Source organism: Haliotis cracherodii, unplaced genomic scaffold (assembly GCF_022045235.1).
Source record: "Haliotis cracherodii isolate W230 unplaced genomic scaffold, xgHalCrac1.p SCAF_15, whole genome shotgun sequence".
NCBI classification, from domain to species: Eukaryota; Metazoa; Mollusca; class Gastropoda; order Lepetellida; family Haliotidae; genus Haliotis; species Haliotis cracherodii.
In genome coordinates, this window is record NW_027266270.1 from 2,321,529 (window position 1) to 2,382,476 (window position 60,948).

Below are 60,948 nucleotides of genomic sequence, written 5' to 3' on the forward strand. Positions count from 1 at the left end.
AGGACATTCAGCGAAATTCATGCATATTCATTGTCCAAACTACCCCTTCAGGCCGAAGGCCGAGAAGGAATGAAACAGCAAACGTGTAGGCTCGCTCGTATGTTTTTTCATGTCTTCGGGTTTCCTTTCTAGCCTGTATGTTTCCAACTGTTCTCAGGGACCAAATGTTTGAATCTGGCGGTAACTGACCATGTCATCTGAAACAGACGCATTCTCCCAGACATACCGGTTCGTTACAGTCTGACTTTTGCAGTTCTTCTTGTCGCTTGCCTTGATTGACAAGTCCTAGGAACTTTGTTTTGATCCTACTTTTTGTTGATTGGCTACTGACTTTGTGGGCGTGTCAACCTTGTTTTGATTCTACTTTTTTGTTGATTGGCTACTGACTTTGAGGGCGTGTCAAGTAAATTAAACAATCACCTGATTCGTGTCACGCCACAATATGTATTCCCACATCTCGTCGTTTTTGTCTGCTTTGATATATACAACTGTTTGGTACATGTTTTCATTGTCGAATTTAAATATAAGGATTGACTGTTTATTTTTTTCGGTTCCTTGAGGTGTGATAAGAAAAACCGATGTGCAATCTTTTTTAAGAATCCGCTACGCGAGTCAAGGTTATAACACTCACGGCCTCAGTAAAGTTTTCAAAACATGTTGTAGAAGACATGTGGAGGACATATTCCAAATTTGACGCATCAGTGGCAATAATGCCGTCTGATTTTGATTATGTTTTGACTTCTACCATATGTTCCTGTCGGTGTTTTCAGGTGGATAATTGATTTGCCTTTACATGTGTTTGTTACATGTGCCAACGGTGAAGCAGGATCCGCTCACCTTTTTCGCGAACACCTGGTGTCATCACTATTTGATAGTGATTCAGAAACACATGCTTATGATATAGTCGGAATCGTCAAGTCGACTGTTTTTGGCAGAGATTTCTTTTGAATGTGGAAAGGGTTTTGTGGTTTTTATGCACATTTCCCCGCGCTACTCTTTATATGGGCAGTTTACAAGGAATTGTATTAGCATCCATCTGGGCCTAAAACATGAAATTGAGGGCGGTCGGGTAGCCTAGTGGTTAAAGCGTTAGCTCTTCACGCTGAAGACCCGGGTTCGATTCCCGACATGGGTACAATGTGTGAAGCCCATTTCTGGTGTCCCCCGCCGTGATATTGCTGGAATATTGTTAAAAGCGGCGTAAAACCATACTCACTCACTCACTAACTTATGTAACTGATTGTACATATGTGTATCTAGGCAAAGTCACCATGTGCATACTTTTTGAATGACGAAGTCTTTCCGAACACAGGTTAAACACTGTAAACAAAGCAAGTCAAGTGAAAGACATTTTCGAAGAAGCCGCGGTTATACTCCATATGTGGGCGCTATCTGTTGTTTTGATTACTACTGAAAATGAGCATCCTTGTTTGCGACGCTCCTTCCCAATGTACCCAGTGTACTGATGACTCCCCCCTCCGTCTCTCTGCACCTGATCAGGCACATTGACATCATGCCGCCCACAATGAACTGACCCCCCTGTCTCACCCGGGACGAGAATATAACAAAACACCGACACTTTCCGGACCCAGGTGTGTCGCGCCGGTAATCTATTTACATATATTGCTGAACTTTGCAACCCAAGCCTATATATAGCATCTAAGCTACAGAGCAGTGACAACAGTACATTGTATGCAGAGACCCATGGTCAACTTACGTTAGAAACTCTCCCCCCCCCCCCCCCCCCCCCACACACCCACCCACACACATACCACACAGCGACTCGGTGTGTGTATGTATGTATAGAACAGAGTTATTCATCAATTGTCCAACTACCCCAGTATGGAACCATGCATCACCCCCACACCCCGCACTGTGTCACCCAGTCGATCACTCACAGCCTTTACCTCACAAATATAATTGTAGAACATCCTTTCGCTGTTATTATCCGTTGTTTAGCAGAAATTGTGGCATTATGAAAACTGATGTTTTTTTCATATACACTGATATACTTGTTTGTTGATGAATACTTAGCCAATACTTCGATATACATTTTTGTCTGTGACTACTCTCTCAATACATTGATATACGTCTTTGTTGGTGAGAACTTAGCCAATACATTGATATACTTGTTTGGTGTTGAAAACTTAGCAAACACATTGATATACGTGCTTGTTTGTGACTACTTAGTCAATACATCAATATACTTGTTTGTTGAGACTACTTATGACTTAGTCAATACATTGATACACGTATCAATTCATCCATACACGTATTTCTCGGTGACTAATATATCGATATATCGATATAGATGTTGGTTGGTAACTACTTTCACCATACATTTAATACTTGTTTGTTGTGACTCCATTCTCCATTCATGGATATGCATGTTTGCCGGTGTCTTCTTAGTAAATTGATCGATACACTTGTTTGTTAGTGGCTACTTTCTCAAAAAATCGATATACTTAGGTAAGCGTGTGGGAATCATGCACCTCCGTTCGGGAAGGCATCTCCGAAGTAGGAGACTGTAGTTTAAATAACATGAAATCATTTCGTAATTCAAAAACGTCCCGGTCCATGGTTCTTGGCCGACCGACTACGACTTTCACAAAGAGATCGTAGCGCTAAGACGGTCGTAAGTCTATGTTAAGTATAGGAGTTACGGTAGTCGTAGCGCTACGATCGCTTTGTGAAACGGGCCCCTAGTATCTGATGATAACCCTACGCCAATGTGTTGAATGCATTTTTCTCTCTATAGCTGTATAGATGTTATTTAATGATATTTAAAATTTCTAATTTCAGTGAATGTTGACAAATCTTGTTATTCTGATGTACGTTTGTTGGCATGGTGCTCTGTTGTCTGACTGACGACATCTGTGCGTAGACACACACGGGGTGTAATGGCCAGGTGTGTCAGCTCCCCCACACGACATCAACAAGAATGTTTACCTTCCAACTCTCTGCTGCTGCGTTAGCAGTCGATACCCTCAGCTCATTGATATCGATGTTTCCTGATAGCAAGCGCCGCCGGAATAAATAATTCTCCATGATCAGACGCAAAACACCTGGGTGGAGGTCACGTGATCGGGAAGCAATTACAGAGCATGCGTCACAAGAAGTGTCTTATTTCAGAATACACACCCGCGTTTATGACGACTAATCCAAAACAACGGCTTGGCATTGGATATCATCGTAAACAAGTGATGTACTTCTTCGTGAGACAAACGATTAATCTGTGAAAACAATTATTTTCATTTTGAGGTTAATACATACATATGTTTCTTTTGCTTTGAATGAAAATTCTACCCCTCTGAACACATAACACTTAATCCCTAAACTCATGAAATCAGGTCCACACATGACGACAGTTACATTCTTCTTCATGTAGCATAAGTGAGTGAGTATGGTTTTACGCCGCTTTAAGCTATATTCCAGCAATATCACGGCGGGGGACACCAGAAATGGGCTCCACTCATTGTACCCATGTCGGGATTCGAACCCGGGTCTTCGGTGTGATGAGCGAATGCTTTAACCACTAGGCTACCCGACCGCCCGTCAACGTGAACGTGAGTTCTTATCGTCATTATCTATATGCAATAGGATGTTATCTTATATCCCCAATTCCATCTCAAGTGATCCATGGTTCTTAACAGGAAAAATACCCTTGCAACATTTGATACAGCCTCAGTTCTAACCGTAGTTGTTGATGCTACAGACATGGATGTATGAATACAGCAGTCCACGTGAGCGTGACCCCAGTGTGCCGAAGTAGGACCCTCCCACTCCACTTTCTAACGTATTGCTTTCTTCGTGATGCGTTATTAATGTCCATTGTGAAACAAAATCAATGGATGTGGCGTTACCAGGGGCTAGAGTGACACGATCAGGCATCACGGCCTTGAGGTTGGCACAAGATTAAAAGTAGATGAAGAATTTGACTTCTCAGTCTTAAACCATTGATTTGACAAAGCCACTGTAAATTGACTTTCTGACCTTCACGAAAGAAGTGCGTTTCTTGCGCTGATGTGTGTAGTTTAGGGGTCCTTGCTATATCATTTCACCGGATCTGTTGCCCGATGAAGATTTGTGTTACATGTACATGGGCACGCAAAGTGGGTAATGTGAATGAATGTTTCACGTCATCAGTGGGATGGGTGACTCCACGTTACAATGCACCGCCCTTGGCGCTCTCGCTCAAGGATCTGGGAGCGTGCATGTGGGAGCGCGTGCATGTAGGGGGGCGTGCATGTAGGGGCGCGTGCATGTTGATGGACTGGTTGTGGGGGCGAACGTCCTTATGTCCTCCTCCGGGAATCCTGGTTGCGATGGGGGGGGAGGGGAATATCCATGTCGATGGATAGCAGAGAAGATTGAGTGAGTGAGTGAGTATCTTAGCAATATTCCTGCAATATTACGGCGGGGTACACTAGAAATGGGCTTCAAACATTGCACCATTGCATGGGCTGAAGAAGATTGATGGGACATTCCATCACAAACATGCTTCAATGTCGAGATTCTTCTTCTCTTGACGATACAATGAATCGCTGGTTAGAGTGAGTGAGTGAGTGAGTGAGTTTGGCTTTACGCCGCTTTAAGCATTATTCCAGCAATATCACGGCGGGGAACACCAGAAATGGGCTTCACACATTGTACCCATGTCGGGAATCGAACCCAGGTCTTCAGCGTGACGAGCGAACGCTTTAACCACGAGGCTACCCGACCGCCCCGCTGGTTAGAGGTGAGGTGGGGTTCATCGTTGTGTTCATGACTGTTGCACCTATTTTGTGACGTGTGTGTGTGTGTGTGTGTGTGTGTGTGTGTGTGTGTGTGTGCTAGTCCGGACTAATGCCGTTATTTTAGTGCGCTCACTGAAATGCCATGACGCAGTTTAAAGGGCAAATGTTTATACTTTAGGGCATACTTAATCACACATGCTTGACAAAAATTAAATTTGAAATATTAAAAATCGTAAAAAGAGGATAGAAACGACACGCGAAATCGTTCCCCAAACGAAAATCCCGAAAATAACTAATGGGTGAACTATGTTCAAATACAATGCACCCCGTGAAAAGTTTTAAAATATATATCAATGTGCAAATTAACAGCACGATTTGGGCTGTAAAAGTAATTGCAGACAAGAATCGCTCTTCCACTGTGGAAAATGCCCAGGTTGATATACAGATTATTTCAATTCGAAGAGGGATCGGCACTTGGCTCTTGCCGGATACAAGGTAATGATTAAGACCGGACGTCAAACTTCCATTCATTGGAAATGTTCCCGTAGAGGATTCCCGACCACCATAAGCACCAAAGATGACTTTGTCACGAAGCACAATATCTCACTGAGCAGTAGGTCGACGACAACAAGCTATCCCGAGCGGCGGCATCCGAATCTGTACACATTCATTGAGATGCTGCTGGTATAACATGAGCATCCCATTTCAGGGGGCTATGAGAGACTAAAAATATGACGTCGAAGTTATATTTACATGAAAATCACCCAGGTACAAAAAGACATTTGACAACTAAAACATGTTCTCGTCTTGAGTGACTGAGTGAGTGAGTATGGTTTTACGCCGCTTTTAACAATATTCCAGCAATATCACGGCGGGGGACACCAGAAATGGGCTTCACTCATTGTACCCATGTCGGGATTCGAACCCGGGTCTTCGGCGTGACGAGCGAACGCTTTAACCACTAGGCTACCCGACCGCCCCTGTTCTCGTCTTGACAGGTGAACCACCTACGAGGTTCAGTGGTAGAGCGTCTGCCGATCCGCTTGTGTTTTGGCCCAGGTAAATATTACAAATAAAATTCTGTCCCACTTTACACGACAGAGGCGTTTGTAAAAGTTTATAATGCTTCTTAATTGTCGTACAGACGGCGGGGTCCAACAGATGTTTCCTCCAACAGCGGTGGGGCGGTCGGGTAGCCTAGTGGTTAAAGCATTCGCTCGTCACGCTGAAGACCCGGGTTCGATTCCCGACATGGGTACAATGTGTGAAGCCCATTTCTGGTGTCCCCCGCCGTGATATTGCTGGAATATTGCTAAAATCGGCGTAAAACCATACTCACTCACTCCAACAGCGGTACTCAGACCGTATGCAGACCAAGGTAGAAGCACATAGCTCGGTTGGGTAAATTGTCCCCAGATTGCCGCTCCATAATCGATGATAGACCAGACCATAGCCTAACATCTAGTCTCTGAAATGAACAGATTTTACAGGAAAATCAGTTGTTAACTTATAGTTATAAGATATAATAAAAAGGAGCCCAGGGACGTACTTTATTTGATACTGCATTAATCTAGGCTTGCTAAACATTATAAACTTGCTGTATTAGATATAATTGTTTCAGGGTCTGTATGACAGACAAACCAGGCCATAGTGTCTTGGAGTCTGGCGAAAGTCTGGTAGGGCATCCCTTCCAGTAGCTTGACCTAATTAAAGATCAGCTTTGTGAATTAGCCGCTGCTGGTTCTACTACACCAAATCAGAACCAGTTTGGACAGTGCGGTTTTCAGTGCAGATCGAGAGATATCTGCAGGCTGTGATTGGAGGATATTCTGTAAGATTTTTATGTCTTTCAAATGTACATCCATCCAGTTATTAAAACTGACCATGTTTTTGTATATTTAGTACTGTCTTTTTCAACATGATGACTTATGCTGAATGTGACCAAGTAGGTGACATTTGGTGCGAAGCTGGGGGTGGTGTGTTTAGCTTCCGGTACTCGGAAAAGGAGCTGGCTAAGCTAGTCATTTTTATTTTTTTATTGCTGCTCTAGGGCCAAACTGTGCACACACATACAGGTAATAGCTGTTGAATGCTTAGTTATTTAAAAAAAAAACATAACGTAACTATAGAAGTCTATGGGAAAACATTTGGTTGTGTGTAACCTGCTGTACCCATCCGCGTGTAGTTTAAAATTCTGTGATGTAAAGTCCTCGATATGTATAACTCGTCACCACTTCAAGTGTAATACGCCACACTTGAACGCACTGCTCGTCCTAACGTAGACTTGCACAAGTCTCTAAGGCAAAAAATATTAGTTTATATTAGTCCCTATAAGAGACTGGTATACTGCCCGCGTATCTAGACTTGACCATTATAAGGATATAATTACTTTAAACCCATGGACTTATCACTCAGTACAGCCTTGGAGCAAGGCTACATCTAGCAACAGATGGATTTCGGAAGTGGATAACTTGACTTGGCTGGGTTCACGGTCATCTTGCTGCATCTGCACCAGGAGGTAAGATAGTCCAACAAAAGGTTACATCATTTTCATTGTCAGCAAGGATGAATATATCACCTGTGTAGGCTACAACGTTAATACACTTGTCGTTAACTGGAATGACCATGAAAAGTTCATTGCTACTCTTGACTGAGTCGTTTATAATAAACAGATTAAAAAGTAGAGACAAGCTTGTCTCAGTCCACACTACACATCATACCGATGAGCAGAGACAGCATTTAATCTGACACAGCTGCTGACTGACTCGTACAGAGGAACAATGGCTCTTACATACAGCCGGCTATACCGACCCCAGTCAGTATACCTCTGTCTGTACAGTCATAAGCCATCCTAAAATCTATAAATGCCAAAAGGTTTGCTTCTTCATGCTCTTTCTCGGTTCAATTATTGAAGTGAGTGAGTGAGTATGGTTTTACGCCGCTTTTTGCAATATTGGTAATATCATGGCGGGGGACTCCATTTACCATGTGAGGAATCGAACCCGGGCCTTCAACGTGACTATTGAACGCTTTAAACATAAGGCTACCCCACCGCCCCTTTTGATGGAAGTGCATATGAGCTCAGTAGCTGATCTCTTGGTCCTGAAGCCATTCTGTTCGTCAGCCTTGGAGGTCACCATGGTTACTGTCTCAAGTTCAGTATGCGGCTGTACAGTTTGAACGCACAGCCCGTCAGAGAGGTCCCTGGGTATGACATTGGACGCGGGGATAATTATGATTGAGCTACATGATTGATAATTCCTTTATCGCACTCCAAGGGAATCTTGCCCAGAGGAATGAAAGCACATCTTGAAACGTTTATGTCGAAATGGCAAACATGCTGCATTTCTAAAACTGCCACTGTTACTTCGTCAGGGCAGGGCGCTTTGGTTTTCTTCAACAGATATATATATACTTGAGTTCAATGAAGACAACTTGCAACACGTTCAGGGAGAGGTGACCCGTGAAGATTCCAGGGTAGAACAGGTCTTCAGCAACCCATGCTTGCCGTAAAGGTGACTATGCTCGTCGTAAAAGGTGACTAACGGGATCGGGTGGTCAGGCTCGCTGACTTGGTTGATGCATGTCATCGATCCCAATTGCGTGGATCGATCCTCATGATATTAATCACTGGATTGTCTGGTCCAGACTCGATTATTTACAGGCCGTCGTCATATAGCTGGAATATTGCTGAGTGCGGCGTTAAACAGCAAGCCAAACCAAACCAAACCAGGGAGAGGAAGCCAAGGCAAAACGTTGAGGTTATATAACTGCAGAAAATGAAGGACGAGTCGTGTCCCATGGGGTCTTATATAATCCGTGGGTTCTGGTGCAGGGAGTGAAGCTCACGACTGGACACAATAGCTCGTGATTGTAACGTTTAAGACAATGAACTCTTCTTATCGACGACGATAATGTAAATGGCAATACGCTTAGGCTTACATGCAATTTAAGACGCAACACGTCGTTGATTCGCATGTTTAAATAAAACATACAGAGACCACCCTCGAAGTTTAGCCTTGTTCAGATACGGATCTATTCCTCTTGCCATACAAACTTTTAACAAACCACTTCTTCTAGAGTTTAATTAGAGAATTATTAAAGATGAATTACATTCCTAAATAACATGTTCGCTTTATGAAGATTTAAGACAAGATTTTTTAAAATATGGCATGTTAGTAAATCCTTCATGTACAAATATGACTGATTTAAACAAATTTATTTTATTTTAAAGTCAGAAAATGTACAAGTCCTATTAGCAAGCACACTTTATAAAATGTATAAACGTAAATAAGTATTTAATTCATGAACATCATGTGAACTATAGATATTACCATGTATAATAATGTTTTGTACATGATGCGAACAATATCCTTCTTATGTTTTATTCACACATGTATTGATTGTTTTATTGTGTCTCATAAGCCTTGGCGCTACGTATGAATTATATGTCCCATTGTTATATATACACAGCTTATGTAACGCGTGACATATATATAAACTATTTCTCCCCGTATTCTTCCAAATAGTCTGAGCTGGAACCCGCTCAAATCAGAAAGCATGACAATCTCTTCAGGCATTCAAATATTTTCTTGGTGTGAAGTCGTCAACTCCAAATCATGTTGTTCGTGGTGTGTGGGCGATACCCTGTATATATCTATGGTTATAAGCGTTGTATAAATATTGGTATAAATTATTATCCATGTCAGACTCACGACGACCAAAGAAACATTTGGGCTTCAACGTTAAGAAATGAATTATTAAAAATGGGATTTGGCTACGTTTGGAATATTCAGTGCATTGGTAGTATTCAATCATTTTAATCTGAATTTATGGTAAGAGCAAAATATATTTATCAGCAAGACTCGCATGTGTCTTTGATACATAGTGTAAAAACATTCAGTTATTCTAAGTATAAATCTATAGTGTCAAGAGTATTAAATTAAGTATATTTCTATCCATATATTTCGTGTAGCTGTAGTTTCGTGAAACTGGCAGATATATATATGTTCCGAGAAACGAAAGGTTTGTTTGTAAAAATGGTTTTGTTGACAATGAGAATCATCGGTGTCATTGCGTGAACACTATATTCCACGAAACTACTATGTTTTTCCCATATTACATATATTCAATGTCTTGATGTCAATTGATAAATGTAACGTCGTACGAAATTTGGCTATGTATATAAATAAGAAATTTGGCTATGTATATTGATAAGAAATTTGGCTATGTATATCAATAAGAAATTTGTCTATGTATATTTATAAGTCTATGCAATTAAGGACAAAACTGCTGATGTAAATTTCAATGACAACCATGGCTGCTGTACAACTTCTGTGACATGGGCCGATGGCCTACGAATCCTTGATGAATAACAACAATACCGACCATCTACAAGTTCTTGTTCTTCCATCGTTGCATAGGGCGCACGCAAATGAGTCTCAGTTTTGCGTGTTTGTCTGTTTGTTGTTTAACGCCGCACATGCTTTCCGTAACAGGCGACTGTTTCAGTGTTGGACGTGACTGACGCTCTTCCAACGAGTGCATGTTTCAGTGTTGGACGTAACTGGCGCTCCACCAACGAGTGCATGTTTCAGTGTTGGGTGTGACTGACGCTCCACCAACGAGAACATGTTTCAATGTTGGAAGTGACTGACGTTTCACTAACTAATGCATGTTTCAATGTTTGACGTATGACTGGCGCTCTTCTAACGAGTGCATGTTTCAATGTTGGGCGTGTGACTGACGCTCTTCCAACGAGAGCATGTTTCAATGTTGGAAGTGACTGACGTTTCACCAACTAATGCATGTTTCAATGTTGGGCGTGTGGCTGGGGCTCTTTTAACGAGTGCATGTTTCAATGTTGGGAGTGACTGACGTTTCACTAACTAATGCATGCGACTGACGCTCTTCCAACGTGTACATGTTTCAGTGTTGGGAGTGACTGACGCTCCACCAACCAGTGCATATTTCAATGCTGGGCGTGACAACCCAGTGATGAACTGGCTGGTACAGCGTCACTCACACGTCCATTGTTGAAACATGCACTGGCTGATACAGCCATACACACACGTCCATCATTGAAACATGCACTGGCTGGTACAGCGTCACTCACACGTCCATCATTGAATCATGCACTGGTTGGTACAGCGTCACTCACACGTCCATCATTGAAACATGCACTGGCTGGTACAGCGTCACTCACACGTCCATCATTGAATCATGCACTGGTTGGTACAGCGTCACTCACATGTCCATCATTGAAACATGCACTGGCTGGTACAGCGTCACACACACGTCCATCATTGAAACATGCACTGGCTGGTACAGCGTCACTCACACGTCCATCACTGAAACATGCACTGCCTGGTACAGCGTCACACACACGTCCATCAGTGAAACATGCACTGGCTGGTACAGCCATACACACACGTCCATCATTGAAACATGCACTGGCTGTTAGAGAGTCACTCACACGTCCATCATTGAAACATGCACTGGCTGGTACAGCGTCACACACACGTCCATCAGTGAAACATACACTGGCTGGTACAGCGTCACACACACGTCCATCATTGAAACATGCACTGGCTGGTATAGCGTAACACACACGTCCATCATTGAAACATGCACTGGCTTGTACAGCGTCACACACACGTCCATCATTGAAACATGCACTGGCTGGTACAGCATCACTCACACGTCCATCATTGAAACATGCACTGCCTGGTACAGCGTCACACACACGTCCATCACTGAACCATGCACTGGCTGGTACAGCGTCACACACACGTCCATCATTGAAACATGCACTGGCTGGTACAGCGTCACTCACACATCCATCACTGAAACATGCACTGCCTGGTACAGCGTCATACACAAGTCCATCATTGAAACATGCACTGGCTGGTACAGCATCACTCACACGTCCATCACTGAAACATGCACTGGCTGGTACAGCGTCACTCACACGTCCATCATTGAAACATGCACTGGCTTGTACAGCGTCACACACACGTTCATCACTGAAACATGCACTGGCTGGTACAGCGTCAAACAAGTCAATCATTGAAACATGCACTGGCTGTTTCAGCGTCACACACACGTCCATCATTGAACCATGCACTGGCTGGTACAGTATCACTCACACGTCCATCATTGAAACATGCACTGGCTGGTACAGCGTCACTCACACGCCCATCAGTGAAACATGCACTGGCTGGTACAGCCATACACACAAGTCCATCATTGAAACATGCACTGGCTGGTACAGCATCACTCACACGTCCATCATTGAAACATGCACTGCCTGGTACAGCGTCATACACAAGTCGTCCATCACTGAAACATGCACTGCCTGGTACAGCGTCACACATACGCCCTTCATTGAAACATACACTGGATGGTACAGCGTCACTCACACGTCCATCATTGAAACATGCACTGGCTGGTACAGCGTCACTCACATGTCCATCATTGAAACATGCACTAGCTGTTACAGCGTCACACACACGTCCGTCATTGAAACATGCACTAGCTGGTACAGCGTCACTCACATGTCTATCATTGAAACATGCACTGGCTGGTACAGCGTCACTCACACGTCCATCATTGAAACAGGCACTGCCTGGTACAGCGTCACACACACGTCCATCATTGAAACATGCACTGGCTGGAACAGCGTCACGGATACGTCCATCATTGAAACATGCACTGGCTGGTACAGCGTCACACACACGTCCATCACTGAAACATGCACTGGCTGGTACAGCATCACTCACACGTCCATCATTGAAACATGCACTGGCTGGTACAGCGTCACACACACGTCCATCATTGAAACATGCACTGGCTGGTACAGCGTCACACACACGTCAATCATTGAAACATGCACTGGCTAGAACAGCATCACACACACGTCCATCATTGAAACATGCACTGGTTGGTACAGCGTCACATACACGTCCATCATTGAAACATGCACTGGCTAGAACAGCATCACACACACGTCCATCATTGAAACATGTACTGGCTGGTACAGCCATACACACACGTCCATCTTTGAAACATGCACTGGCTGATACAGCGTCACTCACACATCCATCCTTGAAACATGCACTGGTAGGTACAGCGTCACTCACACATCCATCATTGAAACATGCACTGGCTGATAGAGCAACTTTCAACGTACACCACCTCCCTATCTTGAGGATATCAACATAAACACTTATACTGCATTCCGGCTGGATTTTACGAGTGCTTCGGTCAATATTGTTGATCCGTGCTCTGTTGGGTAACACTGACGGTCAAATCACGGTATACTCCCATATACGTATGATGGTGGCTAAAACATAAACAAACAAGATCCCAGTAGTTAAGATGGCCACGGATGATGACACGCCCTGTACGTGGTGGCCTGAAATTCCCGCCAAAGCCTTTACCCGCCGCCACCACGTGGATTGAATTCCTACATGTACCTATCGTATCCCGTAGCAACGATACACCAGAGAACGACCACCATTACATCTTAAAAACACCCACTTCCAGCCACGGATCTGTCAGCGTTGTCCTGTGCTTGACCAGTGCCATCATCGACGGTGGTCAAGGCCATTCCAGATAAGGGGCGGTGGGCGCAATTATCTGCCACATGGAGACAGTGCGTCGACTCCCGTTTGGACGCTGTGACGAACCTGTTCAAATTCAAAGTGCTCAAGTATCGGTGATCCTGGGACATCGACTTAGTCTGCCTGATCGTGCCTATTGCTAGAGTCAGAATCATTAACTGTGTGGTGTCCGTGCCAGGCGTTCTGTTGTGGTCAGTGAATGTTTACAGTGAATGTTTGTCATGTTTCCAACAATGGATCATACCTGTTATTTTTTAATGTCACATATAAAAAAGTGGTTCGCGCTTAATTGTATTCCAATTCTGTTTCCTCTTTTTCGGTTTACAAGAACGTGTTAAAAATATAATATATACAGTCAACGCATCTGTGTGCAATACAAGCTGTTGCCTACTTCAACAACATATTTAACATTCACTGGAATATTTTATGAATGCTCAATCAATATTGCTGAGGAATGTTATGTCTCCCTTTGAAACTATGTGATGTACCTTTGAAACTATGTTATGTACCTTTGCAGTTAAACTGAGGATAAAAGAAACAACACCTCTCAGTTGATTTTATCATGTGTTTTATTTTCAATTGAAAATATATTACGTTGGCGATATTATATCCAAAACAAGAACTGAGCTGACGCTTAGTCAGCATTCTCAATGAATAATTACTTCTACATGATTATATATTTTAAAATATAGTTTGTTTTCGAACTTTAAAAATTAAAAAAAAAAATCGCATAAAACACAGCTGCTTATGGGTATGCTAGACATCTTATCTTTGAAAACCTATAATGTTGCTTTATCTACGGAAGCTTTTTAGGGCTATTTGTTTTTTTAATTTTTCCGATGCTATCTTGAAATTTCAAGATACTAAGTTGAAATTTTCTAGATACTAAGTTGAAATTTCAAGATATTATCGAAAAAATTCCAAAAAACAAATGGCCCTAAAAGGCTTCCGTATTTATCGGCACACACTCACAATTTAAATAATATAGGGGTCATGTGGTTGCAAGATAATGTCTTACCCGAATCATCAATTACCCTGCCACAGATTGCTTTTTACACATTCTTGCAGGCATTAGTGACGGTTAAATAGACATTATACAATTTAACATACGTCCTTTCAATTTTCAATTACTTAAAAACAAACACTATCTCTAAGTTTATTTTTATGTAAGCCTCAGTGATACATGGCTCCCTATTCCACTGAAGTTAGTCCTGGACAAGTACATGTATTGTGGGCCATGAGGTCTTTATGCCGAAAAACTATGTCTATCTGCCATGTCTGTATCTGTCTACACCTGTATTAATGCTCTGATATATGCATATTCTCCTCTGTACAACGTGAAACAGATGTTTGCAGCATATAGGACACGATCTGATGACGTACGTGAGCTCCTCTGTACGGAGTGATGCAGGTATATGACCCATGTATGACACGATCTGATGACATAAGTGAGCTCCTCTGTACAGAGTGATGCAGGTATATGACTCAGTGTATGACACGATCTGATGACGTACGTGAGTTCCTCTGTACAGAGTGATGCAGGCTTGTGCCCCATGTATGACACGATCTGATGACGTACGCGTGCTCCTCTGTACAGAGTGATGCAGGTATGTGCCCCATGTATGACACGATCTGATGACGTACGTGAGTTCCTTTGTACAGAGTGATGCAGGCTTGTGTCCCATGTACGACACGACCTGATGACGTACGTGAGCTCCTCTGTACGGAGTGATGCAGGTATATGACCCATGTATGACACGATCTAATGACATAAGTGAGCTCCTCTGTACAGAGTGATGCAGGTATATGACCCATGTATGACACGATCTGATGACGTACGTGAGCTCCTCTGTACAGAGTGATGCAGGTATGTGCCCCATGTATGACACGATCTGATGACGTACGTGTGCTCCTCTGTACAGAGTGATGCAGGCTTGTGCCCCATGTATGACACGATCTGATGACGTACGTGTGCTCCTCTGTACAGAGTGATGCAGGTATGTCCCCCATGTATGACACGATCTGATGACGTACGTGAGCTCATGTGTACAGAGTGATGCAGGTATGTGCCCCATGTATGACACGATCTGATGACGTACGTGAGCTCCTCTGTACAGAGTGATGCAGGCTTGTGACCCATGTATGGCACGATCTGATGACGTACGCGTGCTCCTCTGTACAGAGTGATGCAGGCTTGTGTCTCATGTACGCCACGACCTGATGACGTACGTGAGCTCCTCTGTACATAGTGATGCGGGTATGTGCCCCATGTATGACACGATCTGATGACGTACGTGAGCTCATGTGTACAGAGTGATGCAGGTATGTGCCCCATGTATGACACCATCTGATGACATAAGTGAGCTCCTCTGTACAGAGTGATGCAGGCTTGTGTCTCATGTACGCCACGACCTGATGACGTACGTGAGCTCCTCTGTACATAGTGATGCGGGTATGTGCCCCATGTATGACACGATCTGATGACGTACGTGAGCTCATGTGTACAGAGTGATGCAGGTATGTGCCCCATGTATGACACCATCTGATGACGTACGTGAGCTCCTCTGTACAGCGTGGTGCAGGTATATGACCCATGTACGACACGATCTGATGACGTACGTGAGCTCCTCTGTACAGAGTGATGCAGGCTTGTGCCCAATGTATGACACGATCTGATGACGTACGTGTGCTCCTCTGTACAGAGTGATGCAGGTATATGACCCATGTATGACACGATCTGATGACATAAGTGAGCTCATGTGTACAGACTGATGCAGGTATGTGCCCCATGTATGACACGATCTGATGACGTACGTGAGCTCCTCTGTACAGAGTGATGCAGGCTTGTGTCCCATGTACGACACGATCTGATGACGTACGTGAGCTCCTCTGTACAGCGTGGTGCAGGTATATGACCCATGTATGACACGATCTGATGACCTACGTGAGCTCCGATGTGCAGAGTGATGCAGGTATGTGCCCCATGTATGACACAATCTGATGACGTTCGTGATTTCCTCTGTACAGTGTGATTCAGGTATGTGCCCCATGTATGACACGATCTGATGACCTACGTGAGCTCCGATGTGCAGAGTGATGCAGGTATGTGCCCCATGTATGACACGATCTGATGACGTACGTGAGCTCCTCTGTACAGAGTGAGTGAGTGAGTGAGTTAAGATTTAAAGTCACATCGGCAATATTTCAGCCATATAGTGACTAAATCAAGTTATACAGTAATAATACATTCACATAGATATTAAAATCTGTCAACAAAGGACAGTAAAAGTACTAGTCTATCACAGATACAGATTTAAAACTAGCATGTTATCATAAAAATGTGACTACTCTGAACAATACATTATAAAAATGGGCTAGAGATCACCAGCAACCAAACTTAGGACACCATAATAGGGACCATGGGGACCTGTACGGAGTGATGCAGGTATGTGCCCCATGTATGACACGATCTGATGACGTACGTGAGCTCCTCTGTACAGAGTGATGCAGGTATGTGCCCCATGTATGACACGATCTGATGACGTACGTGAGCTCCTCTGTACAGAGTGATGCAGGTATGTGCCCCATGTATGACACGATCTGATGATGTACTTGAGTTCCTCTGTACAGAGTGATGCAGGTATGTGCCCCATATAGTAAACGATCTGATGACGTACCTGAGTTCCTCTGTACAGAGTGATGCAGGCTTGTGCCCCATGTATTACACGATCTGATGACGTACGTGTGCACCTCTGTACAGAGTGATGCAGGTATGTGCCCCATGTATGACACGATCTGATGACGTACGTGAGTTCCTCTGTACAGAGTGATGCAGGTATGTGCCCCATGTATTACACGATCTGATGACGTATGTGTGCACCTCTGTACAGAGTGATGCAGGTATGTGCCCCATGTATGACACGATCTGATGACGTACGCGTGCACCTCTGTACAGAGTGATGCAGGTATGTGCCCCATGTATGACACGATCTGATGACGTACGTGTGCTCCTCTATACAGAGTGATGCAGGTATGTGCCCCATGTATGACACGATCTGATGATGTACGTGAGCTCCGATGTGCAGAGTGGTGCAGGTATGTGCCCCATGTATGACACAATCTGATGATGTACGTGAGCTCCGATGTGCAGAGTGATGCAGATATGTGCCCATGTATGACACGATCTGATGACGTACGTGAGCTCCGATGTGCAGAGTGATGCAGGTATGTACCTATTGTATGACACGATCTGATGATGTACGTGATCTCCTATGGACAGCGTGATGGCGGTTGGGTAGCCTAGTGGTTAAAGCGTTCGCTCCTCACGCCGAAGACCCGGGTTCAAACGCACACGTGTGTAACATGTGTGAAGCCCCTTTCTTATGTTCCATAATGCGACATTGAAGGAATATTGCTAAAAGCGGCGTAAAAACTCACTCATTCATTGTACAGCTTGATGTGGGTGTACCCCATGTACGACACGATCTGATGACGTATGTTTGCTTATCTATACCTGCTCATAGATATTTGCTATCACTTGTTTGTCTGAATTACTCATATATCAGGATACTAAGGTTCATAAGAAAAGGGGTCACGGGTTTCCCTGTCGTCTAAGGCGCCGCGATTCGCTGTGTAGAGTTACGTCCCTTGGGCACGCCAGAAAGCTATAATTGTGGGTTCGAATCCAGGTTCGCCCCGATTATGTTTCTAGGTTTGTCAGCACCATACCCGTGCTCGTAGATTTCACCGCAGTTGTAAACGCCTGAGACCTGCATCACTTTGGCCTTTCCTCCCACATTTAGCTGACACGCCATGATATAACTGGAAAAAAGCGGCGTTAAACCCAACTCACTCACTCATGCGAAAAGAGTCGTTCCATTCTTCAGGTGCTAGATTTTTCTATCCAATGCGAGCCGTAGTGACACAAGACTTTGATCCTGTCGTCCTTCTATTGCACTTAAGATTAATAAACCAATCAGTAACATAACACAACCATGTTTATTCAAATTACAATCTACTTCTAAAAATATTTGCTTTGCTTAAAACGCTTTTATTTGTTTTGAGATGGAGAAACAGTTTGCTCAGCACTATAGGTTCAGCTTTGCCTTCTGTCAGCGTTTCATGTGCAGACAGAGATCCAGTAAGCCCGTTTCTGAAAGGGATATCAATCATCAGATTACCTGTTGGCGAATACGATATCAAGCAGCAAACAAATCAACAAAGTATGTGAACTATTTACGTAAAAGGTTCGTCGTCTATCAATATCTTGACATCGTCATGATAATGGTTTTTAGTACATGATTTGTCTTTGAACACACCAAGGTGTCTGATTCAAACTACAAAGACGCATCTGGTATCAGTTACTTACTACTTGGCAGCCGTGATATCTTTAAATATAGCACTTGACAAACGTGCTGAAAACATATCTGAAGAATGTCAAAGTAGCTTGTGCGATTGAAATGAAACACCAGGACTCATCACTTGTTTTCATTTTAATAGCTGTTTTGTCCTTTACGCCAAATGGCGTCTGTCTCGGTGGATAATCAAGACTGTTTCATCTCCTGTATTGACATTATATTTAAATGAAGGAGCGTATAAACATACACAGTTGTGTGTAATGGAGGATTAACAGGACGGGTGTATTATAGCACAGAGGCGGGGTCAGGCACTCATTTCACTAAATAAAACTGTAGGTTAGCATGCCCTGTCTCAGCAGGCGGGGTCAGGCACTCATTTCACTAAATAAAACTGTAGGTTAGCATGCCCTGTCTCAGCAGGCGGGGTCAGGCACTCATTTCACTAAATATCACTGTAGGTTCACCTTTCAACGTGAGGAACGTAAGGAACTCCTCCATCAACTGGTCGCCGATGTTGGGGTCGCTACCCTGGGGGGTCTCCAGAGGTTCCTGTTCCGGCAAGGCATTGATGGCGTTGTTGAGGTCGGATCTCCTCCCTGCAGATAAGCAGAAGGCGTTGGATCACGAAGAGTTCACAAACACGACAGTTCGCAGTCACGGCACTACTGGCGCACACATGGGTAGTCAAATGGGGACACTTCAAGGCCACTCGACTGTTCACAAACATGAATGTTTACGTACTCGAATGTTCACATACTTGACTGTTCACATACTCGACTGTTTACATACTCGAATGTTCACTTACTTGACTGTTCACATACTCGACTATTTACATACTCGAATGTTCACATACTCGACTGTTCACATTCTCGACTGTTCACATACTTGACTGTTGACATACTTGACTGTTGACATACTCGACTGTTCACACACATGACTGTTTACATACTCGAATGTTCACATACTCGACTGTTCACACACATGACTGTTTACATACTCGAATGTTCACGTACTCGACTGTTTACACACATGACTGTTTACATACTCGCTTGTTCATATACTCGAATGTTCACATACTTGACTGTTGACATACTGGACTGTTTACATACACGACTGTTGACATACACGACTGTTCACATACTCGACTGTTGACATAAACGACTGTTGACACACACGACTGTTGACACACACGACTGTTGACACACACGACTGTTCACATACACGACTGTTCACATACACGACTGTTCAAATACTCAACTGTTCACATACTCGACTGTTGACATAAACGACTGTTGACATACACGACTGTTGACACACACGACTGTTCACATACACCTATGTACACATACTCGACTGTTCACATACACGACTGTTCACATACTCGACTGTTGACACACACGACTGTTCACACACACGACTGTTCACATACACGACTGTTCACATACACGACTGTTCACATACCCAACTGTTCACACACACGACTGTTCACATACTCGACTGTTCACATACACGAATGTTCACATACTCGACTGTTCAAATACTCAACTGTTCACACACTCGACTGTTCACACATTCGATTGTTCACACACACGACTGTTCACACACACGACTGTTGAAAAACTCGACTGTTCAAATACCCAACTGTTCACATACTCGACTGTTGACATACTCACTGTTCACATACTTGACTGTTGACATACACGACTGTTGACACACACGACTGTTCACACACACGACTGTTGAAAAACTCGACTGTTCCAATACCCAACTGTTCACATACTCGACTGTTCACACACTCGACTGTTCACATACTCGACTGTTCACATACTCGACTGTTCACACACTCGACTGTTCACACACACGACTGTTGAAAAACTCGACTGATCAAATACCTACCTGTTCACATACTCGACTGTTCACATACTCGACTGTTCACATACCCGCTCTTCACATACTCGACTGATGACATACTCGACTGTTGACATGCACAACGACTGTTGACATACTCGACTGTTCACATACTCGACTGTTAACAAACTCGACTGTTCACACACACGACTGATCACATACTCGACTGATCACATACTCGACTGATCACATACTCGACTGTTCACATACTCGACTGTTCACAGCCACGAATTTACATATATCATGGCTGTTCAGAAACACGGGTGTTCACATACACGACCAAAACACATGTACAACCCACCTTAACACATGTACAACCCACCTTAACACATGTAGAACCCACCCAACACATGTACAACCCACCCAACACATGTACAACCCACCCAACACATGTACAACCCACTCAACACATGTACAACCCATTCAACACATGTACAACCCACTCAACACATGTACAACCCACCCAACACATGTACAACCCACCCAACACATGTACAACCCACTCAACACATGTACAACCCACTCAACACATGTACAACCCACTCAACACATGTAGAACCAACCCAACACATGTACAACCCACGCAACACATGTACAACCCACCCAACACATGTACAACCCACTCAACACATGTACAACCAACTCAACACATGTACAACCAACTCAACACATGTACAACACATGTACAACCCTCCCAACACATGTACAACCCACTCAACACATGTACAACCAACACAACACATGTACAACCCACCCAACACATGTACAACCCACCCAAAACATGTACAACCCACACAACACTTGTACAACCCACCCGACACATGTACAACCCACCCAACACATGTACAACCCACTCAACACATGTACAACCAACACAACACATGTACAACCCACCCAACACATGTACAACCCACCCGACACATGTACAACCCACACAACACTTGTACAACCCACCCAACACATGTACAACCCACTCAACACATGTACAACCCTCCCAACACATGTACAACACATGTACAACCCACTCAACACATGTACAACCCACCCGACACATGTACAACCCACACAACACTTGTACAACCCACCCAACACATGTACAACCCACTCAACACATGTACAACCCTCCCAACACATGTACAACACATGTACAACCCACTCAACACATGTACAACCCACCCAACACATGTACAACCCACTCAACACATGTACAACCCTCCCAACACATGTACAACACATGTACAACCCACTCAACACATGTACAACCCACCCAACACATGTACAACCCACTCAACACATGTACAACCCACCCAACACATGTACAACACATGTACAACACATGTACAACACATGTACAACCCACTCAACACATGTACAACCCACTCAACACATGTACAACCCACTCAACACATGTACAACCCACCCAACACATGTACAACCCACTCAACACATGTACAACCCACCCAACACATGTACAACCCACACAACACTTGTACAACCCACCCAACACATGTACAACCCACTCAACACATGTACAACCCTCCCAACACATGTACAACACATGTACAACCCACCCAACACATGTACAACACATGTACAACCCACCCAACACATGTACAACACATGTACAACCCACTCAACACATGTACAACCCACTCAACACATGTACAACCCACTCAACACATGTACAACACATGTACAACCCACCCAACACATGTACAACACATGTACAACCCACTCAACACATGTACAACCCACTTAACACATGTACAACCCACTCAACACATGTACAACCCTCCCAACACATGTACAACACATGTACAACCCACCCAACACATGTACAACACTTGTACAACCCACCCGACACATGTACAACCCACCCAACACATGTACAACCCACTCAACACATGTACAACCAACACAACACATGTACAACCCACCCAACACATGTACAACCCACCCGACACATGTACAACCCACACAACACTTGTACAACCCACCCAACACATGTACAACCCACTCAACACATGTACAACCCTCCCAACACATGTACAACACATGTACAACCCACTCAACACATGTACAACCCACCCGACACATGTACAACCCACACAACACTTGTACAACCCACCCAACACATGTACAACCCACTCAACACATGTACAACCCTCCCAACACATGTACAACACATGTACAACCCACTCAACACATGTACAACCCACCCAACACATGTACAACCCACTCAACACATGTACAACCCACCCAACACATGTACAACACATGTACAACACATGTACAACACATGTACAACCCACTCAACACATGTACAACCCACTCAACACATGTACAACCCACTCAACACATGTACAACCCACTCAACACATGTACAACCAACTCAACACATGTACAACCCTCCCAACACATGTACAACACATGTACAACCCACTCAACACATGTACAACCCACCCGACACATGTACAACCCACACAACACTTGTACAACCCACCCAACACATGTACAACCCACTCAACACATGTACAACCCTCCCAACACATGTACAACACATGTACAACCCACTCAACACATGTACAACCCACTCAACACATGTACAACCCACTCAACACATGTACAACCCACTCAACACATGTACAACCCACTCAACACATGTACAACCAACTCAACACATGTACAACCCTCCCAACACATGTACAACACATGTACAACCCACTCAACACATGTACAACCCACCCGACACATGTACAACCCACTCAACACATGTACAACCCTCCCAACACATGTACAACACATGTACAACCCACTCAACACATGTACAACCCTCCCAACACATGTACAACACATGTACAACCCACTCAACACATGTACAACACTTGTACAACCCACCCGACACATGTACAACCCACCCAACACATGTACAACCCACTCAACACATGTACAACCAACACAACACATGTACAACCCACCCAACACATGTACAACCCACCCGACACATGTACAACCCACACAACACTTGTACAACCCACCCAACACATGTACAACCCACTCAACACATGTACAACCCTCCCAACACATGTACAACACATGTACAACCCACTCAACACATGTACAACCCACCCGACACATGTACAACCCACACAACACTTGTACAACCCACCCAACACATGTACAACCCACTCAACACATGTACAACCCTCCCAACACATGTACAACACATGTACAACCCACTCAACACATGTACAACCCACCCGACACATGTACAACCCACCCAACACATGTACAACCCACTCAACACATGTACAACCAACACAACACATGTACAACCCACCCAACACATGTACAACCCACCCGACACATGTACAACCCACACAACACTTGTACAACCCACCCAACACATGTACAACCCACTCAACACATGTACAACCCTCCCAACACATGTACAACACATGTACAACCCACTCAACACATGTACAACCCACCCGACACATGTACAACCCACACAACACTTGTACAACCCACCCAACACATGTACAACCCACTCAACACATGTACAACCCTCCCAACACATGTACAACACATGTACAACCCACTCAACACATGTACAACCCACCCAACACATGTACAACCCACTCAACACATGTACAACCCTCCCAACACATGTACAACACATGTACAACCCACTCAACACATGTACAACCCACCCAACACATGTAGAACCCACTCAACACATGTACAACCCACCCAACACATGTACAACCCACACAACACTTTTACAACCCACCCAACACATGTACAACCCACTCAACACATGTACAACCCTCCCAACACATGTACAACACATGTACAACCCACCCAACACATGTACAACACATGTACAACCCACCCAACACATGTACAACACATGTACAACCCACTCAACACATGTACAACCCACTCAACACATGTACAACCCTCCCAACACATGTACAACACATGTACAACCCACTCAACACATGTACAACACATGTACAACCCACTCAACACATGTACAACCCACCCAACACATGTACAACACATGTACAACCCACTCAACACATGTACAACCCACTTAACACATGTACAACCCACTCAACACATGTACAACCCTCCCAACACATGTACAACACATGTACAACCCACCCAACACATGTACAACCCACCCAACACATGTACAACACATGTACAACCCACCCAACACATGTACAACCCATGTACAACCCACTCAACACATGTACAACCCACTCAACACATGTACAACCCACTCAACACATGTACAACCCTCCCAACACATGTACAACACATGTACAACCCACCCAACACATGTACAACACATGTACAACCCACCCAACACATGTACAACACATGTACAACCCACTCAACACATGTACAACCCACTTAACACATGTACAACCCACTCAACACATGTACAACCCTCCCAACACATGTACAACACATGTACAACCCACCCAACACATGTACAACACATGTACAACCCACCCAACACATGTACAACACATGTACAACCCACTCAACACATGTACAACCCACTCAACACATGTAGAACCCACTCAACACATGTACAACCCACCCAACACATGTACAACACATGTACAACCCACCCAACACATGTACAACCCATGTACAACCCACTCAACACATGTACAACCCACTCAACACATGTACAACCCACTCAACACATGTACAACCCTCCCAACACATGTACAACACATGTACAACCCACTCAACACATGTACAACACATGTACAACCCACCCAACACATGTACAACACATGTACAACCCACCCAACACATGTACAACCCACTTAACACATGTACAACACATGTACAACCCACCCAACACATGTACAACACATGTACAACCCACCCAACACATGTACAACACATTTACAACCCACCCAACACATGTACAATCCACCCAACACATGTACAACCCACCCAACACATGTACAACCCACTCAACACATGTATAACCCACTCAACACATGTACAACCCACCCAACACATGTTCAACCCACTCAACACACGTACAACCCACTCAACACATGTACAACCCACTCAACACATGTACAACCCACCCAACACATGTACAACCCACTCAACACATGTACAACCCACTCAACACATGTACAACCCACTCAACACATGTACAACCAACTCAACACATGTACAACCCACTCAACACATGTACAACACATGTACAACCCTCCCAACACATGTACAACCAACTCAACACATGTACAACCCACTCAACACATGTACAACACATGTACAACCCTCCCAACACATGTACAACCCACCCAACACATGTACAACCCTCCCAACACATGTACAACCCACCTCAACACATGTACAACCAACACAACACATGTACAACCCACCCAACACATGTACAACCCACCCAACACATGTACAACCCACACAACACTAGTACAACCCACCCAACACATGTACAACCCACTCAACACATGTACAACCCTCCCAACACATGTACAACACATGTACAACCCACTCAACACATGTACAACACATGTACAACCCACCCAACACATGTACAACACATGTACAACCCACCCAACACATGTACAACACATGTACAACCCTCCCAACACAGGTACAATCCACCCAACACGTGCACAACCTACCTCGAAGGTACTGTGCCTTTACCCGGGCTGCATAGCTCTGAAACAAAGATTACAGTTGTACAATAATGAACATGTCCGTAAAGTTGTCCGAGTCCTCATTGTTCTCGGTGCCTCAGGTTTGACTGTTGACTGATATGGGGAGAGTACCCGTGTTTGCTGCCAGGAATACAGCCCTACTGACAATCTGGGTAATGCAGAAGGCTGCACATTCCGGAAATTGACTTGGCTGCGCTTCCTGGGTGAAGTCCCATTCACTGTCTGGGCTGCGTGTAGAGGGAGCAAGGGCCTTGAGCTGATGATGAGCCTAACCAGCCTGACTGTGCCAGGATCACCAAAACTCTCTTTGCAGCATTTATTTATTTTAATCTGTACATAATATTGATATTGATGATCTATGTCTGTATTTTCCAGTGTTCTACTTTAATACAAGTATGGGTCTGTATATACAAGTCTTCTATTTTGATACAAGTATGTGTCTGTAAATACAAGTGTTCTACTGTGATACAAGAATATGTCTGTACATACAAATTTTCTGTTTTAATACACGTTTGTGTCTATATATACAAGTGTTATGGTTTAATGCAAGTATATGTCTGTATATACAAGTGTTCTACTGTAATACAAGGATATGTCTGTATATACAAGTGTTCTACTGTAACACAAGGATATGTCTGTATATACAAGTGTTCTACTGTAACACAAGGATGCGTCTGTATAAACAAGTGTTCTATTCAATACAAGGATGTGTCTGTATATACAAGTGTTGTACATTAATACAAGGATATGTCTGCATATACAAGTGTTCTATTTTGATACAAGTATGTGTATGTATATACAAATGTTCTAGTGTAATACAAGGATGTGTCTGTATATACAAGTGTTCTACTTTAATACAAGGATGTGTCTGTATATACAAGTGTTCTACTTACTGGACTGTGAACTGCCAGAGTCTGGGCTAGGACAGCAACTCCCAACATGACCGCCACCCAGTACATTCCCTGACTCATCCTCCCTGTAGCACCAGTCTGTGAACCTGGGACAACATGGCAGCATTAACATCTCCGGTCGTGGTGTACAAGAGAGCACACTCCTTAAATCTCATTCACCCCTCTAGGGACAAATATAATCCCTATTACCTGAGATATACATGTATATATTCAACATGCCATCACGGACACTAAATCACATGCCATCATATGTTGTAGTGATGCTGTCTTCAGCAACCCATACTTGCCGCAAAAGGCGACAATGCTTGTCTAAAAGGCGGCTAACTGGATTGGGTGGTCAGGCTCGCTGACTTGGTTGAAGCATGTCATCGTATCTCATTTGCGTGGGTCGATGCTCATGATGTCAAGCACTGGATCGTCTGGTCCAGATTCGATTATTTACAGAAAGCCGTCATATAGCTGGAATATTGCTGAGTGCGGCGCTCAACAACAAATAAACAAACAAACAAACAAATACCAAAGGCAGAGTCATTGTCTGATTCCGATTGTATCACGAGCCTGTGTTCCTTTGATAGTTATTCATAGACACGTGCTCTCGATATACTCGGAATCGAACAATGGACATGGTTTTTGTACATTGTGATTCACTATCAAATAGTATTGACATCGGGTGTTTGCGAGAAGTTGAGCCGCACCGCAACAAACACATGCAAAGGCAAGTCGGGTTTAAAGATGAAACAAAATAGGAACATAGGGTACAAGTCAAACCTAGGAAACGCATCGGACATCATTAATTCTCGGATTCTCTATCAATTTCAAAGACTGAAACAAAAATACAGCGCGGGTGGAGCTTTTATATACAGAGGCTCCATATCTGGTCTTGTTGGAGGAATTACCAAGCCCACAGTTGAGAGAGTATGTGTTACAGTGGATAATGAATCAACACGACTTATGGCTGAGAGCGATTTGAGTGAAATGCAAGAATGACCCCCAGCCCACGTGCAGGGAGGAACTGCATGATTCGCGTGTTATGTTTGTTGTGTGCTTGGCTTTGGATCCGTAACCGTTCTATTTCTAGCAGTCTTTCAAATCTTTCAAAAGTGATCTTTCATAACATTTTATGTTTCATGATCCCCTACGTTTTCGGATAGATTGGTTGTGATATATTTGTGATATTCTTTATATTGTTAAAAAAAACCCGGTCACTTATTGCCAGTTGTATACGTGTGTTTATTCATGTATGGGAGGCCATAGGCCCATGTACATTTCAGTTATATATAGTAATATACAATATGAGCAATTTACATTGCAAACAATCTTAAGGGTATAATATTACGACTTGGTACGTAATAATAGGGCTTCCTTCACATACTTAGCTACATTTCTGAGTATACAGTCATTTTTGCTATTTAAGAGATTACTAAAAGTCTTAATACATGGATTGTTATAGAATCTTACAGGAATATACTTTTGTCTTAATGTTGCGTAAAACGGGCAGACAAACACAAAATGGACTTCGTCCTCAATACAACCACTGTTACATAGCCGACAAAAGCGTTGTGAAGAATCAATATCCCCTCTTCTGCCCAGATTACTCCGTATAGGCAATTCACTTAATCGCAACAGGCACATCATACGTCTATGGTCTCTATTTCTGAAAGCTGTAACATAATATTCCATATCCAATAATATCTTGACGTGTGAATAATACCTTAATTTACGAGACTAATAAATTTTCATCTGTATACTCTGTTGCAATCCAACAAACGTTGTCTAAACAGCTTCAAGAAACACTTAACATCACCAATATTCTGTTCGTACCACACATTACCAAATCCATATATGTCGAGTAAATATTTAACATGAGTTGCCCAAGTAATTCTACCACATTCATCCAGCTTCTTCATTAACAAATAACACTGTCGGGGATATCTTTCATCATTCATTCTAATCAGTTTACACCAGTATTTAACACACTTCATATGATAATCCACATGCAAACCATTTCTTCCACATTCAGCTAATATTGCCGTACTTGATACATATTTACCAACTCCCAAAACAAATTTACAAAACTTAGTATGAAAAGTTTCGACAATTTGACTATCTTTGCAGCCCTAGATCTCAGCACCATAAAGAAGAATGGGATTTATCTTAATATCAAACAATTTAAATAAAATATTAACTGGCATATTTACAAAGTGAAATTGCAATTGTTTAATGGCAAACAAAGCCTTATTGGCTTTTATCTTGAGAGTATCAATGCATTTAGTCCAAGACAATCTATTTGAAAACAGAACACCCAGATAGTAAGTACTAACATTTATACGTTTATCATTCAAAAACCATCGTTCATCATACCTTAAAGTACCACCTCTTCTGAAAACCAAAATTTCGGTTTTAGACATGTTAATTTCAAGTCCCCACTTTTTACAAAAATTGGATAAAATATCAATTTTTCTTTCCAAACCTATTACTGTGTCATCAAAAATACACAAATCATCTGCATATAGTAAAAGTAATATGTCCATAAACTCCTCTCCAATAAAAATCCCTCGCATATCACTACTTTCTATCATTGACTGTAATTCATGGATAAACATCATGAACAGAAAAGGACTCAACACGCAGCCCTGTCTTACACCACTCAGTGATTCGAAATAATCTAAAAGAGAGTTATTTGATGTCCTGACAGCACACTGAATCTTAGAGTATAGATCCTTCAAAACCACCAATAAACGACCATGTATTCCATTTTTCATTAATGAATACCACATGAGATTTCGGTTAATCGAATCGAATGCTTTACGGAAATCAATAAACAAACAATAAAATCTACCCCGACGTTTAGAGAGATGTTTTTGTGCTAAACATTGTAATGTAAATATATTATCAATTGTACTGTATCCGCTTCGGAATCCTGCCTGAGATTCAGGGATTGTATCATAAACGTCGGCAAAGGTCTTGAGTCTATTATTTAATACTGTTGTCATCAATTTTCCAAATACATCCATCAGCGTTATTCCTCTATAATTATTGACATCATTTATATTATCTTTCTTATGCAGGGGAACTACTATACCCTTTGCACACTCGTAAGGGAATACACCACTTTGCATAATCCTATTAAAAACTATAGTTAAGTATGATATGATTGAAGTACTACAACATTTCACCATTTCCGGTAGAATTCCATCCGGTCCAGCCGATTTACCCAGTTTCAAGTTATGTATAGCTGATGATACTTCTTCTTCAGTTATATCAGCATTAAGGAGATTATTCATAACATCATCATTACAGTAATTGCACTCATTAGTATCATGATTGTTCATAAAAGATTCTGCCTCATCTAGATTGTCCTCATCCACAAGTATATCAGTTAAATTAAACACATGCTGGTACTGTATATTGGTAATACCTGGGTTCCCTGTCACAGAAGGTGAAGAAATAATATTGTTGATGCGTCTCCAGAAGGATTTACCACTTTTACTATTATTGACCAGATCATTTATACAATGTTCATCATGCTTCAATCTCTTCTGTCTACACATTTCTCTATATTTATTCTTAATTACAACATATTCCTTCAAAAGTTCCTTACTTCCTGAGATTCTGAATAGATCAAGTTTATTAAACTTTTGTCTTTTTAATTCCATACACTCATCATCGTACCAATTTTTACTATCCTTAGTCCGGCAAACAGTACTATACTTCTTTTTTAAAAGACCACAAGACTCAGCACAAATATGAAATACATCAACCAAAGTTCTACCGCAGACTCGATATCAAGTGGAACCTGATCTCTGTCACTATCTAATACATAAGGTGATAACATATCGGCGACAGACTGCCGAAAAGTTTCAATAACAGTGTCCTTCCAAACATATCTTAGTATATCTGACGATGTATTATTTTCCTCGTTTTCTGCCCCATACTCCGTTGTACTGTCAGTATGTACTTGCAATGACATAACGATTGGAAAATGATCAGACTCACACCGTGTACGTACAGTAAAGTCAATATCTCTGGTAAATAAGTCATTTGAACATAAACAGTAATCAACCAAGCTTGCTCCGTCTCCTTTAAAACAAGTAAAGCTACCCTCTGTATCACCCGCACATCTCCCATTCAACATGTGAATGTTATGAGTTGAACATAAATCTAGGAGTTCCTTTCCATATTCATTGCATACATCATCACGGCTTCGTCTTGGCATGTCAAAAGAATCAGACACATAGTCCATGTCCTCAAAGCTCGGTATGTACCGATTCCCATCATGCACAACAAAATCGGACTGATTTCCACACCTGGCATTAAGATCCCCAAATACTATAAACTTACCATTTGGAAAATGATTAGTGATAAATAAAAAGCTTTGCTCGAGATACTCTATACCTTGCAGTGGTCTAACATCTGTTACCACAGAGGAACCAGTAGGGTGTATACATGTAAATACAAAGATGTAATCATACAATGAACTGAACAAACTTTTCTCAAAGACTACCAATATAATATCGGTGAAATCTAGACAAACATACTTGATATAGCGCTCAAGTTCAGACCGAACACATACAACCACACCGCCTCGCGGATTGTAATCTCTGTAATGTACATAAACACAATAACTGGGGAACACTGTTGCAATCATGTCTTTCTCACAGTTTCTCCAAACTTCAAGAAGACAAAAAATGTTGAACTGTGAACAAAAATCAATTAGTTCAGTATTATCCAACTTACTCCTTAAACCATTAATGTTCCATGACATAAACTCGAAATGTTTAATAATAAATTGACAGTCACTCACGTCATCATTCACAGATACAGTGTGATCATCGTCATCAATATCGCTGTTGTGGGCCCGGCCACATTCCTATGTAGTATCACGTGAATCCGTGTTGACATTCTGATGACTACCCGCACGTGCAGATCGGGAACCCCGACGCCGATCTAATTCAATCACCCTATCCTTGTCAACATCGAACGTGAAAACCTGGTCGTCAATTATCAGCTTATCAAAGCGCAGAACCGCTCTACGATTTTCTTCCCTGGCTTTCGTCAACATAGGTTTAAGGTTTTTCCGCTTTTCCCTGACCAATCTTGAAAAATCATCTGTAATCCACATATTGAAACTCTTAAGTTTCTTTGCCGCTTCGTAAATCCGTTTCCTATCATGATCGTCCGGTATCTTTGCTATGATCGCTTTTCCATTAATGATTCTGTGGGCTCTGTGGATAACAGTATGCGATTCATCCAGTTCCATTTTATCCTTAATGATCTCACGCACTACATTCTCACAGTCATCCCATGTTTCGCCACCCGTCGTCCTGTCTACGCCGTGGAAGATAATATTGCATCGTCTGCTCTGATTCTCGAGGTAATCAACCTTATCTTCAAGATTATACACATATTTTCTTAGTCTCTCATTTTTTCCGATTCCAATTTCTCACATTTTAATTTCACCTCTGCGAGATGAGTAGTAACAGATACAAGAGTTGAGTCAATATTATCGAGTTTACACCCGAAGTCAATGTTCGATATCATGACATCGTCAACCTTGTGTGTGAGCTTGTTCAAGACGTCCATGACTGATTCAAGATTTACAGACTCACCCTCTGTTGTCAAACGTAACTGGCGAGGATTACCACGGGTAATGGGTCCCTGGTCATCTCTGATCCCTGTACGTGGCCCAGGATTCTGTTCTACCCCGGCACGTAGTAGCAGCATGAGTATCAGATTCAGTACAGTCAAACGGGTAGCGAGGCCCACCATTACTAACCTTCTCGGAGGACGGGACGCAGCAGCACGTCGACTGATTTTCGTCAGAATCATTATATTAACAGGTGCAAACAATCCAATACTTGCACGGAATTGCTCCACATATATTCCCATTTCTGATTCAGTTAGTTTGAACGCCTAATGTAGATATAAACTCAGTTCACACAAACCGTATTGAGAGACCTGAAACACCCGCTTTTCACCCGTCAGCCATCTTGATGCTATGTTGTAAGTGTGGTAGAACATTGTCACAGGCTGTCCAGTATCATCGCAGGCTGTTCTATATCGTCAAAGGCTGTTCAGTATCGTCATAGGCTGTTCTATATCGTCACAAGTTGTTCAGTATCGTCATAGGCTGTTCTATATCGTCACAGGCTGTTCTGTATCGTCACAGACTGTTCAGTATCTTCATAGGCTGTTCTATATCGTCACATGCTGTTTTGTATCGTCACAGACTGTTCAGTATCGTCACAGGCTGTTCTATATCGTCACAGACTGTTTTGTATCGTCACAGACTGTTCTGTATCGTCACAGGCTGTTCTGTATCGTCACAGACTGTTTAGTATAGTCACAGGCTGTTCTGTATCAGTATCGTCACAGGCTGTTCAGTATCGTCACAGACTGTTCAGTATCGTCATAGGCTGTTCTATATCGTCACAGGCTGTTCTGTATTGTCACAGACTGTTCAGTATCGTCACGGCTGTTCAGTATCAGTATCGTCACATGCTGTTCTGTATCGTCATAGGCTGTTCAGTATCGCCATAGGCTGTTCTATATCGTCACAGGCTGTTCAGTATCGCCATAGGCTGTTCTATATCGTCACAGGCTGTTCAGTATCGCCATAGGCTGTTCTATATCGTCACATGCTGTTCTGTATTGTCACAGACTGGTCAGTGTCGTCACAGGCTGTTCAGTATCGTCACAGGATGTTCAATATAGTCACAGACTGTTCTGTATCGTCACAGGCTGTTCAGTATCGTCACGGCTGTTCTGTATCGTCACAGACTGTTCTGTATCGTCACAGGCTGTTCTGTATCGTCACAGGATGTTCAATATAGTCACAGGATGTTCAATATAGTCACAGGCTGTTCTGTATCGTCACAGACTGTTCAGTATCGTCACAGGCTGTTCTGTATCGTCACAGACTGTTCAGTATCGTCACAGGCTGTTCTGTATCGTCACAGACAGTTCAGTATCGTCACAGGCTGTTCAATATCGTCGGAGGCTGTTCAGTATCGTCACAGGCTGTTCAGTGTCGTCACATGCTGTTCAGTATCGTCACAGGCTGTTCAGTGTCGTCACAGACAGTTCAGTATCGTCACAGGCTGTTCTATATCGTCGGAAGCTGTTCAGTATCGTCACAGGCTGTTCAGTATCGTCAGAGGCTGTTCAGTTTCGTCACAGACAGTTCAGTATCGTCACAGGCTCTTCAGTATAATCACAGACTGTTTAGTATCGTCCCAGACTGGTCAGTATCGTAACGGATGTTCTGTGTCGTCAGAGGCTGTTCAGTATCGTCACAGGCTGTTCAGTATCGTCATAGGCTGTTCAGTATAATCACAGACTGTTCAGTATCGTCACAGACTGTTCAGTATAGTCACAGACTGTTCAGTATCGTCACAGACTGTTCAGTATCGTCACAGGCTGTTCTGTATCGTCACAGACTGTTCAGTATCGTCAAAGGCTGTTCAGTATCGTCACAGACTGGTCAGTATCATCACGGCTGTTCAGTATCGTCACAGACAGTTCAGTATCGTCACAGACAGTTCAGTATAATCACAGACTGTTCAGTATCGTCCCAGACTGGTCAGTATCGTCAAGGATGTTCTGTATCGTCACAGGCTGTTCAGTATCGTCACAGACTGTTCAGTATCGTCACAGGCTGTTCAGTATCGTAACGGCTGTTCAGTATCGTCACAGACTGTTCAGTATCGTCACGGATGTTCTGTATCGACAGAGGCTGTTCAGTATCGTTACAGGCTGTTCTGTATCGTCACAGACTGTTCAGTATCGTCACAGACTGTTCAGTATCGTCACGGCCGTTCAGTATCAGTATCGTCACAGGCTGTTCTGTATCGTCACAGACTGTTCAGTATCGTCACAGGCTGTTCTGTATCGTCACAGACAGTTCAGTATCGTCACAGGCTGTTCAATATCGTCGGAGGCTGTTCAGTATCATCACAGGCTGTTCAGTATCGTCACAGGCTGTTCAGTGTCGTCACATGCTGTTCAGTATCGTCAGAGGCTGTTCAGTATCGTCACAGACAGTTCAGTATCGTCACAGGCTGTTCTATATCGTCGGAAGCTGTTCAGTATCGTCACAGGCTGTTCAGTATCGTCAGAGGCTGTTCAGTATCGTAACGGCTGTTCAGTATCGTCACAGACTGTTCAGTATCGTCACGGATGTTCTGTATCGTCAGAGGCTGTTCAGTATCGTTACAGGCTGTTCTGTATCGTCACAGACTGTTCAGTATCGTCACAGACTGTTCAGTATCGTCACGGCCGTTCAGTATCAGTATCGTCACAGGCTGTTCAGTATCGTCATAGGCTGTTCTATATCGTCAGAGGCTGTTCAGTATCGTCAGAGGCTGTTCAGTATCGTCACAGGCTGTTCTGTATTGTCACAGGATGTTCAATATAGTCACAGGCTGTTCAGTACCGTCACAGGCTGGTCAGTATCGTCACAGGATGTTCTGTATCGTCACAGGATGTTCAGTATCGTCACAGGCTGTTCTGTATCGTCACAGGCTGGTCAGTATCGTCACAGGCTGTTTAGTATCGTCACAGGATGTTCAATATAGTCATAGGATGTTCAATATAGTCACAGGCTGTTCTCTACCGTCACAGGCTGGTCAGTATCGTCACAGGCTGTTCTGTATCGTCACGGCTGTTCAGTATCGTCACAGGCTGTTCTGTATCGTCACAGACAGTTCAGTATCGTCACAGGCTGTTCTATATCGTCGGAGGCTGTTCAGTATCGTCAGAGGCTGTTCAGTATCGTCACAGGCTGTTCAGTGTCGTTACAGACTGTTCAGTATCGTCACAGGCTGTTCTATATCGTCGGAAGCTGTTCAGTATCGTCACAGGCTGTTCAGTATCGTCAGAGGCTTTTCAGTGTCGTCACAGACAGTTCAATATCGTCACAGGCTCTTCAGTATAATCACAGACTGTTCAGTATCGTCACAGACTGGTCAGTATCGTCACGGATGTTCTGTATCGTCAGAGGCTGTTCAGTATCGTCACAAGCTGTTCAGTATAGTCACAGACTGTTCATTATAGTCACAGACTGTTCAGTATCGTCACAGACTGTTCAGTATCGTCACAGACTGTTCAGTATCGTCACAGGCTGTTCAGTATCGTCACAGGCTGTTCAGTATCGTCACAGACAGTTCAGTATCGTCACAGACTGTTCAGTATCGTCACAGACTGTTCAGTATCGTCACAGGCTGTTCAGTATCGTCACAGACAGTTCAGTATCGTCACAGGCTGTTCAGTATAATCATAGACTGTTCAGTATCGCCACAGACTGGTCAGTATCGTCACGGATGTTCTGTATCGTCAGAGGCTGTTCAGTATCGTCACAGGCTGTTCAGTATCGTCACAGGCTGTTCAGTATCGTAACGGCTGTTCAGTATCGTCACAGACTGTTCAGTATCGTCACGGATGTTCTGTATCGTCAGAGGCTGTTCAGTATCGTCAGAGGCTGTTCTGTGTCGCCACAGACAGTTCAGTATCGTCACGGCTGTTCAGTATCGTCACAGACTGTTCTGTATCGTCAGAGGCTGTTCTATATCGTCGGAGGCTGTTCAGTATCGTCACAGGCTGTTCAGTATCGTCACAGGCTGTTCAGTGTCGCCACAGGCTGTTCAGTATCGTCACAGGCTGTTCTATATCGTCGGAAGCTGTTCAGTATCGTCACAGGCTGTTCAGTATCGTCAGAGGCTGTTCAGTTTCGTCACAGACAGTTCAGTATCGTCACAGGCTCTTCAGTATAATCACAGACTGTTCAGTATCGTCCCAGACTGGTCAGTATCGTCACGGATGTTCTGTATCGTCAGAGGCTGTTCAGTGTCGTCACAAGCTGTTCAGTATAGTCACGGACTGTTCAGTATCGTCACAGACTGTTCAGTATAGTCACAGACTGTTCAGTATCGTCACAGGCTGTTCAGTATCGTCACAGACTGTTCTGTATCGTCACAGGCTGTTCAGTATCGTCACAGACTGGTCAGTATCGTCACGGCTGTTCAGTATCGTCACAGACAGTTCAATATCGTCACAGGCTGTTCAGTATAATCACAGACTGTTCAGTATCGTCAGAGACTGGTCAGTATCGTCACGGATGTTCTGTATCGTTAGAGGCTGTTCAGTATCGTCACAGGCTGTTCAGTATCGTCACAGGCTGTTCAGTATCGTAACAGCTGTTCAGTATCGTCACAGGCTGTTCAGTATCGTAACGGCTGTTCAGTATTGTCACAGACTGTTCAGTATCGTCACGGATGTTCTGTATCGTCAGAGGCTGTTCTGTATCGTCACAGGCTGTTCTGTATCGTCATAGACAGTTCAGTATCGTCAGACGCTGTTCAGTATCGTCACAGACTGGTCAGTATCGTCACGGCTGTTCAGTATCGTCACAGACAGTTCAGTATCGTCACAGACTGGTCAGTATCGTCACAGACTGGTCAGTATCGTCACGGATGCTCTGTATCGTTAGAGGCTGTTCAGTATCGTAACGGCTGTTCAGTATCGTCACAGACTGTTCAGTATCGTCACGGATGTTCTGTATCGTCAGAGGCTGTTCAGTATCGTCACAGGCTGTTCTGTATCGTCACAGACAGTTCAGTATCGTCACGGCTGTTCAGTATCGTCACAGACTGTTCAGTATGGTCACAGACTGTTCAGTATCGTAACGGCTGTTCTGTATCGTCACAGACTGTTCAGTATCGTCACAGACTGTTCAGCATCGTAACGGCTGTTCTGTATCGTAAGAGGCTGTTCAGTATCGTCACAGGATGTTCTGTATCGTCACAGACTGTTCAGTATCGTAACGGCTGTTCTGTATCGTGATAGGCTGTTCAGTATCGTCATAGACTGGTCAGTATCGTCAGACGCTGTTCAGTATCGTCACAGACTGTTCAGTATCGTCACAAACTGTTCAGTATCGTCAAAAACTGTTCAGTGCCGTCACAGGCTGGTTCTACAAGCACGAGCACAGTGCTGTACATTCTGAGACATGAACATATATGATTTTGGCAGTGGAGGAAGGCAAAACTTGTAGAAACTTAAATCCGATTACAAGTAATGGACGATTAGGAAAAGGTCAATATGTTGTCGGAACTAAATGTAACAATAAGAGTCAAACAGAGTAGGTCATTAGCGTCCTCTATATTGTAAATGGCATTGTATGTACATAGTTCTCGGCCATGGGAGCCGTGCCAATTTACACTTGTCAGAGGGGTACACAAAGTACGTGATCTAGACTACCGGATTTTCATTTTGTGGAAGCCTTGGTGGCTGTGTGGGTTAGAGCGCTGATTTTGTGTGTTGGCGATTAGGTGCCTCACTCTAGCAGTGTAGGTTCGAATCCTGGATGGGACTCAACCTACAAAAGTACGAGAACCTGTACTCTACAGAGAAAGTGTTATCCCCCAAATCACATTTGTAATATAATTTCCATTCAATAATCTTGGAAAAAAGAGACGAATACACCAAAGAGAAAGACTAAACCAAGAAACATAATATATATAAGAATCATATTTGATTCGCGGGAAAGGACGAAGTATGCATCAGCACGAATGAGGAGACAGCAAGAGCGTGGTTTAACTGCGAATGTCAATACATAAGAAAACAATAACAGAACCAGTTAGAAATGCATGAACACCCAAGTGAATGCTGAAACACAATAAAAAAATACACGCTTAAAGGATGTTGGAAACGATTTGAAACGAGACTTGAATCAAACCTGTGCCTTGGTTAGTGATTGATTAGAATAAATCTGATCTGATAAATAGGACTGCTCGATTCTGAATGCGGATATCAAGGCAGTAGAACTATGTGGTGCTATCAAACAATGTGTCATCCGAAATCGACCCTTTTGGAAATAATTATTTGATTGCTACTGTTGACAGAACGTGTCCCCTTTAAGTACATTTTATAAATTTAGTGCACACGTCAGGGGTTGTTGCAGAATCACGGCTAACGGGTATCATACAACCTTACATAAAAAGATAACCTTTTTGAGACATATTCTTACAGACCTATTCCACTACTAAGTTGCTTTAAACGTTAAGTGATATTCTCAATGGGAAATAAGGTTACTTTTACTTGAAACCAGTAATATACTAAATGCAAGGTTTATTTGCGCATTCATAGGTCTTTCCAAAGCTTTAGATGATGTATTGAGAGTAGGTATTAAGTTACCTACGTACAATATAGACAGTAACGTCTTCAGATTAGTGAAACATGTGTGTCATGATATAAATATAATACGTCAAGAGAATACCAGTTTCGATCTTCTACTGTTTCGAATGGTCGTCAAAGGCTAAATAGAGGGACACTTATATGAATGGATCACTGAAAGTCAGTGATGACCCAGCTGTTCGCAAAATCAGATATAACTGCTAATGACACAATAGCAAACTTCTCCATGTGTAAGTCTGTCTCAATGACTTAGAGAAGTTTCTTTGCGACAAAGACTGTGAGGGTGTTGACTCGAAATGTGGGCATGAAGAATATATTTGATTTCTGATTTCTGGCAGATAGTCAAGAAAACCATATTGACAAGAAATCGCGATTGCCGATTTTACTAATCTGACTAAAAAACAAATGATATTATTTTGGAAGGTGACGTAAGCCCCAAACACTAAGCTTTCGTTTTGTAATGGTAAATTTAAAAATTGAAGGTATCTTGTATTTGTTTTCCATAGAAAAGAAAACTGTTTACTTCAGTTATGGTTCTAACACATAGTTCAACCAAAGCTGTCTATGTTCTTCTTGAAAGATCCCATAAGATCGGTTTGTCCCTACATTCATATACATGTGTGATGATATTGCTTATTCAGCAAATATACCACCAAATCCCTGTCTCAAAGATTAACCATAATCCTTAATACAATCAAGGGAGGACTTTATATCACAGTAAGTATTTGAGACAAGTAGATTTAATACTATGTGGCTCCTCAAAAACTGAAAGGACTTGCTTGAAATTTGGCAGTCTAAGAATAGAACTAAGTTCATGTCTGTCATTGACTTGTCAACTTTGTACACTACTATGCCACATAACAAACGTAAGGATCCTTGATCCATGGGATATTTGCTACTAAACGCGGTGACCATAGATGTAGTTATATACCTATCTTCAGAGGTCCAGGACAATTGGTCTGAAATGAAAGCAAATGTCATCTGAAGTTTACTTAGAAGAGAATAAGTGAAATGCTGGACTTGCTCATTGATAACATCTATGTGAGTGAGTGAATGAGTGTGGTTTTACGCCGCTTTTAGCAATATTCCAGCAATATCACTGAGGGGGACATCAGAAATGGGCTTCACACATTGTACCCATGTGGGAAATAGAACCCGGGCCTTCGGTGTGACGAGAGAACGCTTTAACCACTAGGCTACCCCACCGCCCCAATAACATCTATGTGAAATATGGAGGTAAGACATTTAGGCAAGAAGTAGGCATCCCATGGGCACCAGTTGTTCTCCCCTGTTTGCTGATCTGTTTCGTTATGCATATCAGTGGGAATTTCTGCTCGGATTGGCCACGTCAAAGCAAGGTAATTTGGCCAAGAAGTTGAACTTCAGCTTCAGGTATATCGACGATGGGATATCTTTTAATAAGCATCAAATAGCCAATTCCTTTCCACTGATTTACCATTCTGAACTGAATATAAAAGAGACCAGTGAGATCGCCACATCTGTTTCATATGTAAATGTATGCAAAACGATTGAGAGTGACAGAACATTTTCCACAAGACTGTACGACAAGAGGGATGACTTCAACTCTCCAATAGTCGAGCAATATTTCAGCAGTTCCATAATTTGGTGTCTACATTTCACAACTTTTGAGGTACAATCGAGCATGCTCTTTCTATGAAGAGTTCAAAGATCGTCATACGACTATCAAAACTACATTAAAATTACATGCATTGCAAATGTACATCGTACTATTGAAACTGCATTAAAACTACATGTATTGCAAATGTACATCGTACTATTAAAACTACATGTATTGCAAATGTACACCGTACTATTAAAACTGCATTAAAACTACATGTATTGCAAATGTACATCGTACTATTGAAATTACATGCATCGCAAATGTACATCGTACTATTAAAACTACATTAAAACTACATGTATTGCAAATGTACATCGTACTATTGAAATTACATGCATTGCAAATGTACATCGTACAGTTAAAACTACATTAAAACTACATGTATTGCAAATGTACATCGTACTATTAAAACTACATTAAAACTACATGTATTGCAAATGTACATCGTACCGTTTAAACTACATTAAATCTACATGTATTGCAAATGTACTACATGTAAAACGTAACCGCCTGTTCAATCATGTTACTCTTCCACATTGTTATATAAATAATGTTATAAATAATAAATACGCTCTTCCGTCGGTGGTGATTTCAGATTAAACAATTGTTACAAGATAAAATCACGTTTCTCGTTTTTGCGAATGGATTTACAAATTTTGCTCTGGACTTTTTCATAACACTTCCGCGAGCTAATTAACCAATGACATATCACTGTAATCGGAGGGTCTGTTACAATATTTGTTGTGTCCTGCGGCTGAACAGATAGTGTATTCAGCCACGAACATTGTCGACTAGATCCGAATGACAAATAGGCTTCTGCGATATTGTCGCACTCTGTATGGCACGAAGTGTGAAACAGATGGATCGTATACGTTCGTCATCCCCCCGCTCTGGTGTTGAAAGGCCATTATGTCGCTATACTTAGAATATGGTACGCGGAGGAACATAATGGAAATGCGAAACTTTGGCAGTAGTTTCCCTTTTAACCACAACAAATTGATCTTGAGACAAGCAAGCGATAGAATTCAAACAAGTACTCCATTCCAACGCAGATAACGACTCACCGGATGAATTATTCAAAAGCGCACATACTTGACAGTACTCATTCGACATGTGACAGCTAAACACTCCAAAGTGTTATTGTGCCCGCACTGACAATGATATAGCTATAGGCGGCAAAGAAGCCGTGGTCTGGTCAGGAAGTATGTTGGCCAGACCAAAGCTTGTTAAAGATTATTAACTAGTCACGTGTAATGAAGCATAGTCACTTACAATGAGGCATAGTCACGTACAATGAGGGCTAGATACGTATAGCGGGAGACGCAAACATGCCTGAAAAGCAATGGATGGGCTCAGCCGGGTATTGGCGATTATAGGGAGAGAGGTTTGCAATAATAACTTAGCATCTTAGCATCGCAACCTCGATGTGTGGAACGGCTGAATAACACAACACTGACATTGATGTGAAACTCTAAGTGAAAAAAAACTCGCAATAAACAGAATGTAATCCAATTCGTTACATTATATCAAATCTTCCAATATCGGCTTGTCAAATCAGGCCACAAAAACAGAAAATCGAGAGAGCTACAAGGCAACGTTTTTAATCTCTCGTTCTGACATTCTCGCGCTTTCACAGACTCTGGAAAATTAATAACACCTTCAGTTCTTTTTCTCTCCCCATTTTCATCCCCCACAATAAATTGTTGGGAATTATTTCCATGTTAAGTAGTTTCTTATGCATAATTTTACATGTCGATATTGCGGGATTGCAAGATTTTACATAATGTTCAAATGTCGCATTCTGGTAAAAAAAATATACAATGAATTCAACATAAGAATGCGAGATCGTGCGATCTACAGTTATATGCACATGTGGTTCAAATGTGGTTCAAAGAAGGACTTGTCAATGTACTTATGACGTACGTGACACCATTGATGACACTGCAATATAAACCGTTCTTGTTGCTATGTATGCAGTACTTGGTACAATATAAACAGTACTTGATACTATGTAAGCAGTACTTGGTACAATATAAACAGTACTTGATGCTTTGTATGCAGTACTTGGTACAATATAAACATTACTTGATACTATGTATGCAGTACTTGGTACAATATAAACAATACTTGATGCTATGTATGCTGTACTTGGTACAATATAAACAGTACTTGATGCTATGTATGCTATACTTGGTACAATATAAACAATACTTGATGCTATGTATGCTGTACTTGGTACAATATAAACAGTACTTGATACTATGTATGCTGTACTTGGTACAATATAAACAGTACTTGATGCTATGTATGCTATAATTGGTACAATATAAACAATACTTGATGCTATGTATGCTGTACTTGGTACAATATAAACAGTACTTGATGCTATGTATGCAGCACTAAGTACTATGCAATCGGTGCTTGATACTCATGCGATCGGTACTTGATACTATGTAATCAATACTGGATACTATGTAATCTCTACTTGATACTGTGTAATCAATATTTGATGCTATGTATGTGGTACTTGTCATAAACAAACAGGTAGAACCGCTAACAATCTTTTAGAAACTATCATTACAGATACATTGCCAAACTGTAGAATCAATCATGGCATCACTTTAGAAGACTCGAATGATCGAACTGGTAATTTGTCAAAGTATTTGAGTGATAACATTATAGTAGAAAATAACGATTTTGATACTCCCCGTAAAAGCAAAAGACACTGTTTCCTTGGCGTATGTGTTTCCTCATATATCCACATTACCACACTGGTGAATATACACTTATTTCTCACAATGGGCCAAGATTGATAGATTATTATCTGTTATCTGCAAACCCTTTCTCGTGTAATAAATCATTTCAAATGCATAGCAGAGCAGAATCGGACCACCTGCCTCTGTACGTGTCATTACCTGTACAATCTGTGCAATCTGAACAAACAGTTTCTAATTGTCATTAACATGATTCAGCACTGTAGATGGGACAAGTGTCAGTGTAAGGAGCTCTGTACTACATTGCATCCTGACATCTGCAAACAAGAACTAATATGTGCTGCTGATAAACAGCAGTACTCAGTACAATGTGAAGTATCTTCATGTCTTTTGTTACAAGTTGCTTTTATATTTAGGCGAAATGCTAGGTCTGCAAGGAGATTCTGTACATGACAACGGTATGATAAACAATGTCAACTTAAGATATAAAATGTCAATCACAGTACATATTTTCATATATATATCCTAAAATTTTCACATTTTGATTTTGGTATTTAAACAGTAATGGCTACGTATTGTCTCTAGATAACACCCGTTTTTGTGCAGGTGAATCGATCAAAATCATGTGCACAGCCTCTATAGTGGCAAACGTGGTTTTTCACGTGCAACTGGTCACGTGGCCATAATACCGCACGTGTTTTTAGCCATACTTGTTAGCAGTTATTAACAAAAAAAGAAAAACACAAGAAAAGAAAAGTCTTTACGGCCATTTGTCATGCCACGCCTTTCAAATGGCAACGTTAACGTGCCATCGGCATGTTGCAGACGGGAACGTCCGTAGCTGAAGTCGCAAGGACGATGGGTTGTAGTCGACGGACTGTTTATGATTTACAGACGCGTCTCAGCAAACGGGTACCAGCGCTGATCGCCCTCGGCCAGGTCGACCACCTGTGATGTCACATGCAGAGAATCGTCAGATTGTCTTACATCACCTCCGTAACCGATTTTTGACGGCTACATCAACCAGAAATGAACTGTTTAGGGGTAGACTGAGTGCGCAAACTGTTCGAAACCGTCTGAGAACTGCTCACCTTCAAGCACGACGGCCATACTGCGGGCCGATTTTGACTCAATTACACAGACGTCAACGTCAATTATGGGCACAGCGACACTTACGATGGACTCGGAGGAATACGAATCAAGTCGTCTTCAGTGATGAATCCTGATTTAATCTTCGTTTTGCTGATGGTAGGGCGAGGGTGTGGAGGCGCCGTCATAAACGTTACGCCCAGTGTTGTGTACAGGAAGTTGAAAGATTTCGAGGCGGAAGTGTCATGGTATGGGGTGCTTTCTGTGGCAATGCACGCTCCAGGCTTCTTGTCATCCGTGGCAACCTCAACGCTGCTGCTTACCGCGACCAGGTACTGGCACCAGAACTTCTGCCTTTTATGGCAGCACATGGACCCGGTTTGATCTTCCAACAGGACAATGCCAGACCCCACACAGCAATTTTGACAAGGAAGTTCCTTCAGAATGCGGGAGTCAACGTCATGGACTGGCTGTCAAGGTCTCCCGACCTCAATCCCATCGAACACGTCTGGGATGCTCTTGGCAGAAGTCTGCGCACTCTCCAGAACCATCCACAGAATTTTCAAGATCGTGGCACCATTTTGCAGCAACAATAGCGTCGTCTTCCCAATCATGTGTTCACAAGCATCACAAGGTCCATGCGGAGGCGTTGTGTGGCAGTTGTCAACGCACATGGTGGCCATATACGCTACTGAACTTGTGTGCCATCAGATTCTCGTGCTTGGGACTTATGATTTAAACTGATGATGTTATTGCCGAATACCGTGCTTGAAACAAATTATGGTTACCACCGTTAATTAAAATCCTTCTTTGGACATTAATGATTAAAAATTGACTTCTCTGATACACTTGTCCGTTGTATATCATATATGGGATTACTTTTAAAAATGTTAAGTTTTTAATTTGACTCTCAATGTCAGTGTTGATTTTGTAGATGGTTCTGTACTGCTGGACGATACAGAAATGAGTGTCAACCAAGCGAAGTGCTATCTCATATCGGCCCAGACTCAATTGTTCAAGGTGAGGCTATCTGAACGACCACTGCATCCAGTTTATGTGTCGTGTGTTGAGAACATCAGCAACCCTGCAGTGTCCTAAGCTTGGATGAAGTCGGCTGATTGAAACAGAAACCTTTCTGTTTGCTGCTCAGGACCAGTTACTTCCCACTCGAAACCCTCAAAGTGTGAGTTTGCATCAAAATGTAAATATGAAATGCAAATTATGTAATGAATTTAATGGGACTGTCCAACACATTGTCAGTGGATGCCCAGCTTTGCCACAAACATAGTATCTTAAACGACATGATGGTGTAGCTCGATCATTTTATTACCAGAAGGTCTTCGCAGTGCTTGTGGTTTTGACAAAGAAGTCCATCTATGGTACGAACCAGAACATGTAGAGGGCGTCATGGAAAATGATAAATACAAAATTCTTTGGAAAGGCCCGTTTACAGCCTCAGTCGTATCCAGGCCAACAAAGCTGATCTTGTCCTTTTTTTATAAATCCAATAAAATCATTCATATCATTGAATTTCTGTCCATTTTTGGCGCTAATGTGATTAACAAAATTCAGGAAAACCATAGCAAATATGCAGACCTAGCTTTCTAAATGTCACGCTTTCAACCCAAGCACCAAGTTGTCCGACTCCCCATTGTTCTTGGTACCATAGGTTTGGTACCCCCAATCTGTTGACTGACATTGGGTTTGCTATCAGGAATACATCCCTTCTGACAATCTTGATAATGCAGAAGGCTGAAATGTTGGGGAGTCTTCACATTCTCCGAAAATGCCTGGGTGGGTTTGACTAGGCAGCGCTTCCTGGGAGAAGTCCCATTCGCTGTCTGGCCTGCGTGTAGGGGGCGCACCGGCCCTGAGCTGATGATGAGCCTAACCAGCCTGACTTTGCCAGGATCACCCAAACCCTCTTTGCTGCATTTTAATATTTTAATCTGTAAATGATAACAATAAAGTCAAAGCAGCCACAACACCCTTTTCATATCCAATAGAAATCTCGATTGTACTATTCCAACTGTATCATGAGGATGCGTTTTAGTATCACTGTCAAATAGTAATGATACCAGGTGAACGTATCCTGCCCCACCGGTGGATTTACTTAACAGGACAGTTCCCACATTCTTCGGGTGAAGGTATAATAGTGCCAATTTTTAAAAATGGCCCCTGAGATGATCCTAATAACCACAGGAGTATAAATGTAGATATTGTATTCGGAAAGATATTTGCAACCGTTATTAATTATAAGTTAAATTATATGCCAAAAATAATACCAAATTGTGATGAAGACCAAGCGGGTGATCGCCCGGATACGCGACAACGGATAACTTTTTCACACCTTCTGCCTGTATATAAATATGATAGAAGAATGCAAAGGTAGGGTCTATGTTGTCTTTTGGGACTTTTTGGATTCTGCAGATTGAAAAAAAACCCACTTACGTATGTTCTCAAAAAATGTTGTCTTCATGTTAAAATGATGAATATGATTCAGTACGTGGATCCATGTGTGTTTTTGTGTCTATATTTTAGCATGTGCATAGCGTGAAGGTGGCTTCAGTGAATGTTTCGATTGCTCTATTGGACTTAACCAGGGCTGTATATTGAGCCCTATCTTATTTTTACTTTTTTTTAATGCGTTGGCTTATATAAGTCGAAGAAGAGTACATCAAGTTATTCCCTGATTTACAAGATTTGATTCTATTGATGGTTGCTGCTGACGTTATTTTCATAACTGAATATTCTATTTTAATTAGTACTGTTGAGCAAGGAAGATAAATGTCAACCTATCAAAAACTAAGATAATTGATTTTTGTCCGTAAAGGTTGAATTTTTCAACTGTTGGAGAAATGCTATCATCGTAATGAAATTGCAGAAGTTGTATCAGAATACAAATACCTTGGACCAATTGATGAATCTATCCTTAACATCAGCAGCAGTGCCACATGGAGAAAAGTCACTGTCAGATGTTTAATAGTTGGTTTTGACAAATGAATAAATCCATCTTGGAACAATTTTCAAAATATATGATTAAGAAAATATGTTAATCCTTCATGACACATGTATGAACACTCCCAATGTAATGACTTGAGGTGAATATGAACTACAACAATTATTTATAAACAGATCGGTGACACGCATTAAATACGGGCTAAACCTACCTCGTATGCCAACTTACAGACACCATACGGCATACGAAACGTTATTTTATCTTGATTCAGTAGGTAGACATAACTAGGAAAGTAATGTTAGACATTCTATTCAGTTCAGGCCATGTTGAAGTTACTAAGTTTACATGTGTATTTAGTTTTCTTATCCAGACTGAAATACAGTAAACTACGTTTATAACGAACACGCTTATAACGAACTGTCTGATATAACGAACTTATTTTTTAGTCCCGGCCATTAGTTGTATGTATGCTGTATAAATGCTTATAACGAACTACGGTTATAACGAACTAAAATAAGTGGTCCCTTTGAGTTCGTTATAACCGTAGTTTACTGTATAGGTAGAGCCAGAAATGGACTAATGTTGTATCATCTAGTGCTTCTTATGAGTGTTATACACTGTTTTAAGATAGAAGCGAGATACATTTAACAAACGCGGCCTTGTGTACATTTGCCATGGATTTAGCTGTGCTAGAGTTGGAAGTACAAGGTTTAATATTGATACAGGGAGACACCACAATATTCCGAAATATGAAATTGTACAAATTTTGACCTGAACAATATCGAAGATCTGTATCATTTCACCTTTATATGTTTAAAGACATTCGAAAACAACACATACCAAATAAATATATTATTCGACCTTCTGTCCAACAATTAGTCTCCTCATGACAATCATAAAATATCAAGATACTAAATCTGTAATGTTATATTTCAAGTATTCCTTCCCGTGCAGAAATGTACTTCAATAAATCATAGGCATTAATTTGTGAATTGACCCTGCTGTTTACTCTTCTGTCTGATTGGGTCTGTTCGAATTAAATTTTGCATTGATACTATGAACGATGTTTTTGATACTTTTTGGCAATACTTGATATGATTACAGTAATTGATGCTATGTGTGCAGTACTGGATACTATGTATGCAGTATTTGACTCTTTGTATGAAGTCCTCGATACCATATTATTCTGCTTCCTTTACCTTTTCTCGGCATACAGATATGATAATAAGGATAATAATCTTTTGGTAAATCATTTCCATGGAATGTCGTTAATTGTTCTGATGCATAATGGGTATTTACATCTCATTCATTCATTGTTTTCACTAAATATGGCAATTGTCTGAAGAAAGTGAAGGAAGTAAATACTACAGTGGATTCAGACATGTGGGGTATCGAACCCGGGTCATCGGTGTGATGAACGAACGCTTTAACCACTAGGCTACCCCAACCGTATGACGTTAGAAGTACACCCGATACAATACAGTGGTCCATCTATCTTAACTTTCGGAAAACGATTAGTTTCCCCGTGATAATCAACGAATGAGTTCTAATTAGAATAGTCAATAGGTCTAGTTCTTTACACTTATTTTGAACTATCGAACACTTGTTTTTCCAATTTGTGTTTTCGACTCTACGTGTATAAATCCTATATTATTGTGTGACCAATATGAAAGTTGCTTTTACTTTCGCACAAAAGTGTGAGATGACAACTCCACCTCTCTTCAGCATCTGAAACAGTAGCATCACTTACCTTACAAAGGATGAATCAAGCTGCCGCGTCTTCAACTGTCGTGAAGGTCTGCCAAGTTTCACTCGCTCGGCCTGACTTTCAAAGACAATTCTGACCAATAGGGAACCTCACACCCACGACCGTTTCCATATCTGCTTTAAGTTCTGCAAACACAAATGGATAACGTTGTAAAGACAGTTGGCGAGCTCTGCTATTGTCTCCCCGCGCGTCCCATCCTCACCCCCGCGACACGTGTTGTGTGAAGGTGAGCGTTATCGAGTTAGCCAGGCTTCTCGCGCCGTTCACCGTGTTGGACAGTTTGGTGAGTGGAGTGACTGGATCGCTCACACCAAACCAGTTACACTGGAGCGACATGAAACTACCTTTCATTGTCCTAGAATAGAAACGTGGAATCGTTTCTATGTTGTAACATATCTAAGTTTAACGTTCCCTTAGTTTAATGTCACCTTCTTGGGACGCCGGATCAATGCGGCTTATCAGTCAATGCCAGCTGATTGACTTGTATGACGATCGATTGCTCAGTAAACTAGATTAAATGATGAAATTAGGAAATACAGTGACTTTAGCAGAAGTAATACATCTCTGTCTCTATTCCCGAATGGCTACATTGACTGTGAGGAGGCTACACATCTCTGCCTCTCTGTTACACACAGCCAAAAGAAGACCCCGTGTCAATGCATGGAAAAGCCTCGTTGGGTGGTGTACTGGGAGAGTGTGTTTGTGGTGTACTGGGAGAGTGTGTTTGTGGTGTACTGGGATAGTGTGTTGGTGGTGTACTGGGAGAGTGTGTTGGTGGTGTACTGGGAGAGTGTGTTGGTGGTGTACTAGGAGAGTGTGTCGGTGGTGTACTGGGAGAGTGTGTTGGTGGTGTACTGGGAGAGTGTGTTGGTGGTGTACTGGGAGAGTGTGTTGGTGGTGTACTGGGAGAGTGTGTCGATGGTGTACTGGGAGAATGTGTCGATGGTGTACTGGGAGAGTGTGTTGGTGGTGTACTGGGAGAGCGTGTTGGTGGTGTACTGGGAGAGTGTGTCGATGGTGTACAAGGAGAGTGTGTTGGTGGTGTACTGGGAGAGTGTGTCGGTGGTGTACAAGGAGAATGTGTTGGTGGTGTACTGGGAGAGTGTGTCGATGGTGTACTAGGAGAGTGTGTTGGTGGTGTACTGGGAGAGTGTGTCGGTGGTGTACTGGGAGAGTGTGTTGGTGGTGTACTGGGAGAGTGTGTTGGTGGTGTACTGGGAGAGTGTGTTGGTGGTGTACTGGGAGAGTGTGTCGGTGGTGTACTGGGAGAGTGTGTCGGTGGTGTACTGGGAGAGTGTGTTGGTGGTGTACTGGGAGAGTGTGTTGGTGGTGTACTGGGAGAGTGTGTTGGTGGTGTACTGGGAGAGTGTGTTGGTGGTGTACTGGGAGAGTGTGTTGGTGGTGTACTGGGAGAGTGTGTTGGTGGTGTACTGGGAGAGTGTGTTGGTGGTGTACTGGGAGAGTGTGTTGGTGGTGTACTGGGAGAGTGTGTTGGTGGTGTACTGGGAGAGTGTGTTGGTGGTGTACTGGGAGAGTGTGTCGGTGGTGTACTGGGAGAGTGTGTTGGTGGTGTACTGGGAGAGTGTGTTGGTGGTGTACTGGGAGAGTGTGTTGGTGGTGTACTGGGAGAGTGTGTTGGTGGTGTACTGGGAGAATGTGTCGGCCTTCGGTTATATAAAAGTATCCCTCAGTGGGTCAAGTAGAAATCAATGGATAACTGGAAGGTCAGTGGTGAGTAAACTAGCATTGTAAGTACTATACAGGTCAATTATAGATACTCTGCAAAAAAGGAAACGCAAAAGTGATTTTAGATTCATAATTTTTGTATCGTATAAAAAAAACAACAGATGGTAATCAATTATTCACAATTGGCACACATCATTGTCAGTGACCCAGGTTTGGTATGGCACTCTTGGAACTGTGGATTTTTAAGGTGAAGGTCATTTGTTTTCAATATCTTGTATGGCCACCACTAGTGTGGGCACTAGCATCGACGTGCCGTGGAAGTAATCAGATCCCGAATTTTGGCCTGGGGAATGTTCATCCACTCAGACTGCAGTGCTTGGGCCAACTTTCGGAGGTTCCGTGTTTTTTCTGGCGTGCTCGCAATCGTTGATCTAGTGTATACCATACTTGTTCAGTTCGGTTTAAATCTGGAGACCTGGGCCCACTCGCACAAAGCGATCTTAGCCTATGTTAAAGTATGGGAGTTGCGGTCATCTTGGCGCTAATATCGCTTTGTGCAAGTGGGCCCTGGAGGGCCATGGCTGGACCTTGCTGTCTGGTCGTGTGAGGACGGGCGTTGTATTGTTGCACAAATGACGTTCGCTTCTTTCATAACAGACGTGTAGTCGAAGAATCTCATCCGCGTAACGTTGTGTCGTTACATTTCCAAGACGTTGCACTATGTCAGTTCTACCAGTGAAGGAGGTGGCTGCCCACATCATCACACTATCACCACCGAAACAGTCCACTTCTTTTTCGTTCACCGCGACGTTCACCGCGACGCCTGGACACACGACGCCTAACATCCTCAAGGTGAAGCATAAGACGTGACTCGTCACTAAACGAAACTTGTCTCCATCGCAATTGTGGCCAAACTCCATAGCCGTTGCAGCCGATGATTCAGGTCCATCAAAATAACACCTCGAGCTGGTCGTCTAGCGCGTGTGTTTCGGCGTCCGTTTTTTTGACATAGCTGTGTCTTTGCGATTTTTCCATCTTTTCAAATATTTCTGCAGTACTTCATTCTTTCCATACAATTCAATCCCAATCCATGCAGAAATGGCCATTTCATGGCTGATATCTATATTGTATGGATGTCAGCAACACTCAGATATTTACGACTTGACTGCATTTGCGTTTCTTTTTTGGCAGAGTATTTAACGAAGTAACAAACACAGTTTGGTCTTCTTTTCTTCTCACGACCTGAAAGTCGCGTGTACTGCTTGAATTCTGTTACTTCAGAACAGCATCCAAGAGCAGAAGGAGCTACAGAGTGTACATTGAGAGTGAAAGAGTAGTTAGTTCCTGGCGCACGAATACTAAAATTTGTACACTGTAACTTGGCGCTTCGTCATTTCAAAGCAAGTACATTTGGTTTACAAAATAAAATAACCTGCAATGATGTCCCCTGTATTAGTTTTAGATTAGGAGTACCATCCTTGTCTGTACCACAATTAAACAAAGCACATATGATGTTTAAATCATAGCCACATGGTGTGCAAAAGTTCGTCGTGGTTTCCTGCAAATACTGACTGGTTAAATACCTGCTATGTCTTGCTCAGCGTTTATCCTCCCGCTGTGGCTGGCGAATTCAGTTTACAGTACGCAATGGGAAGTGCAGAGACGCAAATGCAGCCTAAAAATGGTTCACCGAATTGTGACATTTCAAACTAATTCTTGTTTCATGGTCTAGATGCATCGGCTACACCCTCACACCATCGTTTATCTGGATGAAGCCATCGGCAGACAGTGATACTGAATTTTTACATTTGGCAGAGGGTTGTGTAAAACATTTGAAGTTTCACATTTGAGAGAGGGTTGTGTAAAGCATTTGAAGTTTCACATTTGACAGAGGGTTGTGTGAAGTATTTGAAGTTTCACATTTGAGAGAGGGTTGTGTGAAGGTTTTGTGGTTTCACATTTGAGAGAGGGTTGTGTGAAGTATTTGAAGTTTCACATTAGACAGAGAGAGAGTTGTGAAGCATTTGAAGTTTCACATTTGACAAAGGATTGTGTGAAGTATTTGAGGTTTCATATTTAAGAGAGGGTTTTGTGAAGTATTTGTGGTTTCACATTAGACAGAGATTTGCGTGAAGCATATGAAGGTTCACATTTGAGAGAGAGTTGTGTGAAGTATTTGAAGTTTCACATTTGAGAGAGGGTTGTGTGAAGGTTTTGTGGTTTCACATTTGAGAGAGAGTTGTGTGAAGTATTTGAAGTTTCACATTTGAGAGAGGGTTGTGTGAAGTATTTGAAGTTTCACATTAGACAGAGAGAGAGTTGTGAAGCATTTGAAGTTTCACATTTGACAAAGGATTGTGTGAAGTATTTGAGGTTTCATATTTAAGAGAGGGTTTTGTGAAGTATTTGTGGTTTCACATTAGACAGAGAGTTGTGTGAAGTATTTGAAGTTTCACATTTGACAAAGGGTTGTGTGAAGTATTTGAAGTTTCATATTTAAGAGAGGGTTGTATGAAGGTTTTCTGGTTTTTGTAAAGTATTTGAAGTTTCATATTTGAGAGAGGGTTTTTGTAAAATTTGAAGTTTGTACATTTGACAGAAGGTTCCGAGAAATATTCGAAGTTTCACATTTGACACGCGGTTGCGTGAAGTGTTTGAAGTTTCGCATTTGACAAAGGGTTGTGTGAAATATTTCTAGTATCACATTTGGGAGTTGCGTGTATGAAATATTTGCAGTCGCATTTGACAGAAAAGTAGATTATGTATTGATTTTGCAGTTGCACATTTGACTGGTAGCCGAACGTGGATATTTTGAATTTTACGTTTGACAGAGGAGTAGGTAAAGTACACGTGTACTCTTAACTGACAGTGGGGATTAGTCATGTCTCATTCTATACGAAAGGGTGTTAAACGTTTGTGTAAGTAAGACATGCGGAGAACGTATTTCTTTAAAATGAAAAACCTTTGGATCAAAGTAAATAATATATTAATACAGTACTTGATGCGTCAACATTACATGGCAGCTATCTGTCGGAACACATGTTAATGCTATGTTTATAAATATGTTTATTAACAAAACCATTGACAGAAATCAATGGAGATGTAACTGATACATCTCATAGTATCTCTACTTAACGACTTATCACGGTGCTTGGCGAGTCAGAAATACTTTTAATGTTAAAGCAACGGACAGATAAAATAGCATCGTTTTGTCGTAAAGCTTCAGTAATGATACCTGTCAATACATCATGTTGGACGTCGACACATTGTAGTTAATCAAGTGTAACACTCGCCTTGTCTTTAACAAAGTTAATACAGGCGGAATCAAGAACTATAGAGGTACATATTATGTATTCAGCTCAGAAAAGATAAACGATGAAAATATTGACATATCTTATGCATTTAGCTTAGAGAAAATAAGCACGGAAGGCATACAGTCATATATCTCATGAATGCAGCTTGGAGAGGATAAGTAACGAAGCAATATAATGACATATGTCATACATTTAGAGAGGATAACTAATGAAGATCTACAGTGGCATATCTCATGTATGCATCTTTGAAAAGATAAGCAATGGCGAAGTATAGAGGGATATAGAAAATGCGTTTCATGTAAGCAGCTTTGAGAATATAAACCATGAAGATACATGGAAACATATCTTATGTATGTATCTTAGAGAAGAGAAGCAACGGAAACATATAGAGGGATAGAAATATAGAGATATGCCTTGTGTGTGAAGTTGAGAGAAAATAATGTGATTGTCCATCAGTTGTCCTTGATGGCTTTTTTACGATTGCCTCTGATATCTTGTTTAAGCATATGTCATTCTCACTTAATGCTGCTCGACATTTAACTATATTATGTTTCAGAACGGATATATATTTTGGCAAAATGCAAAGGAAATTACATTAAGGCGTGACAGCAGATTGGATTACGTTACTTTTCCCCACTTCTTGTCGAAATATCTAATTATTTTCGACGTGCCATGCAAGGAAATCTTACTCTGTAATTAAATGTCGTTTGCTCAAAGGAGGAGAGATGCAACACAACAGGAGATTCCCTAGACATCTTTCAATTCTATTAAACATGACAGTTAAACTTCTACGTATCTAGGAAACCCAGTGTCAAGGCTGAGTGTCATTGTAAGGCTTTGTGTTAGTGTAAGGCTAGGTGTTAGTGTAAGGCTGAGAGTCAGTGTAAGGCTGAGGGTCAGTGTAAGGCTGAGAGTCAGTGTAAGGCTGAGTGTCAGTGTAAGGTTGAGTGTCAGTATAAGGCTGAGGGTCAGTGTAAGGCTGAGAGTCAGTGTAAGGCTGAGAGTAAGTGTAAGGCTAGGTGTTAGTGCAAGACTGAGAGTCAGTGTAAGGCTAAATGCCAGTGTAAGGCTAAATGTCAGTGTAAGGCTAAATGTCAGTGTAAGGCTTAATGTCAGTGTAAGGCTAAATGTCAGTGTAAGGCTGAGGGTCAGTATAAGGCTGAGAGTCAGTGTAAGGCTGAGAGTCAGTGTAAGGCTGAGAGTCAATGCAAGGCTGAGAGTCAGTATAAGGCTAGGTGTCAGTGTAAGGCTGAGAGTCAGTGTAAGGCTGAGAGTCAATGCAAGGCTGAGAGTCAGTATAAGGCTAGGTGTCAGTGTAAGGCTGAGAGTCAGTGTAAGGCTGAGAGTCAATGCAAGGCTGAGAGTCAGTATAAGGCTAGGTGTCAGTGTAAGGCTGAGGGTCAGTGTAAGGCTAAATGTCAGTGTAAGGCTGAGAGTCAGTGTAAGGCTAGGTGTCAGTGTAAGGCTGAGGGTCAGTGTAAGGCTAGGTGTCAGTGTAAGGCTGAGAGTCAGTGTAAGGCTGAGTGTCAGTGTAAGGCTAGGTGTCAGTGTAAGGCTAGGTGTCAGTGTAAGGCTGAGAGTCAATGTAAGGCTAGGTGTCAGTGTAAGGCTGAGAGTCAGTGTAAGGCTGAGGGTCAGTGTAAGGCTAGGTGTCAGTGTAATGCTAGGTGTCAGTGTAAGGCTAGGTGTCAGTGTAAGGCTAGGTGTCAGTGTAAGGCTGAGAGTCAATGTAAGGCTAGGTGTCAGTGTAAGGCTGAGAGTCAGTGTAAGGCTGAGGGTCAGTGTAAGGCTAGGTGTCAGTGTAATGCTAGGTGTCAGTGTAAGGCTAGGTGTCAGTGTAAGGCTAGGTGTTAGTGCAAGGCTGAGAGTCAGTGTAAGGCTGAGTGTCAGTGTAAGGCTAGGTGTCAGTGTAAGGCTGAGAGTCAGTGTAAGGCTAGGTGTTAGTGTAAGGCTGAGAGTCAGTGTAAGGCTGAGAGTCAGTGTAAGGCTGAGAGTCAGTGTAAGGCTGAGAGTCAGTGTAAGGCTAGGTGTCAGTGTAAGGCTGAGAGTCAGTGTAAGGCTGAGAGTCAATGCAAGGCTGAGAGTCAGTATAAGGCTAGGTGTCAGTGTAAGGCTGAGAGTCAGTGTAAGGCTGAGAGTCAATGCAAGGCTGAGAGTCAGTATAAGGCTAGGTGTCAGTGTAAGGCTGAGGGTCAGTGTAAGGCTAAATGTCAGTGTAAGGCTGAGAGTCAGTGTAAGGCTAGGTGTCAGTGTAAGGCTGAGGGTCAGTGTAAGGCTAGGTGTCAGTGTAAGGCTGAGAGTCAGTGTAAGGCTGAGTGTCAGTGTAAGGCTAGGTGTCAGTGTAAGGCTAGGTGTCAGTGTAAGGCTGAGAGTCAATGTAAGGCTAGGTGTCAGTGTAAGGCTGAGAGTCAGTGTAAGGCTGAGGGTCAGTGTAAGGCTAGGTGTCAGTGTAATGCTAGGTGTCAGTGTAAGGCTAGGTGTCAGTGTAAGGCTAGGTGTCAGTGTAAGGCTGAGAGTCAATGTAAGGCTAGGTGTCAGTGTAAGGCTGAGAGTCAGTGTAAGGCTGAGGGTCAGTGTAAGGCTAGGTGTCAGTGTAATGCTAGGTGTCAGTGTAAGGCTAGGTGTCAGTGTAAGGCTAGGTGTTAGTGCAAGGCTGAGAGTCAGTGTAAGGCTGAGTGTCAGTGTAAGGCTAGGTGTCAGTGTAAGGCTGAGAGTCAGTGTAAGGCTAGGTGTTAGTGTAAGGCTGAGAGTCAGTGTAAGGCTGAGAGTCAGTGTAAGGCTGAGAGTCAGTGTAAGGCTGAGAGTCAGTGTAAGGCTAGGTGTCAGTGTAAGGCTGAGAGTCAGTGTAAGGCTAAATGTCAGTGTAAGGCTGAGAGTCAGTGTAAGCCTGAGGGTCAGTGTAAAGCTAGGTGTGAGTGTAAGGCTGAGAGTGAGTGTAAGGCTGAGAGTCAGTGTAAGGCTAAATGTCAGTGTAAGGTTGTGGGTCAGTGTAAGGCTGAGTGTTATTTTGAAGCTAAGTGTCAGTGTAGGGATGAGAGTCAGTGTAAGGCTGAGGGTCAGTGTAAGGTTGAGTGTCAGTGTAAAGCGGAGTGTCAGTGTATGTGTGTGAGTTTGGTTTAACGTCGCTTTTAACAGTATTCCAGTTATATCACGGCGTGTCAGCTTAATGTGGGAGGAAAGCCTGAAGTGATGCAGGTTTTAGACGTTTACTACTTTGGTGAAACCCTAGAGCACGAGTATGGTGCTGACAAACCTAGAAACATGATCGGGGCTAACCGGGATTCGAACCCACCACCATAGGTGACAGTGTAAGCTAAGCGTAAATGTATGACTAAGGTAAAGGCTATGTGATAGGACAAGGACAAGGGGAAGGACAAGGTTGAGGGTTAGTCGACAAATGATTGCATACCTATCAAAATATCACCTGTAGTAATAGTATAGAAGACAAATCAGACACGAGAACAGAATTCAGTATCACATCAAACACTAAAGTAATTAATATTTAAAACAGGTAAGAGCATAAATTGTTAGATGTTTCCAAAAGAAAAAAAAGTTAAAAAACCCCGTTTTATTCAAAAACTGTTCTGCAAGCGATTATAGCCAATAAAGACCTCGAACAGATGGAAATTAAAATTCAGCGGGAAACCTACTTGTGAACATTTTCTGCCATGTCAAAATATGACATGGATCAACATGTAGCTCCAGTAATTGAATTAAATCGAATCACCAAGGGATAAAGATATAAAATGGCGTGTGGTTTGAGGACCTCAAGAAAGCCGGGGTGCTGACTGTGCGTCAATATGTTTTGTCCGGCACCTGGCTGGATGACGATGTGTTGAGCTGTGTGTGTCGTCAGCTGGCCTCGACTGTTTACATTGCAGATTACCTATTTCAAATAGTCATACAGATTCGGGGCTCATTTCTCTCCTAACCGAGCCCAAAGAATGTATATTTGTCAGCCGTGCTCGTCAGATTGCAACACCAGTACGGCGTGGCCATATATATATTGGTTGTGTGGTCCTGTTGCAGCGGTGTGATCAGTCGAGGATACTACTCTAAGTTAGCTGTGTTTTCCAATTAGACAGGTGATCGGGGCATTTGTTGCCGCTGTGTGTGTCGCCGGCGCAACCCTGCCGTCGGGGCAGTCGTTTCCCTAAGCCTTTGAATAAAGATCTGCGTTTCCTGAGACGCTGCTTGTTGGCTTAACAGTGTCAATCAACTCACCTCTTACCCATGCTGCAGTACATCTGTCAATCATTTCTCCCTCCATTCTTAGCTGCACTAGGCCTGTCAGTCATTTCTCCGTTCTGCCATTTGCTGCATTAGATCTTTTTATTATTTCCACGCCCAACACTTACTGCAATATACCTTGCAGTCACTCAACCCATCCCACCTCCTCCATGCCCTGTTGCACTACACCTGTCAATCATTTCTCCCTCCTGACCTTGCTGCACTACACCTGTCAATCAGTTCTCCCTCCTCACCCTGTTGCACTACACCTGTCAATTATTTCTCCCTTCTTACCTTGTTGCACTAGATCTGTCAATCATTTCTCCCTACTAACCTTGTCCCACTACACCTGTCAATCATTTCTCCCCCCTGACCTTGCTGCACTAAACCTGTCAATCATTTCTCCCTCATGACCTTGTCGCACGTGACCTGTCAATCATTTCTCCTGACCTTGATGCACTACACCTGTCAATCAGTTCTCCTCCTTACCTTGATGCATTAGACCTGTCAATCATTTCTCGCTCCTCGACTTGCCGCACAACACCTGTCATTCATTTCTCCCTCATGACCTTGATGCACTACACCAGTCAATCATTTCTCCCTCCTGACCATGTCGCACGTGACCTGTCAATCATTTCTCCCTCCTGACATTGATGCACTACTCCTGTCAATCATTTCTCCTCCTGACCTTGATGCATTAGACCTGTCAATCATTTCTCCTCCTTACCTTGATACATTAGACCTGTCAATCACTTCTCCTCCTGACCTTGATGCACTAGACCTGTCAATCATTTCTCCCTTCTGACCTTGATGCATTAGACCTGTCAATCATTTCTCCCTCCTGGCCTTGATGCACCACGCCTGTCAATAATTTCTCCCTCCTGACCTTGATGCATTAGACCTGTCAATCATTTCTCCTCCTGGCCTTGATGCAATAGACCTGTCAATAATTTCTGCCTCCTTACATTGATACATTAGACCTGTCAATCATTTCTCCTCCTTACTTGATGCACTACACCTGTCAATCATTTCTCCTCCTGACCTTGATGCATTAGACCTGTCAATCATTACTCCCTCATGACCTTGTTGCATTAGACCTGTCAATCATTTCTCCCTCCTGACCTTGCTGCACTTCACCTGTCAATCATTTGTCATCCTTACATTGATGCATTAGACCTGTCAATCATTTCTCCTCCTTACCTTGATGCATTAGACCTGTCAATCATTTGTCCTCCTTACCTTGATGCATTACACCTGTCAATCATTACTCCCTCATGACCTTGTTGCACTACACCTGTCAATCATTTCTCCTCCTGACCTTGATGCATTAGACCTGTCAATCATTACTCCCTCATGACCTTGTTGCATTAGACCTGTCAATCATTTCTCCCTCCTGACCTTGCTGCACTTCACCTGTCAATCATTTGTCATCCTTACATTGATGCATTAGACCTGTCAATCATTTCTCCTCCTTACCTTGATGCATTAGACCTGTCAATCATTTGTCCTCCTTACCTTGATGCATTACACCTGTCAATCATTACTCCCTCATGACCTTGTTGCACTAGACCCAGAAATAATCACTGTTGTTTGTTTGATTGTAGCTGTGTTGCATTGTTTTTGTAGGGATTCAGTAGACGCTAATTACATTGTGTTTAGACAGTGATCAGTCATCAGGAAGTTGCAGCTAGGCTTGCTTGACAATGGTATACGGATCTGTACCGAAACGTCGCCTACACAGCACATGCAGAAGTTGTTTTCCATAAATTGTGTCTACTTTGACACTATGCTTCAATCTGCCACTGTATAAGAATGAAACAAATTGAAAACTGATGCCGATTGAGCGGAGATTAACTTGCTTCGTGTCACGGGACCACTTTATCGGTACCTGCACATTCCTATTACCATATGTCCCATTTATCTGAATGTAGGTCGCAGCCAGCTGTCATCCATTGTTTATAGTTGTTCCAACTTGCAAGGCCTTAAAAAAACCCATTCTTGTGAGCATCACTGCGTAAATTGTTTGATCAAAGAACTTGGTATAAGTGACCTATAACATAAAGGACTCATATAAGGCCAGCATGTTAAC

The 60,948-nt window shown here is 42.5% G+C and overlaps 2 protein-coding genes and 1 pseudogene across 2 annotated transcripts; 1 reads left to right on the forward strand and 2 right to left on the reverse strand.

The window, feature by feature from the left end:
• Nucleotides 1-18,388: 18,388 nt before the first annotated feature.
• LOC139462618 (uncharacterized) lies at nucleotides 18,389-33,034 on the reverse strand. The gene is made up of 5 exons (XM_071244452.1): nucleotides 32,875-33,034; nucleotides 27,248-27,351; nucleotides 26,319-26,355; nucleotides 19,182-19,313; nucleotides 18,389-18,512 (listed from the first exon to the last, which is right to left on the reverse strand). The coding sequence occupies exons 1-5, from the start codon at nucleotides 33,032-33,034 to the stop codon at nucleotides 18,472-18,474; spliced, it is 474 nt and encodes a 157-aa protein (XP_071100553.1). The 3' UTR covers nucleotides 18,389-18,471.
• Nucleotides 28,598-29,868, reverse strand: LOC139461707 (uncharacterized; annotated as a pseudogene).
• Nucleotides 33,035-52,035: 19,001 nt separating the features above from the next.
• Nucleotides 52,036-57,275, forward strand: LOC139462619 (cell death abnormality protein 1-like). Its single transcript, XM_071244453.1, has 3 exons — nucleotides 52,036-52,167; nucleotides 55,746-56,273; nucleotides 56,574-57,275. Exons 1-3 carry the CDS (start codon nucleotides 52,036-52,038, stop codon nucleotides 57,273-57,275), a joined length of 1,362 nt encoding a protein of 453 aa, XP_071100554.1.
• Nucleotides 57,276-60,948: the final 3,673 nt, after the last annotated feature.

Coding starts and splice junctions, on each gene's coding strand:
- LOC139462618 (XM_071244452.1), bottom strand. CDS start 33,034: ATGGTGGGCCTCGCTACCCGTTTGACTGTACTGAATCTGATACTCATG. Junction 27,352..32,874: donor GTTACGTTTGACAACAGAGG/GTGAGTCTGTAA, acceptor ATGTTGTCCCAG/GTTCACAGACTGGTGCTACA. Junction 19,314..26,318: donor AAAGGCACAGTACCTTCGAG/GTAGGTTGTGCA, acceptor GCTTATCTGCAG/GGAGGAGATCCGACCTCAAC.
- LOC139462619 (XM_071244453.1), top strand. CDS start 52,036: ATGTCAGTTCTACCAGTGAAGGAGGTGGCTGCCCACATCATCACACTA. Junction 52,168..55,745: donor CGACGCCTAACATCCTCAAG/GTGAAGCATAAG, acceptor GCTTAATGTCAG/TGTAAGGCTAAATGTCAGTG. Junction 56,274..56,573: donor AGGCTGAGGGTCAGTGTAAG/GCTAGGTGTCAG, acceptor GCTAGGTGTTAG/TGTAAGGCTGAGAGTCAGTG.